We start from the raw sequence: 63562 nt of genomic DNA, 5'->3' as shown, positions 1-63562 counted from the left end.
CTATAAAAAAACAGCCTTTATCGCATCTTAATCTTAGAGTGAAGTTAGCACAAACTTTTCTTCACGTGTGAGCTCTCCAGCCAAATATCTTCCTTTATTTATCACCTTCTTCATTTTTTTCCCTGAAAGTGATGAGCAAATATTAACTTGGTAATGAGTGGTGTATGGCAAGGATTTTATTTGAGTTGTTAAATGTTTTCAAAGTGACAAGATTCAATGCATATCCCCTATGAACCTTGAAAGTCTTTGGCGAATGATTATATATCCCAATACTGAATATTATAATTCTCCACTCACCTTAGCACTGCCTTTTACATGATTTTCCACTTCAGGAAACTGTGATCTTGACTGGGACAGGAGCGTGAAAACGAAGAAAAGGCACTTCTTTTGCGAAAATGACGAGAACTGGTGTAATCTGAAGCAAGTCCCACCGCGACAGCACCAGTACTCCTCGTCTCCACCACATGATTTCTCATTTAATTTTTTTGTAAAGTTGTATCAATACAATATTCGAGGAAATACACGTGAGCGTCCATCTTAAATTATTAGGCGTAAAGAAATTACACTAATATGAAAAGTCATTATACATATTTCACTTTATAAATACGTCTCCACTAGAGAATAAATTATTACATGAGTGTAACATATATGCTAGACTGGATTCGGATTGTTGCGGAAGCCAAGCGATTAAATAATAAAATTGACAGAATAAGAAAATAAATCGGACATCAGATTTACGTGATTCGGTCGTAGTGACCTACGTCCATGGAGAGAGCAGTACGGAATTCCACTATAGATCAAACGATACAACGGAGATTACAACCACACTCGAGTCACTCAAACACTCTCGGTGTTTCCAAAGCCCTAATTACATCCAATAACTCACGCAGTGTTTAGCCCCACAATTCCTCATGAAATAATCTCTTAATCTCGCAAAAGAATTGTACACAAATCTTATCACAAGATTTACGCTTGAACACTAATTCTTCTTGGATGTAATTCACGAACGAGAATCCACGGAAACACCCACCGCCAAGCACTCACGAATGCGGCGCTTCCTTCTTCGTGCACAATAGCTTCTGATTCACTTGCACGGCACACCAAGCACTCGCATTAGGCGCTTCAAGACTCACGATCAACAATGGCTCCTACTTGCAACTTCGCCAAAAAATTCAAGAATATATAAGGATATAAATCCCAAACAACCCAAATCGACTTCTGCAGGGAACCTTATCTTTTAGGGTTAATACCACGAAAAACCCTAAACTGGTACACCTGTGACAATTTTACCCTGAACTATTTTTTTGACCACCAAAAACCCCAAACTGGTACACTTGTGACAATTTTACCTCGAACTATTTCTTTGACCACTAAAAACCCCACACTGGTACACTTGTGACAATTTTACCCCCAAACTAATTTTTTGACCACTAAAAACCCTAAACTGGTACATTTGTGACAAATTTACCCTCTATTAGTGTCCGTTAAAATATATTAATATCACAAAAAATCATAAATTGGTAAACTTGTGACAAACAAAGGGGTAAAACCCAAAATCGGTATACATGTCAATTACCACGTGTCATTAAACTTAGCAATTTGACAGTAAAATTTAACGGAAACTAACGGAGGGTAAATTTGTCACAGGTGTACAAGTTTGAGGTTTTTAGTGGCCAAAAAATTAGTTTGGGGGTAAAATTATCACAAGTATACCAGTATGGGGTTTTTGATGGTCAAAAAAATAGTTCGTGGTAAAATTGTCACAGGTGTACCGGTTTAGGATTTTTTGTGGTCAAAAAAATAGTTTGAGGTAAATTTATCATAAGTGTACCAGTTTGGAATTTTTTGTGATATTAACCCTATTTTTTATTTCTTCTTATTCTTTCTCTGACATGTTGACCGAGTCAAAGTCTAATATTTCTAGTTTGAGAACAGAGACTTCGACGTGCATTGGGAAAGTGAATTTCAGATATTTCTTTTTTTTTTTTTGCTTGATTTCGGATGTCCGCAAATTATCAATTCGGAATATTCGGATTTTCGCTTCGAGCTCAAACTCGAGACATATTTTTAACGCGAATCATTGAAAATAGCGGGTTCCATGTATTTTTCTGGTGGATCCGATCAGATCTTGATGGTTTGAATCCGGCTAGCTGATCAACTGTTCACCGGAACAGTTTCTCCATCGAGACAGCTTTGTCCTCAGCGTGGACACAATAACGCGTTGTTATGTCTTTTTTTTGGGCCCCATTCGGCTTGGATTGAGAGAACGTGACAAACGTTCTCCCTCAGTTGCCTATGAAAAGCTCAACCGCGCTCTGGCAATTTTTCCCGCAAGGAGCACCCGATCAAGAGACCAGCCTTGCTCTTGGTGATTGTGGTCGGAGAGATCGAGAAGAGCTAAGAGAGATGGTAGGAACAACCCAGGTCCCGGTGATAGTGTTCTCCGAGGAATGCATGAAACCAGGGACGAGTTCCTGGGCAAAAGCTTGCAAAGTGATGGCGCAGGCTCTTGAGGATCATGGGTGCTTCGTTGTCGATCACCCCAATGTCCCTCTTGGCCTTCATGACTCCATCTTTAGCGCCGCCGAGGATCTCTTCCACCTTCCCTACGAAACCAAGATCAAGAACGTTAATTTAAAGCCTCCCCTTGGCTATACCGGAAAGATCCCCGGGACTCCCGTTGTCGAGGCCCTGGCCATCGTCGGCCCCGACAAGCCTGAAGACTGCGAAAAGTTCGCCTCTCTCATGTGGCCCTCCCGGAACGACCACTTTTGGTACTAATCCAATTTCCCTTTTAGGATAATACTAACCGGATATGCTTTGAACAATACCTCCATAGCAATCATGTATATGTTATCAACTCCTTCGAATTTTTTAAACACCGGGACATCACATGGGAAGTGCCTTCTCCCATTTCTCCACTCTTAATCCTCCATGTGCACATCACTATTCACTGTGCTTTTTGAATTAACGACTCCCCTCCCACTTCGATGTCCTGATCTTTCTCCTACTGTTTTATGAATCCATTACTAAGAAGATGTTTGAAAATTGGTATATGCAATAAAGTCTGATGATTGTGCATATTTTATATGTAAAAAAGCTCGTTATGTCATGCTTCCAAGCTCACTTCTCGAAACACCCATCTAATTTGAACCGTTTTATTCAGTTCATATGCCAACTTTTATATGCCTTGCGAGTACACCTAACAATTTTCTTACTTTATTAAACGATCCCGCAAGACAGACGTTTCTCCAACTGGCTTTAGCATGTCAACTTTGGGCTATAGGGTATCGAGAAAATATAAATAAACGAGAGCAAGTGCTAAAGTTGACTTGTCTAATTTAATTTCTCATTTTTCTTTTTTTGGCTGCAGCAAAGCTGTTCATGACTATAGCAAGTTCATAGCTGAGATGGAGAAAGTAGTGTTCAGGATGGTCTGCGAGAGCTATGCTGTCGAGAAATGCTATGACCCTTACATCAATTCCAGTGCATACATCCTACGACTCTTGAAGTCCAAGATACTGGAAGGCGTCGAGGTCAGTGTGAACCCGACTGGTCACACGGACAAGAGCTTTTTGTCCTACTTGCACCAAGGCAACATTAGGGGCTTGGATGTGAGGACCAAAGACGGCGAGTGGTTCACTTTCGAGCCTTCGGCTTCCACTTTCATAGTCATGGCCGGTGAAGCATGTGTGGTGAGTCACTTATTTGCTTGAAAATTCTTCTTAGTACCAGTTCACGCTAGTTCATTGAAATCATTTCTAATTTTGTGGGGTTCATTCTTGATCAGGCATGGAGCAATGGAAGGATCAAGGCTTGTGACCACCGAGTGTTGGTTACAGAAAAGAATCAAGTGAGATACTCTCTTGCTACGTTCTCGTACACCACAGGGATGATCGAGACGCCCGAGGAGTTCATCGACGAAGCACACCCTCGGCTATACAAGCCCTTCATTCACATGGATTTCCTTTTCTACTATGACTCTGTCGACGACCGCATGAAGGGCGAAAGCCTCATCGAGTCCTTCTGCGGAGTTTAGGCCAATAAGCCCTCGTGATTAAATCAGAATGAATAGAGTGCATGCTCTTAGTGTGAAATAAGACGAGATTTGAGGAGATTGTTGTCTCTCAATCTTCTTTGTTCTGTTTTCTAAAATAAAGAGGTATGCAAAGGTCAAAGGTGATTGAAGATGGAGATGCATGTGGTCTGTATAATTTAAAGAGCATACAATATTTTTTGGGGAATTAGGAAGAGATGTTCATCTCATTGGCCTTCGCTTATTCATTGTTACTCAGGCCAAGCCAGTTTTTTAGTACCCCAATTTGGAACAACCTTGAACACTGTGTTATTTTCATTGAGCGAGAGAGATCGAGACATTGGTGGATATTTGATGCAATGTAAGTCTAGAGCATTCATCATGGGATGGTGCGCGTGTATGTTGGAACCTGGTATTAATTTCTTTCCTAGTCCAATAATATGCAGCACCACTAGAAAAAAAAAATCAATTCAAACCCTTATGTTTTCTCAGTCTGAATCAGTCCACCTTCATTCCTTCAAGTAATCCCATGAGTACAAGCTAAATGGTCGTCGGAGCATAACAGGTCCCCTAAAAGTTGAGAAGGACTAGCAAGCCAATTACAAGGATTTCGCACCTTTGGGCCTTTACGACCCAATCTACTACTTCATTGGCCTCTCTGAAACAATCACTCCATGAATATCTTGGAAATGGGCTGATATACTCTTGCATTCGGTGATGAGAGGTTCCACGTCTCAAGCTGGCAGATCGTGATCGGTAAGTGTACTTCTCAAAGCAGCCCAATTATCAAATTCCAAAACTAGTTTCAGTTTAGTTCGGGTACTGAAGAGATCCTTGGCTTCCACATATGCTAAAATTTCCAACTGTGCAGCTGAAGACAGTCTCACAATTTTCGCAAATCCTTCTACTATTCTCCCTGAATAATCTACACACGCGATGCTTCCATCTGCTGTTCCTTCCACGAGATAAAAACAGTAAGAGTGCCAAAAAAAAAAAAGGCAAATTATGATTGACCAATTTTGAAGCAAAAGCGCATGCTTGTGGACTAGTTTACTTTCAGGAAAATTATCAAAAAAGTTTTAAACTTATTGTAGCATGACTAATTCAATTCCTAAACCTTTCAATTGTGCTAATTTAGTCTTAAACCTTTTAATTGTGATGATTTAGTCCTAAACATTTAGATGATATTGCAATTTAGTTCTAAACATTTTACCAAAAGCGATATTCATTATAATGCCACGTTATTCATTGTGCGAAATCATTGTAAGTGACTATTTAAACATATTCCGTGCCACGTATGATAGCCGAATTCTACATCAATGATTTCCGGTCAGAATTGACCGGATGGACTTGGCAAAACGTGAAAAGGTTTAGGACTCAATTTGCATAATTAAAATATTTAGGACTGAATTGGAAAAAGTATAATAGGTTTGGGACTTTTTGGACAATTTTCTCATATTTAATGAAACGCTATCATATGGAGCTTTTCTCTAGATATGTTGGTATCAATAATTTCTAATTAAATAACTTCCTCTTTGCTAATTACATTCTTGAAAAATACATAGCGACAATATTTGCTTGAGCAAAAGTGATAGTTTGAGTGACGTTAATCCATTACCATCCCAAATGGCTTGGTTTGATGTCGAGGCAAGTTCCGTTCGACTCTTATGAGGAATATTTCTTGAATGAAATGGTCAAATTTTTTGTAAGTCCTGAAAATAACATTGACCATGTTGATCATTTTGCGGCCAAAGAACTGACACTGGCACTGCCAAAGGAATTGGATAAAACTTTTTGATCGAAATCACGGCTTTCAAAGTCGTCTTAGTCGAAATCACGGCTAAAATGACATATATATCATGCGTAAGTAACAGACAAAGTGCATGGTAAATGCACTCGATCAATGCAGCCAAAATTAGAGCAGGTGAGGAAAATATAAACATTCACATCTTGACAAAACAATGTTATCATCCACATGCTGCCCTATTACTATTAAAAAAAAATGGCCACTTGTAATATAGTAATCAGTTGATAGGGACTAAACAAATTTTGTATTTGCTACCCATTTAAAAATCTACATGATAACCCAATTTCTGAGAACGCCATAAGTTGGGTATGTGTAAAATATTAACACGTGAATGACAAGATGCCATCCATAGAAATTAAAGTATTGAAATGAAATACATCAACATTAGGTTGAGAATGGGACAAGATTAGTGTTACAATCATCAAAATTGATTTAGGGTGAACATAGACCTAGTTATGTAATTCTTGAAGATAGTCGTGAAAATTTCTATGATGTGAACATAAAGTGTATTAGTCTCTCAGCGAAATATTTGTGCGAGTGAAAGGGATGGTTCGCAATTTACCTCTCTCCGGTTTATTTTTTCTCTTCCATTCCAAGCTCCCTCGACTGAGATATAACTTACAATCGAGGGAGGCTCTATCTATTCAACTCGAATTGAGATTTTCTCTTCCGATCTGATTTGGAAGTATTTTATTGTTTTCATCTAGTTTTTTTTTTTCCATTGCTCGTTGTTGATGCTCTTATTTGCTTGTTGGGCTTATCTTCCGCTTCCATTGTTAGGAATCAAACTTCCGCTTCAAATCCTCCAAACCAAGAAGTTTGACGGGATCAAGGAGCAACACAGTGAGTTTATACTACATTGAAAGCATCTATATGACTTCTTTGAGTTTTAGAAGCTCTCATGTCCCAATCTAGATTTAGATTTGGGAGTTCCTTAGAGACGTTTCCGCGTTTGTTCAATCCCTCCCAACCTAGATCTAAATTTGGGAGCTTGTTCAACCTGTTTTTGGTTTCTTCGTACGGTGATGGTGTTGAGGATGCTGAACCTATATAAGCACCGCCGTGGTTATTGAAAAAGGAGATTATGTTGTGTGTTCATCACTTATGATGATGTGAAATTTGGTGATTGGTCGCCGTTCATTCTGTTTTGATGCCGAAACATATCTATTCTTATGGAACGAGAGTATGCTTATCGCAGCAATTTGTGCTTTATTGTTCTATTATGTTGTTTGAGATTTGATTTGTTTTGAACCTCTCATGTATCATCATGAGATATGAATGAAATATTTACTTTCGATCCAAAACAAAAGGGATGGTTCGAATTACATTATTCCATTACTGGAGCCTCAACAAGATAAAAAATTGGGATGAGATACATCAGAATTAGGTTTAGGTTGAGAGTGAGACAGAATATATATTTAATTAGCAATTTCCGCAGATTTGCATGAGGGAACCATATCAATTTTTTCGTCATTTTCACTTGCGAAAAGGAAGATGACTTCCAGAATTGTTGAATATGGACAATGTGGCGCTGTCAAACACGTGGATCGGGGACGTCATATGGACCACCTAATGGATTATTTGGATTAATATAGAGACATAATTAGGTTTAAGCAGTTCATAATTGGGGGACACTTTCTTGGGGGGCCAATCATTGCCTTGTATATGGACAATTTATATATTTTTTCAGCAAGCTCAAGTGATTAATGACAAGATCTTTTATTTTTAACAAAATGCAATGCATATCCCCAATGAACCTTGAAAGTCTTTGGCGAATAATTAACTTATCCCGATGCTAAATATTATCTCGCTTGCTGATGCTGATTTCGTGATCTCCCATTTATTTTGGCAAAGCTATATTAATGCAAAATCGAGGAAATACATGTGAACGTCGATCTTAAATTATTGGATGAAAGGACATTACGTTAATTTAAAAAGTCATTGTAGGAGTATTTACTTTACAAGCACGTTTCCACTAGAGGAGAGATTATTACATAATTGTAGTATGTGTACCTACCTGAATAGAATTACTGAAAATAGTTGGTCGCATGTACCCTTCACGTGGATTCGATCGGATCCCAAGATTAGCGGGGAAAAAAAGTGTTTTTGCTAGAAAGGTTAGCGGAAGGATTAGCTCACTAGAAATAATTTCTCCACTCGAGACAAGGAAAATTTATCCAAAAAGTGATAAACATATTTAACAGTGGCCAATGCAGTCATAAGCCAATTTAGTCCTAAACCTTTTAATAACTTACCAATTCAATCCAAAATATTTCAATTGTGCAAATTTAGTCCTAAAACTTTTGATGATTTGTCAATTTAGTCATAAACTTTTCAACAATTTGCTAATTTAGTTATTCAGGCCAATTTTGATAAGAAATCCCTGACTTGGACAATTTTTCAGTTTTTTAATTTTTTTAATTTTCCCTTTTCCCTTTGCTGGCCATCGTAGGACCTCGTCGATAGCCGATGACCTCCACCGGCCTCTGGCGAGGGCAGCCCTTCGCCAGATTAGGCGAGGGCGAGGGCGGCCCTTGCCTCCGGCCATCAATGAGGCTCAGAGATGGCCGACGGAGTGAAAAAGAGAAAAAGAACAAAGAAAAAGAAAAGAAAAAAATTCATAAAATAAAAAAATGTAAAAATTGTCTACGTTAGCGTTGGCCGAGTCACATAGGACAATCGGCGCTAACTAGACTACCACGTTAAAGATTTTCGGTAAAAAATGGCTGGAATGTTGGCCAATCGTTACGATTTAGGACTAATTTGATAAATTATCAAAATGTTTAAGATTAAATTGGTAGAATTGAAAAGTTTATGATTACATTGACAAGTTGTTTAAAGGTTTATTACTAAATTAGCACAATTAAAAGGTTTAGGACAGAATCGACCGTCATATAATAGGTTTATGACTTTTTAGATAATTTTTCCGGGAGAAAGTTATGTCACGCGTGGACACTCCCACGTATAATTTGTCTTTTTTCCCACACTCAGTTTGGACCAAGAAAACGTGAAAAAGCTCTCCCTCGGTTGCCTATAAAAAGGTCAAACACGCTCTGGCAATTCACCCCGCAAACAGCACCCGATCAAGAGAGAGAGAGAGAGAGAGAGAGCTGAGAGAGATGGCAGGCACAAAAATGGCGTCCCAGGTCCCGGTGATAGTGTTCTCCGAGGAATGCATGAAACCAGGGACAAGTTCCTGGGCAGAAGCTTGCAAAGTGATGGTGCAGGCTCTCCAGGATCATGGTTGCTTCATTGTCGATCACCCTAATGCCCCTCTTGGCCTTCATGACTCTGTCTTTAGCGTCACCGAGGATCTCTTCGACCTCCCCGCCGAAACCAAGATTAAGAACACCAACTACAAGCGTCCCCTTGGCGTGGTTGGCACTACCCCCGGTTCTCCTCTCATCGAGGCCCTGACCATCGATGGCGCTGAGAAGCTCCAAGAGTGCGAAAAGTTCACCTCTCTCATGTGGCCCTCTGGGAATGACCACTTCTGGTACTAATCTTTTTCCCTTTTTCGTGTAATACTAACCGTGTATATGCTAACGTGGATTCACAATATTGATGTGGCAAACTCTTGTAACAGAGGTTTCGAATCATCTGCAACATCACTCTTTATCAACATTTTGTAAGCCTATATTATTATGTTTAGGACTAACATATTTCTTGTTGGATTCTAATGCTTTGATAAGCAGACCACCTTCATCTTGTCTCCGTGGAGAAATTACAGTGGTGTATAATAAACTTAGTCTTAGCTTGACAATATAGACAAAATCATTCGAGGTATAGAAAACGAGTCACTATGATATCTTTTTTATGAATATGTAATATTGTCCAACTAAACGACCCAAATTATATATTGCTGTGTTGTTGTACAACACCTCCAGCGCTGAGTCTTTCATGCCTTGGTAGTACACTAAATGATTTTCTTGTTTTATATACGATCTCGCATGACAAGCATGATTGTTTTACATAATATGACCCGAGTTACAAAGCTTTAGCGTCTCAACTTTTGGCTTTAGGGTATTGAGAAAGTCGGCCCGCTAAAGTCGACTTCTCTAATTTAATTTCTCTATTTTTGTTGTTTGGCTGCAGTAAAGCTGTTCATGACTATGGCAAGTTCATAGCTGAGTTGGAGAAAGTAGTCTTCAAAATGGTCTGTGAGAACTATGGTGTTGAGAAATGCTATGACCCTTACATTGATTTGATGCACCTAACCTAATGGGGACCGGCGGACCGTTATGCGACTAGACGAATCGGCGGGTTTGAAGTCAACGATGTCGGATTGAGCTCAAATTTGGTCGGTGAGCGAAACGGGCGTGCGATCAATACTCACCGCCTTTGGCCGTGACTAACGATGGATTTTCGCGATTCGAGATTGTTTAGATGGGTTTTCTATTTTTTTTAGTATTTTTTATGGGTTAATTTAGTAAAGGGCAGTTTCGTAATTTTACGTTTTGATGTTTCCTAATCCTAGTAGGGCTTCGTTTGGGGTTATATAAACTTGTTTTAGGGTTTCTTTTCAAAGACTTGGATAATTTTGATTTGATAATCATATTTGGAGGACGAATTGTTCTTCCGACGAATTTTCTTGTTCGATCAATTTTTCTATCGCGTTTCGGCATCAATTGTTATCGAGCACGGGTTGCTTGAATCAATGGCTGAACAGAATCGCGGTCGTGGACGCGCGGGCTCGTGGTGGCCGGGGCGTGGAGGCGTTCTGACGGACGATCAACCGCGTCTAAGAGATCTCGAGACGTAGAAATTGAAGAACAGAGCGAGACGATTGCACGATATCTAGCATACGTGCGATATGAGATATCGATGTTGTCCAATTGTAGCGTATTGGACATATGAGGATGTGTGCGGACTAGCCCAAAAGGTGGAAGGGCGAGCTTTAAAAGAAAAAGCGGTAAGTCCAAGTGGTCTAGCGGCGGTTCTAAGTGGACGGGCAGCCCAAGTGGACGAGATAAAGAGTCCCGGGAAAAGCAGGGAGTTCTTCATCCGCGCGTTAAGGGCGCGGTTCAAAATCTGCAACAAAAGGAGAGAAGCGGGGTAGTCTTGGATCTAGCGGGGAGGAGCTGCAAGCAAGCGATGTTTTAAGTGTCAAGGACTCGGGCATTTTGCTGCGATTGTCTGAACCGACAGCTTTGTGACACTTGAAGATAATCCAACTTTCGATGAAGACCCAATTTATGATGAATCGGAAGGCGAGCAAGCGATGCGGATCCGGATCCGGAGGACATTATCTATGCCGATTCCGGTGAGTCTTTAGTTGTGCGTCGGGTTTTAAATATTGCTGAGGTAGATGATGAATCGTGGCTCGGCATAATATATTTCATACTAAGTGCACTAGTTGGGGAAAGGTGTGTAGTATGATCATTGATGGGGGAAGTTGTGAGAATGTAATATCTACCATTATGGTAGAAAAGTTGTGGTTGAAAATCAGCGAACATCCTCGACCATATAAGCCGTCATGGCTTAGGAAGGGGAATGAGGTAAAAGTGAGCAAGAGGTGCTTAGTGCGTTCTCGATTGGGAAGAAATATACGATGAAGTGTGGGGTGACGTAGTTCCAATGGATGCTTGTCATATTCGTTGGGGAGGCCTTGGCAATTTGACAGAAAACACAAAGCATGATGGATTCAAAAATACCTACACCTTCAAGAAGGATGGCCGGACCATTACTCGGGTCCTTCGATTTGAGAAAAGAAGGGAAAAGTAACCCTTTCCAAATCGAGTTCCGGGAGGAGGCGATAAATGCCCCGAGCTTTTTCTTTGTCGTGGTCGTGGAGCGAATCTTGATAGTCCAGAAATTTCAACTCAAGTTCTACCTATACTTGAGGAGTTTGCTGATGTCGTACGGAGGAATTGCCACCGGATTGCCACCCATGAGGGACATTCAAGATTGTATAGATCTCGTTCCAGGAGCTACTATTCCTAACAAGGCAGCTTACAGAATGAATCCTAAGGAGCATGAGGAGATGCGAGGCAAGTGCATGAACTATTAGAAAAAGGTGCAATTCGAGAGAGCATGAGCCCTTGTGCGGTGCCGGCTTTGTTGGTTCCTAAGAAGGACGGGTCGTGGAGAATGTGCGTGGACAAGCAGAGCTATTAACAAGATCACGATCGGTATCGCTTTCCTATTCCGGTTTGATGATTTAATTGATCAACTGCATGGAGCGACTATCTTTTCGAAGATAGACTTGAGGAGTGGATATCATCGATTAGGGTGCGTCTGGAGATGAGTGGAAGACCGCTTTTAAAACTCGAGATGGTCCGTATGAGTGGATGGTGATGCCTTTCGGGTTGTCTAACGCACCGAGCACCTTTATGAGATTGATGAATCGTGTTTCGTCCCTTTATTGGCCGCTTTGTCGTCGTATATTTCGATGATATTTTGGTTTATAGTGTATCGACCGATCAACACTTGCGCATTTGAGAATGGTGTTTGAGACGTTAAGGGAACGAAATTATACGCTAATACCAAGAAGTGTCACTTCTTGACTGATCGTGTGACCTTTTTGGGCTATATAGTAACTAAGGAAGGCATTCATATGGACCCAACTAAGGTTGAGGCTATTACAAATTGGGAGATTCCGAAAAATATTCATGAGGTACGTAGCTTTCATGGGCTTGCGTCTTTTTATCGGAGATTTATTTGGGATTTCAAGATTATTATTGCACCTCCGACGGATTGTCAAAGGAAGTAAATTTGTGTGGACTAAGGAGGCGAAGCTGCCTTTCAATTATTAAAGAAGAAGGTGACAAGCACCTGTTCTCGTGCTTCCCGATTTTAATGAGATTTTTGAGGTGCATTGTGATGCTTCGGTGTTGGTATTGGGGGTGTCCTAAGTCAAAAATGTAAACCCGTGGCATTCTTTAGTGAGAAGTTGAATGAGGCGAAAAGGAAATATTCAACTTATGATAAAGAATTTTATGCTATTGTGAGGAGTTTGGAGCATTGGAGGCACTACCTTATTTCGAAAGAGTTTATCTTGTTTTCTCGATCATGAAGCCTTGAAATATATCAATGGGCAGCACAAATTGAATGCAAGGCATGCAAAGTGGGTGGAGTTCCTTTAAGTTTTCGCTTTTCCATCAAGCATAAGGCGGAGTGCTAAATAGTGTGGCGGATGCATTGAGCCGAAAACACTCTTTGCTGTCTACGATGAAGGTAAAAGTTCTAGGCTTTGACACTTTTAAAGATTTATATGTTGATGATCCTCATTTTGGGGATATCTAGAGGAAGAGCAAAACGGAGCCTTTTCAAATTTCAGATCGTGAAGGGTTACCTATTTAAAGGTAGCAGTTGTGCGTTCCTCAATGTTCTTTGAGGGAATCTATTATTATTGAGGGACATGCGGGTGGTTTAGCCGGGCACTTTGGCGTGGATAAAACGAAGGCCTTGTTGAGTGAACACTTTTATTGGCCTCGGATGGAGCGTGACGTGACACGTTTTATAGAGAGGTGCAGGGGTATGTCATGTGGCAAAGACCAAGAGTACTAATGCAGGATTGTATATGCCTCTACCTGTTCTAGTTGCACCGTGGGAGGATGTCGGTCTTGACTTTGTCTTGGGTTTACCAAGAACGCAACGGAGTAAGGATTCAATAATGGTGGTTGTTGATAGATTCTCGAAGATTGCCCACTTTGTCCCGTGTAGCAAGTCCTATGATGCTTCACAGGTTGCTCGATTATTTCTGCAGAAATTGTTAAGCCGCATGGAATTCCTAAATCCATTACCTCGGATCGTGATGTGAAATTCGTGAGTCACTTACGCGCACTCTTTGGAGGTACATGGGTACAAGTTTGAAATTTAGTTCATCTCATCATCCACAGATCGATGGTCAAACGAGAGTTGTCAATCGAAGCTTAGGGAATTTGCTGCGGAGTTTGATTGGAGATAATCCGCGACAGTGGGACTTGACATTGCCTCGGGCGGAATTTGCATATAACAGGTCGAGAACCGAACTACGGCAAGACTTCTTTCGAAGTGGTTTATGGGCGTAATCCAATTACTCCCTTAGATCTTACACGATACCGCTCAAGCAATTTAGTTCGGAAGTGAAGAACATGCAAAGCATATCAAAGAACTGCATTCTCGTGTCCATAATCGATCAACAGCAGAACATGAAGTATAAGCAACGCGTGGATATGCGCAGGAAAAGAGTTGTCTTCAAGGAAGGTGATCTAGTTTGGATTCACCTTAGGAAGGAACGATTTCCAGCGGGTAGGTTTGGCAAGCTTCAACCTAGAGCTGATGGACCTTTCGAGTTTTGGAGCGAATTAGTGACAATGCTTACAAGATCGAATTGCGGGTAAGTATAATGTATCCGAACTTTTAATGTAGCAGATTTGTCACCTTACTACCATGAAGAGGAAGAAGATCCCGAGGAGATTGACAACAACAATGAAGGCGAAACGGATTCGAGGACGAATCTTTCTCTAGCAAGGAGGATGATGCACCTAACCTAATGGGGACCGACGGACCCGTTATGCGACTAGACGAATCGAGCGGGTTTGAAGTCAACGATGTCGGATTGAGCTCAAATTTGGTCGGCTGAAGCGAAACGGCGTGCTTGATCAATACTCACCGCCTTTGGCCGTGACTAACGATGGATTTTCGCGATTCGAGATTGTTTAGATGGGTTTTTCTATTTTTTTAGTATTTTTTATGGGTTAATTTAGTAAAGGGTAGTTTCGTAATTTTACGTTTTGATGTTTCCTAATCCTAGTAGGGCTTCGTTTGGGGTTATATAAACTTGTTTTAGGGTTTCTTTTCAGGAGACTTGGATAATTTTGATTTGATAATCATATTTGGAGGACGAATTGTTCTTCCGACGAATTTTCTTGTTCATCAATTTTTCTATCGCGTTTCGGCATCATGATTCCAGCTCGTACCTCCTACGATTCTTGAAGTACAAGAAACCGGAAGGCGTCGAGGCCAGCGTAAACCCGACCGAGCACACGGACAAGAGCTTCTTGTCCTACTTGCACCAGAACAACATTAGGGGCTTGGAAGTGAGGACCAAAGATGGTGAGTGGTTCACTTTCGAGCCCTCAGCTTCGAATTTCATGGTCATGGCCGGTGATGCATGTGCGGTGAGTCACTTATTTGCTCGTGCAAATTCTTCTTAGCACTAGTTCATTGAAGTCATTTCTAATTTTGTGTGGTTCGGTCATGATCAGGCATGGAGCAATGGAAGGATCAAGGCTTGTGACCACCGAGTGGCAGTTACTGAAGAGAGTCAAGTGAGATACTCTCTTGGGGCATTCTCGTACGTCACAGGGATGATCGAGACGCCCAAGGAGTTCATTGACGAAGCTCACCCACAGCAATGCAAGCCCTTCAATCACATCGATCTCCTTAGCCACCATGACTGTAGCGACAACCTCATCAAGTCCAGCTGCGGAGTCCTGGCCAATTAGCCCGCATGATATTGCTTCAGAATGAATCCGGTATATGCCTCCAATGTGAAATAAGATGAAGTTTGAGGAGATTGCTGTCTCTCAATCTTCTTTGTTCTGTTATCTAAAATAAAGAGGCATTCAGGGGTCTTTCCAATGCAAATGTTATTTAAAGCATATTTCGTGCAATGTAATCCACCCACCTAATGAAATTATTGGAGCTTCCGTTGTTTCTTTCCAATAAGTGATTCGTTATCCTTGCTTCATGACAATTATCATCAGCTTATTTTTCACAGATGTGATCAATGGTGGAGATAGATTCGGTCTGAATAACTGATTGACCATAAGATATCTTTTCGGGAAACAGTAAGAGATCTTCATCATATTGGCCTTCGCTTATTCAGTCTTACTCTGGCCAAGCTAGTTTTGGAACCCTGAGTCCACCCATTTGGCACAACCTTGGACACATGTTATTTTCGTTTAGCAAGAGAGGTCGAGACATTGGTGGATATATAACGTAATGAAGTAAAGAACACTTTGAATCTTTCTGACAGCAAAAGTGCCTGCAAAAATGCAGAGTAAAACTTTCAGACAAACCCCCGACTATTCAAGCCCTTCAATCACATTGATTTCCTTTTCTACCAATGACTGGTGATGGTCGCGTTTAACGCTTCTGCATTACAAAATTATTCTTGTACACCATCAACAGTCAGCCATTGGATGATATTAATTGACAGAATAATTGATTAGTTGACAAATCTCAATGGTTGGATTTGAACAATGTACAGTAAATTAATGTACGTTAGAAAGTTCTCGATCGCATTAAGCCTGAGAGCCTCATCAAAACCCGCTTTGGACTCTGGTCCACGCAATTGATTCATCGTAAAAGAATAGAGAGCATGTGTTTCCTAACATGAAATTAGATGAGATTTGATGCGATCTTTTCTTTTCCTTTTTAGTTTTGTAAATACTGGTATACAGGGTCAGGGGAGATTTATTTGAGAGATTATTTAAGTATTGCTTGTTGCATAGTAATACCGGCTTTTGTTATGGTGTGACCGACCCATGCTTCAGAAATTATTGGCACAATAAGGAGTCATTGCGTACATAATCATGATTCATTTAGAGATTTTTGTATCACTTTATAACTGGATTTATGAATCAAATTCAGTAACTCTTATCAATTTTTTTTTTCCGTTCAGAGCCAAAACGCCATAACATTCCCTTGTTCGGTGAGTTTCCAATTAACGTGATCAATAATGCCATGCAAAGATAGTCTTGGACTTGGACCAAAGTAACAATAGGCTTTGTAAGAGGACTTACCTATTACAAATTTAAAAAAAGAAAGAAAGAAAGAAGGAAATAGAAGAAGGAAAAGAAGTATCTTTCGTTACATAGGTACACAGACAAAATCTATGTACTTGTAGCAGGGAAACACAGGAGATAAACTCACCTCCAGAATGGATCCCTCCAAAGCAAGGTGCTCTGCAGGTTGACAGACGGACCTCACGTACCTGAAACAACCGAAGGAGCGATAGCCCGCTGTATGTCATAACTCCTCTGGGACTCTCATTGAGGGGTTCGCGAAAATCGACCCACCTGTCCTCTGCAAATCAAGCTTGAAACCCTAGCAATGGGGGACACCCTCAAGCTTCTCTTTTCTAGAAGACACGAGGCATTCAACTCGAGTCTTGACTGTTTGAGTTTGATGAAGTCTTTGAAGTCTGCAGATCAGTTCGTGTAGGAAGTGCGCACACTAATCTCCGAGGCCCGTGATCTGCTGCTCAACTTCTCATATCTAACTTTAGCCCATCGGAGTAGAGAGACTAATAGAGTAGCTGATTGGAATGCAAAGGCGTAAAGAGAAAAAGCCCTTCTCCAGAATTGACCAGCCCTTCCTCCGTAGGCCCTTTGGGACTTGCTATGTTTTGATGCTCCATAAGTGGGCTCTGATGTTTGAACGCGTTCGACATAAAAGAAAATTGGTGCATCGAGAAGAATCAGAAGACAAAGTCTCTTTCCAGCTTAAAGTAGCAAAGTGATTTCCTTATTTCCAGCGGATCAAACATGATAAACATTCCAAGATAACTCGAGTATCAAAAAGAGCAGACACATTCCACCCCCACAAGGTGTTGTTCAGCCCAAACAAATTCCTCGGTCTTAGTATATCAATTTTATAAACCAATCCGAGCATGGTTAATAATATTAATCTTGTTTTGAGTAATCTTAGTAATATCAACTTTATAAACCAATCTAAGCATGCTCAGTGTTATTCTTGCTTCGAATGATAACTTGAGGCGCATGGACTCTGTCCCAAGAAATGACGATTTTCATAACAGACCCACGTGAAATTAAGATTGTAAGGTGTGCCGTGTCGAATGCATGTATCGTTGGTTATGATGTGAATAGGCTTTGTAGCAGGAATTTACAATTACATAGTCTCATTGTTCAATAAATTGTCTAATTTTCCGACATTTGGATCGCTTAGAAAAATAAGTCAACGGAATATCTTTTCAGAGTCAACAGAAAATCTATAGGTAAATTCAGAAAAATGATTTCTTATTTTAAAAATCAAATCTTATTTTTCAAAATACGGTTAGACTCCGGCGCGTGGGCACGAGGATCACGTCTATGCTCATGTCCTCGACGTCAGGGCCCGGGTCCCTTAAGGCCATGTCCAAGACCCCGATGCCCATGCCCTAATCCCCACAGGTCACGCCCCAATTCCCATGCCCAAATTACCGACACCCGGGCTCAGGTCCACCAAGGTTGAGCACAAGTTCCACCCATGCCCAAATTCCCAACAACTGAGCTCAAGAACCTCTAGCTCCAACGCCCAAGACCCAGCCACTTGATCCCGAGGAACACAAGGATTGATGCCAGGGTCCTTGAGGCCGAGGTCCTTGACTCTCGAGCTCCAGACCCTGGTGGCCAGGCCTGAGTCCTTGGAGGCCAAGCGAAAGACCTCATGCAAATGAAGGACCTAATCTTTGTATAATCTCCTTTTCGAATTATTAGTGATAGAATATCTAAATATTAAATCACATATTCATTTAAAAGCTTAAATTTTTAGTATAATTAATTGTAGTCCCACAAAATCTCGCATAGTATCAAAATGAGAGATCCCGAGTTCACATCTTTTTGGGTCTCTATTTGCCTTCCTAATAAAATATTTCCACGCTTAGTATTAAGCAAAAAAAGACCAAACTAAACTTGAGTGGAAGTAATAGAATATTTAAATATCAATTCACACCTTCATTAAACAGTTCAAGCTTTAGAACAGATAATTGTGGTCTCATAAAATCTCCCAATTAATATGTACATATCTGAAATTCTGAACACAACGCGACCAATTTGTAAATACGGATGCCCACAATGTCCATGGCCTAATTGGCCTTCCCTATCTATTCATTCACGTATTTCCTTCCGCTAAGCTTACTTTCATTTTTGTTTAGCTGTCTAATTCAGTACAGCCTTTCCTTCTTTAATCCTACGATCATGGACGATAGAATTTCTGTCTTCGCAGTAGTTTGTCGCATTTGTAATACAAGTTCTAATTTTTGGCGGCTAATACATACTCTAGCAGGTTCTGTCTGATAATTTTCTCATGACATTGCATTTTGACGTGTCATTTTGTCACTACACAGTTCACTTTTCCGTGAAGTGCCTCCCACTTATCTTACAAGGGGTTGGTCGAACGGAGAATAAAAGTGCATATCATTTAAATCGGTCTTTATATCACACAAATAATGTATATGTTTCTTAGAAAAACGAAAGCAAATTTTTCTCTTCAAATGATAGAAAATGATTTTCAATTCATTTTTAAATTTCAGTCAAATAACGAAAAATATTATCATTTTCCCTGTAAATAACTTATTAGAAAACATACTTTACAAATGTCAATTTTTTTACAAAAGAAACGAGGCAATCGAAGGCCATGTTATTCGTTCGCAAGAACAGGTCAAATTGGTGCACCGATAAGAATCGGTACACAAATTCTATTTCAGAACTAGCCATGGCCGGCATTCGAATCAGTACAAAGCATCTCTTTTACATCAAATCCAACCTCTTTCTTCTCTTCAACCTTTCGTGGGGCTTAGGTACGATGCATAAATTCTGGCTTTCTGCATTTAATAAGTTACTATCGCTTTCAGAAACGGGATCTATTCAACAACAACGACGGGTAGCTCTCGAAAGGAAACAAGCCTTTCCCTTTCATTTCGGTAACCATCTTGATGCTTCCAAAAAGCGGACACAGTCAAAAAGGCAGGACTTTTCTTTTCATTCTTATTGACGAGGACGGTGATAAAGCAGCTGTCTAGTGTTTGCTCCACAAGTGTAGCGAGAAACTTCTTTGATTTCTGTTGGAGATCTAACTTGGGATATTTGATAAAAAAAAAAAAAACTTGGGATACACCACTACATAGCTTGTAGATATCCCAAAGAACATTCACTGGAAACAGGTGGAGAACAAGGTAATATGTTTCCTAGTGTTTAAGCCCCGACTTAAGGTCTTTAAACTCACAAATGATATGCTTCTAAGCGCCACAAAAAGAGTTGGTAAATGCATCTCACTGTAGCAGTCTCACGAGTGACGTAAGTTCCGTGTCCCGAATGGCCAATTTTGTTGGAGCGATTATCTCTCACATTAGATGTTCTATTTTTCTCCATCTCCAATTAAAAGAGACTTCCTCCGACCAAATCTTGAATGGTGGGGGGTTGCAAATTTTTATGAACATCACCTGCATGCAAACCTAGCTATAATAAAGTTAGGTGATGCATGTTCCTATTAGTACGCACCCATGATGAGTCTGGTTGAAATTCCTCCTATTAGTGATTGAGGAGAACATAACCCTAAACTTAGTTTGAGAAACACAATAGTAGGAAAGTAGTAAGATAATAATGCAATATATTGCTAGCCGAAAAAAGGAATATAATTAAGCCATCTGACAAAAAAAAAATCATAATTAGATATATGGCATGTGTGCTTGAGAGTTAGTTTGAAAATTGAATTTTCAACATGTCATCCATTCGATAATTATCGTGTTTAACTCTTGTTATGCTGCCAAAAGTTTCTGAAAATACCCTAAACTAAGCCTTAAACCTAATTTCCAATAGGGCAATTGGCAATGTTCAAGCGTCAATGCTAGTTGTTATACACTAAACTTAATGGTGGGTTACAAATTTATATGAATATCACTCGCATGCAAACTTAACTATAATAAAGTTCGGTGATGTTCCTATTAGTACGCACCCATGATGAGGCTTGTTGAAATTCCTCCAATTAGGGATTGAGGAGAACATAACCCTAAACTTAGATTGTGAAACACAGTAGTAGGAAATTAGTAAGATAATAATGCAGTATATTGCTAGCCGAAAAAAAGGAATATAATTAAGCCATATGACAAAAACACGAAATCATAATTGGATGTATGGCATGTGTGCTTGAGAGTTAGTTTGATAACTGAATTTTCAACATGTCATCCATTTGATAATTATCGTGTTAAACTCTTGTTATGATACCAAAAGTTTCTGAAAATACCATAAACTAAACCTTAAACCTAATTTCCAATAAGGCAATTGGCATCGTTCAAGCGTCAACGCTAGTCGTTATCCACTAAACGTTTTTCAATTACTAGTTGTGATGATTTTCTAGAGTTTGCTCGAACTACGATTAGAGAGCAAGACTCTGGTAATTTAACAGTCCAACGTTCTCTTTTTCGTTCCAAAGCATGTAGACACAAAACTTCATCATTCCAAGCATGTTGCTTTATAACATCTTTGGTTCTCCAGAGTGCTAAATCCCAAAAAGGAATGAGCAATGTCCTAATCCCAAGGGGCATCCCTCGTTCCTAATCCTTTCGTGATGACCAATGATTAGTTCATAACTTTCATTAGTGAAGCTGAGTAGCTGACCCCCTCCTATTCCCTTAAAATATACGCAACAATTGAGAGAGAGACAGAGAGAGAGTGGTTAACGTTAGCCTACAACGAGGGGCAATCATCCTTGTCTGCCCTTAGCCTTTCTATTCCTCCCATTCAACATTCGATGATTGCAGATTGGGACCTTTTTAACTGAGATGAAGAAAAGGGTAAGAAAATCAAAAGTTAAACAGTATTAACTTTGGACTAATCGAGACTGACTAAGAATAATTTCAAAGAACAACGCCAAGGGAGTCGGTTCACGCTTCATCGTGCTCCTTTCCCCCGTCAAATCCAATGGAAAGAGCCGTTGCTCGATGACTCACAGTCACCAACCGAAGAGAATTGCTTTATTTATTTTCCCAAGAGAGAAAGCTGGCCAATGCTTTCAAGTTTGGATCCTAGATTCACACATCAAATTCATCTAGAATCGACACGTGCTAATAAAACACAAATCGACAGTCCAAATTCACTTAGCCGCCGCCTCATTAGCTGCTTAACACCACGTCGCTTTTATAATCTAAGACTCTTTTATCTAACACTCGTTTGCGCGTACCTTAACATAGTGGTTATTGGTTACATGAGGTAACGCCTCCGAAGGTGGAAGGCCTCTTTAACTTATAGTAACTTTTCAAACATGTACCAATTCGTATCTGGAAGAGCGTGCGGAGATTCTCTTGATTATATTTTGAGAAAGCTTAATCTTCCAACACACGCAACATATATTAAAAGCCACCACGAGGGCATTGAATTTTCTATATTGGTATTAGGTGTCCAAACCCTTTAAAGCATCTGGCCACGCCAATCACATGATAAATCCCCTCATCCCCATCCTACTCATCCTCCGTCACAATCCCATCGTTGTTGAATATTTACAAGGGCAAGAGATCCTGGCAGTTTTTTCAAATGAGCTGTGTGTGCTGAAACACGCAAATCGGGTCTGAGGTGATGAACTTAAAAAGGACTTCAATGAGTTGAAGTTATGAAGTTTCTTCGCATGCGGTAGCAAATGTCTAAGACACAAGCTAGTCCCAAGTTTGCTTACAACATGGATCAAATTTGTGACATCATGGAGGACAAGGGAAAAGTATAAGAAAAGTCCTAAACCTATTGAATTTATGCCAATTCAGTTCTTAATATTTCAATTGGGCCAATTTAATCGTAAATCTTTTGCATTTGTACCAATTGAGTCCATCCGGCCAATTTTGACCGAAAATCAACGACACGGACGTTGACAGTCCTAGGCGGCACAACCAATGCTGACATAGATAATTTTTAATAATATTTTAATTTTTTCTTCTAATTTCAAATTTTTAATTATTTTTAATTTTTATTTTCTTTTTTCCTTTTCTTTTTTTCTTTTCTTTCCTTAATTTTTTTCCAAACCCTGGCCGACGAGGTCGCTAGCTGACCATCGCCGGCAGGCGAGGGCCAATAACCCTCGCCCGGGCTGGGCGAGGGAGTTGCAACCCTCGCCAACCAACAGGCAACATCTGGGTGAGGGCATCGGCACTCGCCTGATCTGGGCGAGGACCCAATGCCCTTGCCTGTGGCGACCATCGCTAGCCAGGGTTTGGAAAAAAAAATAAAGAAAGGAAAGGAAAGAAAAAAAGAAAAAGAAAATGAAAGGAAAAAAATTTTAAAAAAAAATTAAAAATTCTAAAATATATTAAAATATTAGTAAAAATTGTTCATATCAGTGCCAACAGTGTCATGTAGGACGGCCGGCGTCTGCATTAGCGATTTCTGGCCAAAATTGGCAAGCTATACTCAATTGGCATAAATGAAAAAGTTTAGGACTAAAATGGTACGATTAAAAGGTTTGAAACTAAATTGGCACCAATGCAATAAGTTTAAGACTTTTTTATACTTATCCCTAGAGGAACAATGTGTCCCCTTTATCATTGGGCTACCATGCTTGATGGTATTTGAATGGTGCATCTTGCCAAAAGATAATGTACTAACATACAAGAAGCTATTTCTTCTCATTCTTCTCCTTGAATTCATGGTTCCTTTATGCCGTCCAGGATTCCAGACATAGATCGACATCCCCTTGTGATCATGCAAAGTAGGGACTCCAAAAGCCTTATCATGTAATCTTAAGAGGATTTTGACCAGTAGCTTACGGAAAAGTACACGAAAAACCCTTTTCCTTAGCGTTGGATCCCAAGCTTACTCCAAGAATCTAATTAATCATATTATAACAGACACTTTTCTATGTGTTTGCCTCTAAGCTTGACACCTGGATTTGTATATTGTCGGAGCTGGCTTATTCTCGTTTTATAAGAAATTGATGTGATGCTTCTTCTAACTTTATTTATTTTCTTATAATTAATATATCATGTAGGCACGCGATGCTAAAATCTCCAATACTTTGTATTAATATATTGCGTACTTATCTACAAAATTATTAGTTTGAGCTTAGTCGTAATTTTATTAAGGGAAAAAAACCATCGAAAATCCAAAACTATGTTCGACATAAAAAAACTCAAATTATAGCCACCGTGATATATTTACTCTTAACTTTTTCTCGTGACATTAAATACTCCAAACTTATACCTATATAAAACGTTTACCTGCCCAATCAAGATTTCAGTCAGATGATTTTTTAATCAGAACAACGTCGTTTTGGTTGAACCATGCCAACGTAGTTTGCTTTCCGCCGTCCATGAAAGTAGATTTTTAACGGTACTCATTGACGGAATAATAACGTAGGGTAAATATGTCGCACAGATATAAATTTGAGATTTCTGGTATCACTAAAAAAAAATTTAGAGTAAATATCTCACGGGCAGTGTCATAAGTTTAACGTTTTTGGACGCTTATTTTTCCGCTTTATCAATTAGGATGTGGGTTCAAACTTTCCCAAATCTGTAAGTACGATTGGAATGAAAACATACCTCTTAACCAAATCATGAACACACCCTCATCTCTCTCTCTCTCTCTCTCTCTCTCACACACATCTGCTATCTGCTATAAATATCCATCTCCACATCGCTTTCCCTCCCTCTCTCTCTTGCGCTCTACATTCCCAGCTCTCCACGTTTCTCCACTTCACTTCGAAGTTGCACATGAACCGCTGAAGCAACCACCGATCAACGGCAGCAACAAGGGAAGTGAGATCACCCCCACGATGGTCGACGTGGACCGGCGGATCACCGGCATAACCCCGGCCCACGTGGCCGGCCTCCGCCGCCTCTCCGCCCGCGCGGCCGCAGCCCCTTCCGCCGCGGCCTCCCGGAACGGCCTCCTCTCCTTCTCCTCCCTCTCTAACCAGGCCATGACCCACCTCCGCGGCTCCGGCGTCCAGGTCCAGCCCGGCCTCTCCGAAGCCGACTTCGCCCGGGCCGAGGCCGAGTTCGGCTTCTCCTTCCCCCCGGACCTCCGAGCCGTCCTCTCCGCCGGCCTCCCCGCCGGCCCCGGGTTCCCCAACTGGCGCGCCGCCGCCGGCCCGGCTCGTCTCCACCTCCGCGCCTCCCTCGACCTCCCCATCGCCTCCGTGTCCCTCCAAGTAGCCCGCAGCGCGTTCTGGCCCAGATGCTGGGGCCCGAAGCCGCCCGACCCGGAGAAGTCTCTCCGGGTCGCGAGGAACGCCCTCAAGAAAGCTCCGATCTTGATACCGATCTTCAACCATTGCTACATCCCTTCCGCTCCGTCGCTCGCGGGGAACCCCATCTTCTTCGTCGACGAGCATCGGGTCTTCTGCTGCGGCTCGGACCTCTCCGATTTCTTCCACCGCGAGTCGCTCTTCGGCAGCTCTGACTACGAACCCGAAGAAGCAGCAGCCGCGCTCCAGAGGCAGAGTTCTGTCGGGGCGAGGCGAAGCCTGGACGGCCGCGGCGGCGGGGCGGGGAGGTCGACGAGGTGGGTCGAGTTCTGGAGCGACGCCGCCTTCGACCGCCGCCGGAGGACCTCGTCGTCGTCGTCGTCATTGTCGTCCTCCTCGTCGCCGGAGAGGTTCTTCGACTTGCCGGCGGATACCCAGTTCCCCAAATGGGTCGACGAGTACATGGGGCGAATCGGGTCGGTCTTGCGGGGCGGAGGGTGGAGCGAGTCGGACGTGTCGGAGATGCTGGAGGTCTCGTCGGCGGCCGGCGACGTTCCCGGTGGCGGGACGGCATGCATGGCGGATCGTCAGGCGGTCCTCGACTCCCTCCTCTTGAAAGCGGATCGGTTCTCGGACCGGCTCCGGAAGGCGGGTTGGAGCTCCGAAGACGTGGCGGAGGCGTTCTTCGGGTTCGATTTCCGACCGGGGAAGGAGAAGAGACCGGCCAGGAAGCTGGCGCCGGAGCTCGTCGAGCGGTTCGGGCGACTGGCTGAGTCGGTTTCCCTGTAGCTGGCGGTGGATGCCTTCTTTTTTTTTTTACCCTCTTTCATTCTTTCTTTCTTTTTTTTTTTGTCTTTTTTTGACCTTTTTGTTTTTGACATTTTGATGCCTCGGATTGCGTCATGTTTGTGGAGACACAAGGCTTTGTCAAAGTGAGTGCTGATTACACGATTTGTTCATATACACTATTATCGATGATTAAAGACATTGGAACATGTTTTTACCCCCCTTGAATTATATAAATATATTGTTAGATTTATTGAGATAGCTGTTTTCGGTGTGATCGGTGTACCAAAGTTTTTATTTTAAATAATTGACGATGAAGTCTTGGAATTACTAGATTGATAGGCGGTAAAATTAACAATCACGAGTCGATCATCAGAATGTTCGCATCATCAGAATGTTCGCATGGACGAGTGAAATGGAATACTTGACTTTAAATCTTAATTTCTTTACTAGTAGAACGTGAGAGATAACTTTTTGATTTATCAGAAGTAGAGCAAGAATTGTAGCAAGGTTGTCAAACCAAATTTTGGGGTGAATTCCCTAAAAAATCCCAAACTTTAGGTCAAGTATCAAATCTGCCCCGAACTTTTTTTTGTCTCGAAGAAAACCCCAAACTTTAGCTCCAATCCCAAATATGCTCCGAAATTTTTTTTGTCTTAAAAATACCCCAAACTTTAAGTTTAGTCCCGAATCTGCCCCGAATTTTGTTTTGTATAAAAAAAATCAGCAAATTTCAATTTATTTTCAAAAATATACCTCGTGATCCAGTCCCAACTTGACGTGGCACTTGCACGTTAATAATAAATCCACATCAACAAAGTAATGTGGTGATATGTACAGACCGATGTCGCATTCCACTTCGATAACAAATCAAACCCAATAAAAATTGTTGAAATTCTCCAAAATCAAACCGTTCTAGGATATGAAAGTTAGGGACAATAACAAATCTATCCCAAATTTTTTTTTAATTTAAAACAAACCCAATTTTTAGGTTCAATCCAAATTTTCCCCGAACTTTTCTTTGTCTAAAAAAAAGCCACATTACTTTGTTGATGTGGAAGTGCCACATCAAGTTGGGATTGAATCAGGGAGTTATATTTTTGAAAATAAATTGAATTTTGGTGTTTTTTTTAACACAAAACAAATTTTGAGGCAGATTTGGGACTGGACTTAAAGTTTGAGATTTTTTTTTAGACAAAAAAAAGTTTGGTGCAGATTTGGGACTGGACCTAAAGTTTGGAGTTTTTTTTCTGAAATAAAAAAAAAATTCAAGGCAGATTTGGGACTTGATTTAAAGTTTGGGGTTTTTTAGGGAATTAGGCCCAAATATTTGGGTATCAAATTTGGGTTATTTTATGTTTCTTTCTATCTAAATCTATTAGTTTCTAAGTTATTTTTAATAATGCTTTACGTAGGGGATTGGAATATTTCTATTCCTTACATATTCGTTGGTGAGCTATTTTGAAATAAAAGGAAAATTCCAAATAAGAACCTGAAATGGATCTTATTTAAAAAAAAAGTCTTAAGTGGCCATGACAATTTCAAATAAGGGTATGAAATGGCCATTGAAGTTTCAAAGAAAGACCTGACCTCACTAGCCAGCTAAATATTCCAGTCTATTAAGAGCATTTTTGTCCAAAGACAACTTTAACTTAAATTTTAGTTAAATTAGATTAAAAATTAAAAAAAGATATATTTTAAAAAGAAAAAAACTACATGCGGGAGGGCTGGGGCCAGCCCTCTTGCGTATGGCCACTGCCCCATCGCCAGTGGGGTGTCGGCCAGGGCCGACAACCCTTGCACAAGTCTAGTTGAGGGCTGCAACCCTCTTTAGGTTCTACAGAGGGCTAGCTCTAGTCGGAGAGGGTCGCAACGACCCCGCTAGCCATGACCGACGTCCCACCGGCGATGGGGTGGTAGTCATAGGAAAGAGGGCTGGCCCTACATAGGAGAGGTAAAATATTGAAACGACGTCATTTTAGTTTTTTAGTTAACTTTAACACCATGTCAGAGAGCTAAAATATTTTTAAAAAAAATCACATTAACATTTTCCGTTAGCCAAATTGGACGGAATTAGTAAATAACTCGATTTTCGACGAGGGCCTGCAAGCCCTCACTGGCCGCTGCCGAGGGTCACCTTGCCCAGGTCCCGCTAGCCGCAAGCGAGGCGATCTTCCCCCAAATTTGGCAAGGACCTACCTTACCTCTGACCGACAAGGGTTGCCGAGGTGAGGCCAACCCTCACCTGTGGCTTTCAAGGGTGGCCTCGCCCATCCCTCTCCGGGTATCACCGACCATCGCTTGAGACCGGCCACTAGTGAAAAAGGAAAGAAAAAAATAGAAAAAGGAAAAAAGAAAAAAAAAGTAAATGACGAAAATATCATTGACCAAGCCAATGAGGTTATGCCATTCTTTGAGATTGACATGGCTATTTCATGGCTATTTCAGCCTCTTATTTGAAATAAAATCCAATTCAAGCCTTTATTTGAGAAAATTAGGGCACTTTAGGTCCTTTGAAACAATGTCTACTTTTGGCTCTTATTTAAGACACTTCGAGCCCTTATTTGGAATTTTCCTTAAAATAAATAAAGTAGGTAGAGTATTTGGAACGATAATTGGTATTTTTATTACATTAGCTTCTCTCTTTTTTTGGTATTAGTTTACTTTTAGAGTGCGATTGTTTCATGAAAAATGAATGATTTATAATACATTTTTCAAAAAATAATTGCTCGTATCTCTTACAAAAATGATGAACGAAATTTTTTTTTCATTGTTTACGAAAATTCTAAAGATAAATTGTTGTCGATAATGAAAATAGTTTTCATTGACTATTTATTTTAAGCGATACAAGTCATTATATTTAGGAAAATTTCAATTAAAATTTACCTTTTAAAGTTTCGCCTTGTAAAATGTAACTGCAATTATATTTTGGAAAATTGTTAAAGAGGGTCTTTTTTTTTGTTTCATCCTATAATCCCATTATACTTGTACGTATATAAACGACAACCGATAATAAAACGTTCGATGGTGATATGCACGACAAAAGTGCAAGTTTATAAATTAATTGATCGTGTTAAAAAAATCAGTCTTTTGGACAGTTTTGTCCAATGACTAGTAATATCTTTCCGCCAAAACTGGAATAGTGGCACTGTTGACTCTGGAGGGAAAATGGAAGGAGAAAGTCTCTTCTTTTGACAGGCCAAGTTAGAATGGTGGGGGAGACCCAGAGAAACAAAGCAAAGCAAAGCAAAGAAAGGAAGATGCTCCTTTTCCTAGAAAATTGGGAGAAGATGGGGGGTGTGTTCGTGTTTTTCCAGTGACAATCTGACAGAGGAGCTCCTAACTTTTCCAGGTGGACAGTACAACGAGGGACCATGTTGCCACTGTTCGTGGGGGCCGAGAAAGAAGCCAGGAGGAGGGACCACCTAAGGTTGGGTCCAAAATTTCCTTCATCAGATCCATTTCTCAATCTTGAAGTAACACGTGCATAAACAAGATTTACGGATTTCATCAGTGAGATATCGTGCTGTTTTAAAAACTTCACTGTTAGATGGAATGTGTGGTGTAATATTTGAATATTCAATCGTCGTCTATACGTAGACAATGCTTTTGTTCATGCAATTTCGGTTTCTAGATGACGGCAAAGGGAAACACCATCAACTGTTGATGGGTTCGTTTCGGGTTATAAACGAATTTTAGAGTCGAGTTTGCTATGATTTGATTTCTTTCTAACATTGTTAAGGATTCCGGTCGGTTAGGCTTCTCTATTCATTTTGTTTGAAAGTGAGTAGGCTTGAACAAGATAATAATAGTCACTATGAACCGATTTGTGCTTCGTACATGTTGTGGCTCCTCAGATTCCGGTCTGAGCACCACGGGTGTTCATATTTTATCAACTTAAACGTCAATTTACAATAGCTTTCACGTTTCTTTAATTTCATTCTATTTTTACTTTGATGTCCTTTGAAATCTACTGTCTCAAATTTGAGACCTTTGAATTAATAATATGTGTTCATAGCTTCAAGAAAAATAAGTTTTTGGTTGGAGGCATTTCATTCAAAATATTTTCAGCCATGACTTGATGTATCGGGCTATTTTTAAAAGAAGGTTCCTAAAATCAGCAAATATACATTTTCTTTTGTTTTTCGGTTATAGAAGAAGAAAACATTAACTAGTTTGCTAATTCGCCACATTTAAGTCATGATCAGTTGATCACTCACTCCAACCTCTTGAGATTAGTCGAGGAGTATCTTGCAATCTATATTATCCCTATCGTTACACTAGACGATCGACACCGCCACCATAAGTATAAGAAGAAGAGATAGTTTCAACGTAAAAGAACAATCAACTGCATCCTTCGATGCCCCTATTGTTCCTATATGTCTCTCCAAATTCACTATCCATAAGACAACATCGGACCAGATGTACCGGGACCTGCTAAGCCAGGAATTCTCGAAGCCGAACTATGAGCTATTCATTACAGTGTGTAGTTCGGAAATGACAACGGAGCCCAAGGTAAAGCCCTTTCCGGATAACAAACAACACCTAACATCTTGCCTACGTTGTTGAAAGCACTAAATTTAACTATTCAAAAGGATAATGGTACTGTAGATCCAAAACATGATACAAGAGAGCAGTGAGCACACACCAAACCATCCCATGTTCAAGAGAATGCAATGCCTTCCCTATGCACTGTTGAACGACCAAATTCAAACTGGAGGCGTCCTACACTTAATTCCATTGTTAGTTACGAAATGTATAATTCTTCCCGATCTGTTCCAATAAATTTCTAGATATGTGTAGCTCCCCCATGTCACATTGTTAGGTAAATCACATATGTACCTTCTACTTTTAGTAATGTCATTGTCACGCTTCAAAAACAAGTCGCACAAACTGTAGCGGTGCAATAATACCATGATGTTAATTAGACATTCTGTTTCTACCCGATGGCAATCTTATCTGTTAAAAAGGTCTCACAAACAAGTAAACCACGTCATTCCACACGCACGGCACGCCAATGTCGTTTTGATCCCCAACCACACAGTGCCAAAGCCCCCCTGAAGCCCTAATATGGTCTGTACCTCATATCCGCTCTTGAAGGTCTCCCTCCACCAAGTCCATAGCCGCCCCACTGCATCAAAGACTGTATAGCAGCTTAAATTACACGAATGCATCTCTTCTAAAAAATATTTCATCACATGATTAACCGCTTAAAAAAATAGTCATTTACAGAAGACAAAATAGAAATAGGCGAACACATTGAAATCACTACTTTCTTCCCTTTCCGATGCACGGCAGAAACAAAGCCAAAAAAAAACAAAGAAGCAAAGGTGTCACAACAAACAGCAACAGCCCCCGATTGAGTTATACAAAAGAGTTGATACTTACATCATTGAAATCAAAGCTTCCATACATCCTGCTGTAAGGGCGCATGGGACCTCCAAAGCCCCCAAAGGGCTCCACACTACCCATCATAAAGCTTCCACTGGGGCCAGCATCATCAAGAGGTGTTGCCGAATCAATTGCAACCTAAACAGCAAGTGTGGGAAAAGAAGAACTCCGTCATAAAAATATCAATGAAATAAGAAAGAATAGGCTAACTAACAGCAGTATTGGAATTCGAGCATTCTGAAAAAAAGAGGAAAGTTTTTTGAGCATGGAAAAAGAATATAGTGTCACTATAGAAAACTCCCCAAGGCCAATTGATGATTAATGTGTCTCTCCAAAGATCATTTCCAAAAGCACAAGGTTGCAACCACTTACACAACAAAGATAATTAAATAAAGAAGACGCTCCACATATTAGGATCTGTATGCAATTGTTAGATATGTACTACCTCACCAAATCCTGTTTAACATCATACACAGCTAATAACATGACAAAAGAATAATTATTCCTTGATCGGTTACTGTCACACAAACATCAATTACAAAGTTTCATGCACATAAAAGCTTTTTGCAAGAGATATCCAGAAGCTTGAGGCCAGGGAAAATATAAGAATCCAAAGGAGCTGATAATTCGTGTCCCTATAACAATAGTCCACACCACTTTTAAAATTTAAATCAGATTTAGGTGAGTTTCTTTTGCCATCCAGTAATCACCACCTGACCTCTGTAGCTGGCAACGGAAAAACCAACTTCCCTCATGCATACCCCTATCTAGAATTTTAGTACCAAATTATAGAGATAAAAAACAAATGCAATCATGTGCAATCAGACTAGAACGATTCTTTTTGATAAGTCAATCAGACTAGAACAATTCTCATGACAGTAACGCTGATCCATCTCTCAACACAATCTTGATGCTTTGTTTGGAAGAAGGGAGAAGAAAATCATGCGTGGCTGAAGAAGATTTTGCACTTACCCTCCAATTTACTCTCACAAAATTTTCATAATTTTCCACTCCTCACCTCTTATTTTCTCTCTCCCTCTCTCCAAGCAAAGCCTAAGAGTACATCCCATAATGTTTAATACAAGAATTAATAGAAGAAATACACGAACTGTGTTTATGACACTAATAGATCCATTTTCCGTACCTGCTGTCCACAGATCTCATGAGACCTCCGAGACACACGCTCGGCTACACCATCCTCAGCAAATGTTACAAAACCAAAGCCTCTATGGCCAGATCTCTTTGGGTCCTGAATGAAGTAAGTACTATTATAGCTAGATGACAATTTGAGTTCACGTTTTTTTATCTTACTTCTTAATTAGCTGCTCACTTTAGGAACATAAATGTCCGCAATTCGGCCAAATCTCCCAAAATGTTGGCGGAGATCATCGGCAGTTGCCTCTTGCGGGAGCCTACCAACAAAAATCTTTCTTCCCAGACCTCGCACAGGTTCCCCTCCTAATCCGAAGCCATAACCAAACAAAGTTATGATTGCCTCCATAAGCAAGTAGATTACATGGTAATAATTTGAATTAGCTTACTTCCATAAAGTGAGCCCGGATGGTCGTACAAGGTAGGAGCACCAGCGGCTGCATATCTAGTTGCAGCAGAAATGTAAGCATTATATGCACCATATCCGCCCTGTGCATTTCTGCCCATTGGTCTAAAATCATCCTCCTGAGAGTACATTTAGTAAATGGAGTAAAAAATCTTGTGCCCATACATCTGTATCTGATGTCACTCGGGATAATATATTTAGAAGAAAATCTTGAAAATAAAAGGAAAAATCTTCCAGAAGGAAATGTCAAATTACAAAATCATGAAAAGAACTTGCCCTTGGTGTTGCTCGGTCAACAACTACTGCAGAACCTCCCAGCTCATGTGTATCATCCATCAAGTTGTCCACAGAGTCTGTACAATCAAAAGCAGATTGAATTTTATGATCACCGTATTACCATAATCAGGACGAAAGCACCCAAAATACAAAGTACCGAAGGGAAACACGATCAATATAAGCAAATGGATTAGCTAGATGATACACATTGCCCTATCCATCTGAGATCGAAGCAAAAAAGACATTCCCAAGAAGATTTTCGGACATAATTTGCTGAGAGGAGAGATGAAGAGAAGTGGTAGATGGGAAGCAAAATGGAAAAATATAGGCTCTATATGAATGCATCAACTGGATTCTTTTGGGTCTCAAATGTCAAATATAAACAGCAAAAGAGAAGCAATGAAAGGTAACACTCCACATTGAAGGTGACAACAGAGATTAAGGATGGGTTCGCACAAGCATTAACATGGATATAGCATGTCTCAAAGGTCAGATTATCTTTTATATCTCTACATTTGATTGACTGAAATTTGTACTTTCTTTTTGTGAAGTGTTATCCCACATCACTTGTTCAGGGGGTTTCTCTTGGCCTTACATGCACATGACCTTCCTCCACCTAAGTTTGACTTTCTAACATACTATCTAAAGCAAGTTCCAATCCATCATGCCCCATTTAAGTTTCTTTTGCTTGTGGTTCCACATTCTTTGGTTCCACGTGTGCTCTTCACATGGCTTTAGTTCGCTTTGCAAGTGAGTGAGGGTGTTCAAATGTTATACCACATCGATTGTCTACGGGGTTTATCGTGGCATTATTAGTGTATTGTATCCCTTCACCTAACAACTTAAGCTTTTGGATTGATTTTATTGCACTTTCCGTTGCTGCTTTGGTTGTCAAGCTAGGAACCGGAATGGTTTAAGTATGACACCCTCAATCCCACATGAACGTAGCGAGAGATTATGAAAAAGCACACAATGTTTCTAGATATTCAACATATGGTAACCATTGCACAAAGAAATAGTTTTTCATTGAAGAGAATCAAGTGACGATTTTTCAAGTGATCAATAAATAACTTCAAGAAAGAAGTTCCAAGGACATCTAAATTATGATGTAGGTTTCGGAGTTATACACAGCCTATTGTTGAAAAATGAGCTATTACTGTTTCCTGAAAACATATTATGAGAAACACAAGAAAAGCCATAGAGGACATCTTGAAAGGTAGTATGTACCAGTACAGCCACAACTGGCTATGTTCATTTCCCACCTTTATTGACTCTACAACCCTCAAAAAATGGATACCACTACTAAATCCAAATACGCTAGATAATAATTAACATTGTATTATCTTGTTTTTTTTGCAGACTCACTTAGATGACGTTGATGATGAAATTTAAACAAGTGTGCATTCCCTTGCTTTTTTCTCCTAAAATAAATTCACTTTGTTACTCTACAGCTAATACAAACGCACATTACCTTTATCGAAAATTGATTCACTGAAACCAGTTCAGCAGACAAAATACATACAAACAGGCTTTTTAGAGGAAACAAAATCTGATAGGTAGATTCCAAAGAACAGCCACGTTTTTCCATATTAATTTTCTCTTCCTTTTGCTCTCCATTGATATTCAACAATCTAAATCTTAAAGGAGCAACACTATGCCATTCTCTACACACATACACACACACACACCCACCTTGTGAGTCAAGATGGGCGACATACACATAAGAAAATTGCTGTTTTCCAATTATGGAATTATTCACTCCAGCTTACAGAATGCAAAACACTTTGCACAATACATAAACTCTATTGTATAAAGTACATGAGAAACACATCACCTAAGTTTCAGCCCTTACAATCAGCATATACACCTTCTAAATACTCCTCTTCTAGATATTCAATCTAATAGCACCACATTAAGAAAGCATGATAGAAGAACAACCACGTGTAAGTAAAAGGCTTATGTAACATGGTCTCACCTGCACTTGCATAAGTAATAAAGCCAATTCCACGATGTGCTTTTGTAGCGTGATCCTGCAGAAAACGAATAGAGACCAGTGTGTAGTAACTGTCACCTAACAAGCTGTGTTAAATTCGGAAAAAGCTGTGCTGCATGCTAAGGCAAAGTAACAGATGCACATGCGCACACTCATGCTCACACACAAGAACATAGGAGCACATAGCACACTAGAGCATGCACATGGAGAGAGAGAGAGAGAGAGAGAGAGAGAGAGAGAGAGAGAGAGAGAGAGAGAGAGAGAGAGCACCTTGGGCATAAATAAATCCGTTATCTCACCATATGTCTCAAAGTGGCTGCACATTCAAAAGAAATAAGCTTTTTCTCCATATCTTAGCTTGTCCATTTTGAGAAAAGAAACGAATGTTCCAGGAAAGGTTAAGTACCCCCTAAAGGTTGCTTCAGTAACAGATGGTGGGATCCTAGCCACAAATATCCGAGTAGCTTTCCTTGGAGGTGCTCTCATCTCCTCCTGGATGAGGAAAAGGAACTTATGATAAGATGGTAAACTTTAAAGGTAAAAACTGACTCAGATTAATTAACTATAATCTCACAGAATAAGAGTCATTCTATGAAGGCAAAAAACTATTAAATTTAACAAAGAGTAACAAAGAGTAAAAGAAAACCTTTGGTGTAGCTACTTTCACTTCTAGCATTCTGTTTCCTAGAAAGTGCTCGCCTGACAGTGCATTCTGCAGACAAGTGACAACATGACGGAGCTCATCAAATGCATGTAGCTGCTTTTTGGAACATATGCTCATTCGGAAACACTTACTTTAGCATCTTCCTCTGTTGCAAACGTTACATACCCAAAACCACGAGATCTGCCTGTTGACCGCTCCTGGAGAATCATGGAAACGAATTCTCTGAACTAGTATTTACATAAGAAGAGAGGTGAAAACGATCCTTTGATAAGTGCGAAACCAGAGGGCACTGCCAGTGGAACGCTCACCAAATTTCGCATTATGCTATAGAAACGGATAACAAAAACACAAAGAAAAAGATAGATTTGTGTCAATTCAACTTGGACTGAAATCCTTGAAAGTTTGAGCTATCATCAATCTTCTCTTGACCTCTCAAAGGCCATGATCAGCCACATTGTCATCAACAGTAAAAAAGAAATTGTTGCGGTAACTTAAACAAGAAAACATAGGCAGGAGTTCCATCAGAAAAGAGAACCCAACCACCAAACCCATTAAGACAAAAAGATGGAAGTGCAATTCAAACTAGATTCTACATCATATCACATCATGTAATAAAGAGCAGAAAGAGAGAGTCCTAATTGAACCATTTAACAAATTAACTATCCAAGTCCTCCCATTTAAACAAAACAAGAAACATCCAGGTTTCCATCACAAAAGGGAAGCAAGGGCAGACCTTCATCACAACACAATCCTCCAATTCCCCGAATTTGCTCATATATTCTCTCAATCCGTCCGTGTCAACCTCCCACGGGATACCCAAAACCTAAAATTGCAATTCCATCAAGATTAACTATCATAAAAAGAAAGCTTGCAGCAATAAAAATAACAAAAAAACAGAAAAGCTACAACAACATAAGAACAATCGACAAAAATAGCAGGAAATGCTCACCACAAGTTTTCGCTCCATGAGGTATTTTGAAGAAGAAGCAGAGCAGCAGCAAGAACAGGATACACAAACCCTAAGACTAACCTCGCCCTCGTCTCGGCCTCACAGGACACACTCTTCTATACCTCTCCTCCTCACACTCGACATCAAAATCGCCTGCACGTAAAGAGCACAGCACCTCTTTCTCACACACAAACATCATCATCATCATCATCATCATCGAATACCAAAACAAGCTCATGGGTTTCTCCATTTCTTTTCCGTCCAGATAGATTAACAACTCAAACCAACGTTCAGCGACAAGGTACCAAGATCGGCAAAACACAAAAAAAAGAACCACGCGCTCACTGACCTCGGATCTGATTCAAATTCTCAAGAACCTAAAAGACCCAGATAGCACTCTCGCGGATTCTCTCCTCTTCTCTCGCTCGCTCGCCAGGAACAGCGGTCTCACGTAATCGACACCCTTCAGCTCCCATGGAGCTCCTGATCAAGGAGGGCCAATCGCTGCCCGTTGGGCCCTAAGCCAACATGGTCTGGGCTTTGGGCTTGGCAACGACGATTGCCCATTGAAGCCATTGTTCTCATGGAGCAAGATGAACTAATGAGCAGAGATTTTTCACCATTGTTCGCGAGCAGGTTTTGCCTGATGGTGTCAGCACGTTTTCGGACATTTGCTTTTGTCATTCCCTAAATCCATGTTCATGTGGATCATTCTCTCACTTACCGTTAAAAGTTGGTCAGTTTTGACTCTGTCTCTTCAAACTACGTAGTTACGATCTTCGTCTCGGTTTTAGAAATACAAATCATGTGCGTCGAAGATCATGTTTTTTAACTTTCTTAATTTGTTTGTCATCTATAAGAATTGACATTCGAATTTCCCAAGCCAACTTTTTAACGAGAATGATCTAAAAATTCGAACTTGAACCATGAAAAGTGACTAACAATTGAAACGGTATGAAGATCCGTCGCCAACAAAGGTAAATATATGGTTAATAAAGAAGAGCAAATCTCATTCTATCTATCTATACTATAATGCAAGTTAATTTTTGAAGTTGGTGTCCACCTAAATATTTTCGAAATATTTTTTTGGTGAGAATTAATCTATTTAGTAACTCGAGAAAGAAAAGGTTTCTAAGTAACATTGACAAGTTTGGTTACTCACTCGCACTCACTGTCACGTTCAAAAGCCTATTGGGAAAACTCTTTATGTATTTCGAAGACGCCAAATCATTCCATATGAACTAATTGGTGTATTAGAGTGTGAAGACGAAATATCCTCTGCATAAACAAATTGATTGAGGATGTTAACAACAGGACATCTGCATTATTGGAGATCTTCATTTGTCTACAAATGAAGAACAAAATAAGAAGTGCAAGTATTGGAGTTTGAAGAACCTTTGAATTTTGATGAACAACCAAGGGATGTGGGATCGTCAAAGTGTTTGGATGGACACAATAGAAGGAGAACAACTTGAATAACACAAAGTACCTCAATATGCTTGGAAAGATCTAAGTGCAACAGCTGAACAAATTGGCATTTGGTAAAATCGTCTAGTCTGGATGAACCACATTAGAGAGGAAGTTCATGCTATAAATGGAGTGGACAATGCTCCATGCACTTGGAAACAAAAACCTAACTATATATCAATTTTTATTCAAATTCAAATTGGTATTTTGGAGCCAATTTCAAGCCTTGGAATCCACGGTGAAACATTCTGCAGAAGTCAAAATGTGGCGTGCCATTTTTGTTAAGTAGACGAAGTATCAAGTAAGTTTCGAAAGACAATTTTGTCTCGAGCAAGATTCATTAATTAGCTCCAGGTGAATTAAGCTGAGAAAAGCCTTTGTAATGGCTATTTCGACCAATTTGAAGTCTCCAATGTGTTGAGGAAGTTTGGAGGGCAATATACGTGCAACAAAGTTATTAGGAAATGTTCAAATGATATTTATATAACATACTAGATAAGTTTATGGAGTGGGATAGACCATTGCTTACGGTCCTCTTGAAATCGGCTACATAGCTGTTCGTTTTCTTACAATACAACTGATTAATCTTGGTGTTCCAATCTTAGGAGACAATTTTCCATTTTAAAAAGCTATAACTATCCATAGTCATTGTTGGTATTGTTGGAATAACTGCGACCCTCCTAACCTCGTAGCGTTTACATAGTCCTGAGGAGAATGAGCAGGTGCGCCTGGAATTAGCAGGCCAATCACTCTAAAAGTCCTCAACAACAATCCTTCTTTGTAGTCCAGTCCGTTCTTGCAATCAATCGTGAAGCTTCTTATGAGCTCATACCACGCATTCATCATCATCGGTATTGTGTTTAGAGGCGAGAAGTAGTTCTTGTTTGGTTCTTCCTGGACGATCTGTGTATCAAAAATTAAGCAAACAATCAATTTGAATGAGTAGTCTAATCCAATTACAACATGCCATGTGAGGTTGTTAGGATGTACGTGTAAGTTATGTTAAAGAAATCCCACATCAGAGAATTAATGTGATGTAGAGTAGTTAATATATCATAGTAGGGCCATAACTCATTGGCTTAAACTTTTGAATGAAGGTCAGTCCAACTGGATATATTAACAGACGCGGACTTAGGCTCCCTCTTGGTGATCTCCCCGCCCGAAAGGTATTGGGATTCTGCTATGTTTCGTAACAAATTGGTATCAGAGTCGATGGTATGTTCCGGTGTTTGGTGGATGAAGTTAGGTGTAATTTCCGGGCGATGGGCATTGTGGTGTAACAATGCAGGCCCGATGGCATGACTTCATATCTAGATGCAGAAGGATACCTGAATTACGGGAGAGCTCATACCTGAGGGGGAGATTGCTAAGATGCACGTGTGAGTTGTATTAAAGAAATCTCACATCGAAGAATTAATGTGGTGTAGAGCAGTTAATATATCTATTCTCATAGGCCCATAACTCACTGGCTTAAACTTTTGAATAAAGGTGAGTCCAACTGAATATGTTAACAAGTTCGGACTTAGTCTCCCTCTTGGTGATCTCTCAGGGCGAAAGGTATTGGGCTTCCGCTGTTGCGGTCCTAACAGAGGTTAATGCTTTCTTTCTTCTTCCTTTTTTCACCTTTAAAACCCCCCATACTATTTTTTTTAAGCAAATCTAATCCAATGGTATATGCTTTATCCACATCTCAATTTCAGTAAAATATTTAATGCACTTACTTAGCATTTAACTAAAGCTAGTATTAGAACAATTTTATCCACCTACTAATATAACTAACCTCACTAAAACTAATTTAGCCTCAAAAGAGAGAGAGAGAGAGAGAGATCCTCACCTTCCCTTCATATTTGCTATTGAAGTAGCAACACCTCCCAAAATGCTTGAACATGAAAGTTGAATTATCGTAAGGCAACCTAGGCACAATGTCATTCCCATAAACGAATCTAAAATAATTAATCTGATGTTCCTCCAAGACCCTCTCCATGAACTCCCCAAACTTATCGTCTCCAACCCTAGGTTGACCAAATGTGTAGACCCCCTCCAGTCTCTCCATCAGCCGCGTCTCCTCGTGCATGGCCAAGATCGCTGGGAAGAGGATCGCCAACGCACCTCCCAAACTGTGGCCGGTCAACACATACTTCACTTTGTCGTTTTTGCCAAGCAGTGACCTTAGCTTCTCCCTTATGGCATAGTAGGCCAAAGGCCGACGCGAGTCGAGCTCTTTCGGCCAACTTAGGTTCTTTTGGAGCCCTAGGGCTTTCATGAAACCGACGTGGATTTTCCCAACTCTTGGCATCCCGTACCACGAGAGGTCGATGTCCGAGCACCAATCGTCCGCATTGAAAGGTTCCGTGCCTCGGAAGGCCACCACGATGGTGTCACGGTCACGTAGCATGAAGGCTTGTGTGGTTGCTCTCCCTTGATGATCTGCAAACGAAAAACGAGCAAGACATACGGCAATTATCATCTTGGTATACTATTTGTAGCTATAGAGATGGCGATATAGCTCCGTACCATTCCAGAAGTCGTAGAACCCCAAGAATTCCCTCTGCACGAAAAGAACAGAGATAATTATTATAATCAACAAATTTGATTGTTTTCAGCTTTTATTAGGAACTTAGTCAATCAAGTTTTTTAGCATAAAGTATGATTGATTGTTCAGATTAAGTTTAAGGTCAAACTAAGTACGAGTATGACTTTGTTTTAGATTCTCTCCCTCTCTAGTTTGACCTGCCAATGGTGCGTGACTGTCGTTTGAATGTAGGCCTTGTTCTCATAGGATGCTTTCGAAGCCATCATGGATAGAGCCGCATAGTACTCGCTGTCACCAGGACTGATGCTCTTGTCCAATTCCACTCTCTTGTCCAAGTTGCCAATGAAGGATACGAAGCTCCCTGACGCTTTATCCGGCATCACCACCTTCCCTATTCACAACCCCACATAACAAGTCAACACAATTAGACAGACTGCTCCTACTGTTTAAGCAGTGCACTGCTTATTCAATATCTGCACCTAGGTATGTTTTCCAGAAGATACAGCAATTCGTCAGTCTTTTAAAAACCTCTCTTGGTTGGTAAACTAAATAAAGTTGTTATCGTGTAGACATGATCAATAGACGGGTGTAGATGAGCCTAATTAGGTACTGGATAAGCCTGGTCATTCTTAGTAAAATGTTAAATTTCTTCTTGGAAATGATTGGACCTAAGTGAACTTGATCCAAAAAACATATATTATATCCAAACTCAACCACTTATACTTTGAGCCTAGATGAACTCAATGGACCGCTAGATTCATGGTCAACTCTATCCCGAAGACTAATATTGAAGTCTAAAGGTCCATTAACACTTTTAGTTTGTGAATAGCTCCCACCGTAGTGTTTTTGATGTGGAGAAACTTGAAGGAAGTTTATCAAAGCTCGATGAACTCCGGTTAAAGAAATATATGCAACATCCCTTTGTTTTCCATTTAAAAAGATTTTACAAAAAATAAACAATTTTTTATCTTAAGTAGTTAAGAAAAACTCTAAAACAACTGACTTTAAATGACTCATCATATATTAATTGCATATGCATGCGCCTCAACGTTTTACATGCTCTATAATTAGTAAATATCATAGTTCGAATGCTAAAAGTAGAAATAGGCAAAATTTCAACACCCAATATCAGTATTCCCGAACAAAAGGTATTATTATATTTTTTGAAGACACGGCTGGTACTGAAGTGAATAATTTTTAATAATTTTTGAATTTTTTTATAGTTTTTTCTTTTCTTTTCTTTTTCTGTTTTTGTTTCCTTCTTTACTTTTTTTTTTATTTTTTTTTATTGTTAAGGGCCACCAGAGGGCTGCCAACTGAGGCCTAGCAACCCTCGCCAGCCACTAGGCGAGGGCCGCATGTGAGGGCAACAAGCCTTGGCTAGCCACTGGGCCAGGTCACCGGCTTCGGCCGGTGGCAGACGGCTCCTTGCTATCCCTTAACAATAAAAAAAAAGTAAAAAAGGAAAGAGAAAAAGAAAGAAAAGAAAAAAAATATTATGAAAAAAATTGTCTATATCAGCGCCAGTCATGTCACATAAGACTGCCGGCATCCACGTCAACAATTTCCAGCCAAAATTATTTAGATGGACTAAATTGATAAAACGTGAAAAAGTTTATGACTTAAGACTAAATTGGTAAAAGTACAAATTTAAGACTTTTTGGATAAAAATTTTTTATATGATCATGCACTTTACTATCAAATTGTAAAATGAATCTAACCACACGGTCTATTTCGGATCATATCCATCATTGTCATTTTCCCATGCTAAAAAACATCATTCCACCTGGTCAAGCATTGTGGGTGATATCACATCAGCTTTGCAATTCGACCAGAAAAAAAAAATGCATCAGCTTTGCAAATGCCAGTGTGAAATGAAATGAATCTTCATACGAAACACAGGCTGTGTAAAGCACGAGGGAGTGGAACCTCAACCGTGGATATGAAGTAGTTACTTAAGTAGAAATGTTATGGCATATATACCAAGAATGCGTGCCATACCTTGCATCACATTTGAATATGGAAGGTAGTAATAACTAAATATGCAAACTGACCTCGGAAGCAGTTGATGAGAAGCCCTCCCAAGTTCTGATTGCTCGACAGGAGATTTAACCAAAACTCGAGAACCAACCCGATCCAAGACATGGGTTTGGCCACAAGAAGCAGGAGCTTCTGCGCGAGAATGGATACAAACATGATCCACCTTCGCTCGAAGCTCTCTTCTCCTTTCTCAGAGCAATCCACGAATTCTCTTTTGTGCACATCACTGTGGATCAAAATGCGAAAGAGATCAACAACACCGACTTTCTCTGGGCTCAACAGCATGTAACTTCTCTTTTCACAAGCCATGGCTTTCAGGCAAAGAAGAGAGAGATGATAGCTAGGTTTTTTCTTTCTTGTTTTGAGGGTCTGCGTACTTGCCGTTTTGGACTGAGACTTGTACTGCTTCTTAAACTTAACTTCAAAGGGTTATTTATACAGGCTTCTTGGCCATACCAAAAGAGGTTTCTCTTTCTTCCTGGTTAAAATAAATAAATACTAGGTGTATTGAGGTCGATTTACAATAAAATTGATATATTATTAGTAGATCTAGATTCAAAATAAGTGTTATTGGTAGGGTCCAATTATTTAAATTTAAATCCATACTCTGTCATGTTAAGTACCCGAAAACTATACCCAACTTGTGGATAAGTCTTAGTGGTCTCAAGATTCCTCAAAGAAAGAAAAATATTTCTTTTTCTGTACGAAGTGCCCATCAACTTTGATGGGTCCGTGACGCGTCGTGGAATAATTGGCAAAGTGAGTTGTCATTTCACGTGTCTTCGTTTTTTTAAGAAAATCTTCGCAATCCAATTTAATATTGCGTGTTGTGATTCGGTCCTTCATTTTTTTTGTTGCACGCGCCATATATTTGGAAGTGACTCAATAGATGTAAGTGTGGTCCTCCCATAATTATGTTGTTCGAGCAGTCTTCCAAGACGAGGTTCTGATAAATTCGGCATCCTTCATAACGTGATTCACCTGACACACACATACACATATATATATTTTTTATTCTTTCTATTAAGTGGACAAAGAGACTATAATTGCGATAAACTACGCAATTATTATAATCTTGCTTTTTAGTCCTGCCCCGTCCAAGTTCTTTTTTATGCTATTATTAGTTGGACAGCACTTGTGCGCTTTGATTTGTGTGTGACTCAATACTAATCAAAAAGTGACAGTCGCTGAGGATATTTCATTGGATCGTCCTCGTTTGCTTTCTCAGTAACAACATAAAGAAGGGGACATGATAACCTATTGAAAAATGGAAAATAGATGGAAAGGAGAAGAAAAACATCATGCGCGCGTCAAAAGATGATGTAACTACCCTTGTTCTTGGCCGAGGATTCTTATCTAGTACATCATAGTGGGAAAAGAAGAGAGACAAGAAAAAAGAGGAAAGATGAATTTATAGTAAGTCTTTCGTTCTCGACCAAGAAAAACAGTCTTTCGTAATATAAAGGTGAGCGTGACAGACTAACATGTGCTCTTTGCGTTTAATTATATAAATATGAAGCATGGTGCGCTAAATCGTACATAAATGATGTGTACTTAGTGTGTAAGCCGTTCAAATTTTGAAAACGAGAGTCCTTACAAGATCCACATTCCGTATGTAGTTCCCAATTTCAATTATGCACTTAACAGATGGGGTACCATCTATTTTAATTATGGTTTTCCTGTCTTTATTCGTTTGATAAGCATCGCGAGAATAAATCATCTTAGAATTGTAATCTTCTATACCGGCTTAAGTGAAGAAGGGATTCGCCAAGTGGTAAAAATGAACGAGGCTTTACGCTTAAAAGGTGAGTTTAAACGCATTACTTTATTCTAGCAAAAAAAAAAAAAAGCGCATTACTTTATGCCGTACTTAAATTGTCACAACACATGTTCAATTTTTCCTAGAGGAAAAAAAAATTCTTCTTTCAAATTTCATGCATCAATACTCCTTTACTGATAGTTGATAGCCACACAATTAGCATATAATTCACTTCCCATTTTCCAAAATTCGGGGGAAAACTAGATTCCCCGGTGAAATAAAAGTCGTATGTTGATCAAAAAGTGAGAAAAAAAAAGTCATATGAGGACAAGTTCAAAGAAAATACGAGAGAAAAATAAGCATGAGGACATCAACGAGCTACGTAAATCGCATTGAGGTAATTTCTCTACAAAGACGGCTAAGCAATAGCAACAAGGCATGAGGACATCAATCAAGGTAATTACTTTTTATTGGGTATTTTACATGGCTCATTCTGCCACCATTGCGATGTAGATAAATATAAGTAAAAAATAAAGGAAAAGATAAACCAAGGCATGACCTCTCTTTTGCTAGTTTTGTAAATGTATCCACATGCTTTCTTATCTAGTTCCTGAATCCACCCGTCTACCAATGACTTCTCCATAACAATGTATGGCGCATTTTGTGCGTATTAGACAGTCCAATCAAAAAACTTAACTTGTTATATGAATACGTGTTTTAATATTTAAATATTTAACACTTCCCCTCATGCGTAGGCTGGATTTTGGCCTAAGTTTAAAGCATGAAAATATGTAATTGGGGAGTCAAATAGGGGCATGGAAAGATTTAAACTTAGACTGATATAATATGAGATTTTGTAGGATTGCTGTCAACTGTTCTAAAGATTTAAGTTTTTTTGTTGGACTTTCTAACTAAGTCTCAAAGTTAGAAAATCGTGATGTCGCATCCGGTGCACACCTTGCACACCTGAGTGCAAATCTCGTATTTCGTATCATCTTCTTTTTCAATAACTACTATTATCCTTCTTTCAATGTCAATCTCCAACATTGTTCGTCTCGTCTAATGGACAACGTCGGCCTATTCTATTGTCGCGTAGTCTGTAGAGCCTTGTCATATGAGGAAGCACCCATTGAGTCTATTTCGTTATAACCCCAGCCGCATTTGGCCGCGTTTCTCCATGGCATTCGTAACAACACCGGCCACACCCATTATGTTTCTGCGCAGACGAACACCACTACCAGACCTGCCACCCTCAAATGATCGACAGCCTCTGCCGCGACGACTACCTCCTGTGGGACGACAGCCTCCTATCATGTAGCTAGTACAGCAGCCACAACAACACACAACAACCACATAAGTAGCCACATCAATGTCAAGCTGTTCGTTCTTCAGCACATTGAGCCACTTCAACGATCCATTCTAGTGTTTTTCGGATTTTTTATCCCAACTCAAGTTAACATTTTATATGCACTTTGAGGAGGTATGTTAGAGATATTTCTTTAGGAAAATTTTCTCCGGTAGAAAAAATTAAAATATTTCTCTTGATTATCCGTATCTTTTAGTATTGTGTGTATATCCTCCTTTGATTATGCATATCCTTGATTGATATGTTACCTTAGATAATGATATAATGAAAAATATCAATAGACTCATATACTCTTCCTTATTTAATACACAAATTCCATATTTCTCTTTTTTGCATATCTCTTATTTGTGTGAAATTAAAGCGGGGTACCATTGTAATTGCTAAAACTACAAAATCATATTACATGTTGTCTGTACGTGACAAGGTAAATACCTAGCTCATTTGTTATTGGATTCAAACGTGAATGAGAATGCTTCCATCCTTCAGATAGTTGGTATTGGTGGGCTTGGAAAAATAGCTCTTGCTTAATTTGTATTTAATGATGAGACGGTCAGTAAACAGTTCAACTTGAAAATGTGGGTTTGAGTCTCTAATGACTTTGACATGAAAAAAATAGTGAAAAATATCATAGCTTGTGCAAAGAAGAAAGAACCAATCGAGGTTGCGATGGAACGGTTGCAAAGTGAACTAAGGGCAATAATTGATGAAAAGAGATATCTCTTAGTTTTAAATGATTTGTGGAATGCAAAACGAGAAACATGGTTGAGCTTGAAAACTTTATTGGTCGGAGGTGCTAAAGGAAGCAAGATCCTTATAACTACACGTTTTTAATTGGTTGCAGGGGTCAACGGCACTACTCCACCTCATCTTCTCGTGGGCTTATCTAAAAGTACGTCTATTGATGTACTAATGCAAATGGCTTGTTGTAAAGAAAAGTTACAGGATCTTGACTTGCTAGATATTGGTAAAAATATAGTTAGAAAGTACTCTGGGGTTCCATTGGTTTCAAATTGTTAAGATTTTACTCTTTAATAAAAGTAAACACGAATGGTTGCAATTCAAAGAAAATGAGCTCCTAGATGTGTCTCAAGTGAAGACAGCAAAAAATCAGTTCTTAAGCTTAGTTATGACCATCTTCCTTCATATTTGAAACAATGTTTCGCGTTTTGTTCATTGATTCCCAAAGATTATGAGATAAAGAAGAAGACTTTGGTCGAAGTTTGGATGGCGGAAGGATTTATCCAGCCATCAAATAGAACTCGGAATTTAGAAGACATTGCTCATGAATATTTCATGGATCTACTTTGGAGCAACTTCTTCCAAGATTTTCAAAAAGACTTAGAGACTCGCAAGATGCATGATTTGATGCATGATCTAGCCTGCTTGGTTACAAGGACCAAGTGTTGGGTGGCATGGGATGACATAAAATCCATACATAAAAGAACTCGTCATATATATGTAGGCAAACTTCCAATCTCACGCTTGAAAGCGAGTGCCCTGAGAACATTCTTTTTGCTATGCCACAGCAAAGAAGTGAAGCATATTTATTCCAACTCATTCAAAGCTTCAAAAGGTTGCACATCTTGGATCTTCATGCCACAAATGTTAAGAAGGAGCCAAGGTCAATTTGTAAGTTGAAGCATCTCATGTATCTTGATCTCTCTTATAATCTTGAACTCAAAAGGCTTTCTAACTCCATTACAAGATTACAGAATTGGCAAACACTTAATCTCAATGGTTGTAATTCCATTGAAGAATTGCCAAGGGTATAAGGAAGCTAGTCAGCCTTGATATCTAAACATAGATGCTTGTCAAGAACTTAGTTATGTGCCACGTGGATTAGGGCAATTGAGTTCTCTACAGAGGTTAAGACGCTTCATTTTGCCCAAGGAAAAAGCTCTTGCTAAGTATTATTGCGGACTTGAGTAGCTCAATCGACATAATAACGTCCGGGGAAGCCTTCGCATTGAAAATTTGGGAAGAGTGACAAATGCAGTAGTAGAATCCAAGGTTGCAACCTTGATGGGGAAGCATTCTGTAGAATCTTTGGCACTAGGGTGATTTCGATAGTGATGATGCAGTAATTGAGGATAGAGATGAAGCACTATTAGATGGACTAAGGCCACACTCAAATTTGCAGAAGTTGACAATCGATGGATATGAAGGTGAGAGCTTTCCAAGGTGGATGACAGATAGCCTTGTGTCTTCCTTGCCCAATTTAGTTGAGCTGCTCTTAGTGTATTGCGAAAGATGTAAACATCTCCCTCCATTGGGCCAACTACCTCACCTCAAGTCTTTATATATTTAGCTTATGACTGAATTGGAATATATCAAATCAGACCATTCATCCACTTTAAGAGCATCATTTCCTAGTCTATCGAGATTAGAGATTCGGTACTGTGAAAAAATGAAAGCAATGCCACCAACTCCACATCTGGAGGCCTTAATTCTAATGGGGGCCAACTCAGCCTTGATAAATCTTATATTTAGGCTCGATAAGTTGAAGAGTGTGTGTCGAGCGTATGGGGTTTCTAGAATGTTTGCCCCGCCATATGTATGTCATATTGGTGATTTTCTCGAAAAGTTATAAGTTATTAGGAAATGAGCAAACTACATCTATATAACATATTACATATGTATATGAAGTGAGATAGACCGCTACTTACATTCCTAATGCAATCGGATGCGTAGTTGTGCTTTAATTTCTACCATTCACTAACAATACAACCGATTGATCTCGGTGATCCAATCTTAGGAGACAATATTACATTATATAAAGCTATAACTATTCATAGTCATTTTCAGCGTAGAAATAGCTATGACGCTCCTAACCTCATAGCATTTACATAATCCTGAGGAGCATGAGCAGGTATGTAAGAATAAAACCGGAGGATTCTAATCATGCATTGAAGAACAAAATTCAAGCATAATTAGAATCAAATGCGGAAAATAAGATCGACAATAAACTGATCTCCAGCCATTGTTCAACTTTACGTTTGTTGGAAATCCACGGTAGTTCGACGTCAATTCGACAGCGATTACGGGCGCACTCTACTAACCTAATCCCCTCGCGTACTGATGGTGTATTACCGAATGAGAGGATTTACGTTAGACCTTGTGTCAACCCTTACAGAATGAACGTTCGTCTTTATAAACCGCTTCTCATCAAGGCGGTTATCGAAAAAGGCGGCTGTCACCGAACGGGTACGAAGCGTGGAAAAAACCGTATGTAGATAACCGTTACTTAAAAGAAAAAACGTGGGTCATAACCCAACGGATAAATTTTATTTCAAAAACTATATCCCTAAATGTAAGATCACATTATAAATATAACATTCTCCCACTTGATCCCAACATTTTCATCATACGGATTACCCAACCAAATCCACGAAAACCTTATGCTTAAGAAAAGAAACAAGACACATGAATCATGGCGACATGTCCTCTAAGAGCGAGTAATATCTTCCATGTATCTCAATGCATCTTATTTTTTTAATGTTAACCCATACGTGACAACACATCTTAATGAATAAACCCTATGTTTATTCCAGAACCAAGGATAATTGTTATTCTCATAAACAACCGAATGTGTACACCAGAAATTGAGAATAACATTACAACTGAATAAGAATTTCAAACAGCAAAAGTCGTCCACACGACGATAAATCACATTATAGGTATAATGTGATCCCACATTTAGGGATATAGCTTTTGAAATAAAACTTATCCGTTGAGTTATGACCCACTTTTTTTTCTTTTAAGTAACGGTTATCTACATACGATTTTTTCCACGCTTCGTACCCGTTCGGTGACAACCGCCCTTTTCGATAACCGCCTTGATGGGAAGCGGTTTATAAAGACGAACGTTCATTCCGTAAAAGTTGACACAAGGTCTAACGCAAACCCTCTCATTTGGTAATACACCATTAGTACGCGAGGGCATTGGGTTAGTAGAGTGCGCCCGTAATCGCTGTCGAATTGACGTCGAACTATCGTGGATTTCTAACGAACGTAAAGTTAAATAATGGCTGGACGACAGTTTATTTTCGATCATGTTTTCCGCATTTGATTCTAATTGTGCTTGAATTTTTGTCGCGACCTAAAATTTCTCAGGCTAATGGATTATTAAGACTAAGTCTAACTCGGGCCCTCCCAAGCCCTACCAATTCGCAACTTAGGGTTTAAGTTTTTAACATGCAAAAGTTTTCATGCTTGGAGTCGCCACTAATCTATTTATGGTAGGTCGATTAGAAACCTAAATAAAACATAGGGAGATATGTTTTATTCCTACGAATCAGAGATTCTAAGCTCGGGGACTTGGTTACGCTAGATCTAGTCTAACGCCCTTTCGGTACCTTTTCTTTTCAAAAAATGTTTATGCATGCAGTTTGGATCCATTTTAACTTAGTCACTAGCATGTGAGGTGATCATGCGGGTGTGCAAACCACCAAAGTAACACCCAATAATCAAAACATTAAATAAATTGCAAGATTGGAAGAATTACTTACCTCGAAGCAACGTAAGCATCTGCATTGTTAGCTAGAAAATCACATCAACAATTCTAATATGATTTCTAATTAACAAGCAGTTCACTCAATATTTTTTAGGATTTTCACTTATTTAAATGAAAGCTAACCTATATGTAATGATGTGAAAAAATTAACATGCGATTAATGCAGCTTAACATGCAAACTATATGTCATGTGACGACGTGACCTAATTCTAATGACGGACAAATGATTTATTTTTGGTATTTTCAAATGAAATTCGGAATTAAAAATTACTCAAATTAACATGCAATCTATCCTAGAGAAAATGATTTGATCTATCCTAAAGTGACTATTTTTTTTTTGGGATTTTTTATTAAAATTCGAAATTTTAAAATAACCTAAATAATCTATTAGAATAACACCTAATTTAAACTAGGAAATAAATTATCTCAAGTCCTAATTTAAATTAAATAATTATCCTATGTTCTAGATACATTTAGGGTTCCCTAAACATGCAAAACTTCTAATTTAAATCTAACTAACAATTTTTTTGGATTTTCTTTATTTAAAAGGAAAGCAATCAAACAAAGATAACAAGCACATTCAAACATTCCACGCAATCCACAAGATTCTTCAAATTCGGATAAGGCAAAGAAATCAAACTAACGGTCATATCTATAGGGTTATAGATATCGACAGAAAGTTGATTGTTTAAATTTGGAAAGCGAATAAAATCTATTATCGTATCCAAGTGATTATGGATAAGATAACGATTTTCCGCATCGCCGCGTATCGTACCTTAGGGATAAGGTCGGATAGTCGTCCAGATACGTTGCCAAATTAGGAAAAATTCCTAATTTAGGGTATCTTAGAACATTGCGGATAAAGAAAACATTATCCTAAAAATTCCTAGCAATCCACAGAATATTCACCAAAATATTTGAAATATCGAAAAAACTAGGAAACCAAATATTCTGAAAGTATCGGATAATGTTCTTACCTAATTTCGGGATATTTCCAAATTTGAACTCGCGGATCGGGATTGCAGATCGGGATGACCAACGGTGGGTGGACCGGCGGCGATGGTGGTAGCCCGCGGATGCGGCAGCTCAGCTAATCTAGATTCACGGACACCACAATGGCAGCGGCGTCGGTTCGGCGGGCCGAGCGGCGTTGGTTCGGCAGGTAGAGGCAGCAGCCCGGCTTGTCGTGGGCGGTACAGCAGCGACGAGGACGTTGGCTTGGCACAGCAGTGGCGCAAGGAGCTGCTACAACGTCTTCAAGGAAAATCCACCGAGTGATCCCCAAAGAAAATTTTCTTTGGTCTCTTAGTTTAACCCCTCAACTTCTGACCGAATTTGGCTAGTCTTGTGACAGTCTTCTTTGATTATCAGACTTTGACTTCCCAAGCTCCACAATTAAAATTTCCACTTGTCTGTCCTCTATCCCTCCGTGTGTATCAAGCGAAGAACCTGCAACAAAAATTCAAGTGAATCGCCTAAAGAAAAACTGGTCTTGCTGGAGTCCACCGCGGGGAAGACAGCTCGGTGGCAAAACCGATGCAGTTGTGCAGGGACGTCAGGCTGATTGCTGGATGCTGTGGTCCTCGCGTTGGCAAGAGAAGAAAAACAATGACGTCGTGGTCGCTGAACTCGGAGCAGCAAACGATGCTTGGTGGCTTCGTCGTCAGAGGGCTGGTTCAACGTCGTTGTCGGTGGTGCGACCATAGGTCTGGCCGCGAAAGGATGGGGGCTTGGCCGTGGAGGATCAAGCCAAGCTCCTTCTCTCTCTTTTCGCTTTAACTCTCTCTCGTGCTCTTAGGAATTGTGTTCTGAAAATTATGAGAGTCCCCCCGCTTTGATTATGACGCATAACGACATATTTATATCGCAACCCTAGGTTAATTAACCGGACTTCCTAGTCCTAATGGGCTTAGACTTAGGCTTTATCATTTAATTTAATTTTAATTCCAAATGGGCTAAATTAATTCGGGCTGATTTAAGCTCAAATTAAAACAACCAAAGCCTTTTAGACTTGTGAATTTTGGTCCCCAATCCCTTGAGTGAGCCGAGTGCTCGAGCTCGGTTTACGCGATGAATTTTCAGCTTTCTCGCCACCGCCGGTCCGATGCGGAATGCAACTAACCTATATGAACTTAAACTATATGCTATGCAATTTTAATATTTTTGTTTAGGGGTTAAAATTTAATCCCTAATTTTTCTATGCAATATTTAAATAACGGGATCTCCAAAATTTAGGTGTCAACAATTTTGTTCTTCAATGCATGATTAGAATCCTTCAGTTTTATTCTTACATTTGGTATCAGAGCATGTTTAGTGCCTTTGCCTTATTTTTTTCATTTTTTGGGTGTATTTTTCGGGGCTTTTGAGATGAACAGTAATTCGGCATTTTGGGCTAAGAGGGAAATCGCCGATTCCTCCAAAATTCCGACAACCCACAGCTCGACTTCGGACCAGCACGATCGTACCGCCATGGAGAAGAATAGCCCTCAGTTAATCTGGCATATCGGCGATCACCGGAGGCTAATTGCTCGTTGAAAGTTGCGGGTTAGGGTTTGTGCGTTTTAACGGAATTTTGCTTGATTTGGGCATATTTCTTGGCCGCTTTCGCCGATTTTTGGGTTCATGTGGTCGCACCAGTGTGTTCTCCGAAACCCACTAATTATTTTGGTCTGAGTTGGGCTGCCAGAGGAGACCCATTCGGTCGAAGGCGCGGCGGAACGGCGAAGAATGTCGAAAAAAAATTAGGTCTGCTCACGCAGAGGAAGAAGGCGCGTGGCCCCACACATATGAACTGCTGGCGCGTAGGTGCCACGCATGCGCAACTGCCAGGCGCGTGCGCGGCCACGCGTGCGGTAGTTACCAGGCGCATGCTCGGCACGCGCTCGCGCAGTGAAGATGGCGCGTGTGCGGCACGTGCCCTTAGGAACCGGTGGACCCCTTCATTTTTACGTTTCTGCCCCTTATGATTATTTACTGTTTTGCCCCATTTGGCCGAATTAATTTACAGTGTTGCCATTGGCTGATGTATTTACAGTTTTGCCCTTGGTGGCATTAAATTACTGTTTTGCCCTTCATGCATTATTTGTGAATATTTTACGCATGAAATTTAACGTCCAGTGATCCATATATTTTAATTAATTAAAGAGTAGCCACAGCATCTTTAATTAGTTAAAATTATATATTAAGAGCCTCCAGATCACATTTGGAAATGGACATTAATTGTAATTAATCACATTAATATGATGAATTTTATCCCACAGGAATTTTCATTATATTAATATGATTAATTAGGATGAAATATCATATTATTTTTCTTAATTTACCCACATGGATTAAGAAAGGGAATATAATATGATAGTTTCTTCATAAAGTTTATTATGAATCTATTTAAATTAAAAACTCAGCCCACAAACAGTTTTTATGTTATGCGATTCATATTTTATGACATGCTTTACATTGGTAAAACATGATTTATGTATATTTTACCTCAAATTTTGTGACATAAGTATGATTGTTTGATATGCAGTTTTGCAACCTGTGAATTTGATCATCTGGACAGGGACACAGACCAGCAAATATACAGTTAAAAGTGGTTACAATTGCTTAAGGGCAGCAGACCAAAACAACAATCATAACTCAGCTTCCTCCTCTTTCCAAGTACCACGCAGCCTTTGGAGAGGAATATGGAAAATGAGAATAGCTCCCAAAATTAGATTTTTCATGTGGTCTCTTTGTCAAAATGCCCTTCCTACAAAGGAGAATCTCTTTCGAAGGAAAATCTTACCCGATCCATTATGTGAATTGTGTAATGATGGCATTCCAGAATCGACGGAGCATCTATTTTTGCACTGCCCTTGGACAAGAGAAGTTTGGGCAAACCCACAGCTAAATATCAAAATTCCATCACAGGGTTTATCACGAGTGGAAGCATGGATTATAGATCTGATGGAAAATAAAGCAAACTCACCCAATCTGGAGGTAATTGCTTCGGTCCTCCGGCGGATGTGGAAGGCTCGGAATAATTTCATATTCGGGAAACTAAACCCGGATCCGGTGTTTACGGTGGATACAAGCAATCGCATCCTCGAGAATCTCATGCTCATGGGGTTTGCAAAACACGAACAGCACACATGCCCTCAACGAATCCTCCCAGACTTGGCTTCCTCCGGAAATTGGAACTCTGAAGGTAAATATAGATGGTGCTTACATGATGGGGGCGGAGAAGGGAGCTGTGGCCTGTGTGTGCCGTGATCACAGAGGTCAATTGATAGATGGCCACACCTGGGATGTCCAAGCTTCGTCGTCTCTACAGGTTGAGGTGCTGGCACTTTATCAAACCCTCAACTTTTTGATTCGAAAAGGAAAGAAACGAGGACATAATAGTTGAGTCGGATAGCTGTTGGTAGTAAATGCGATACTCAATCCGAGGTCTGCTCCTTGGGAGATCCGTCCATTCCTTGCTTGATCGTATCTTGCTATGATCCAATCATTCTCGAAGCTCCGGATCCAGCACTGTAGAAGGGAGGCTAATTTTGTTGCGGACTGGGTCGCAAAAGCCCACGAACGCAAGTTTCTTCCATCTAATTGGATTGTATCTCCTCCTCTTCCACTTTTGGATCTTTTATGTTCGGAAGCCCATTTAATGGGGCCGTTTGTATTGCCTAGTTAAATGAAAGTATTATCGTTCTTGACCAAAAAAAATAAAATAAAAATTTCTCTGAATTTAAGAGTAATGTTCTCATACTGAATGGTGAAAACTATAAAGTTTGGAAGCATGATTGTTTGATATGCAGTTTTGCAACCTGTAAATTTTTCTGAATTTAAGAGTGATGTTCCCATACTGAATGGTGAAAACTATAAAGTTTGGAAAGAGTCAATTCTAGGGTGCATGGATATTGACTATGCTATAAGGAAAGATGAACGACCTACTTCTACTGACATGAGCAGTGCAGCTGAAATAGCCCTTTATGAACAGTAGGAGTGGTCTAACCGCCTTAGTATGATGGTCATAAGGACTAAAGTATCTCCAAGTATCTGTGCTTCAGTCGCTTAGCATAGCAATGCTAGGACTTTATTGGAGGCCATTGATGCGCAGTTTGAGACGTCAGAAAAGGCACATGCCATGACCCTGATAATGAAGTTTTCATCTATAAAGCTCACAAGTGTTAAAGGTGTGCGTGAGCACATTATGAAGATGAGGGACATTGCAGCTCAGCTGAAAAACCTTGAGGTTGAGATATCTAAATCATTTCTTGTATACTACATTCTGAACACTCTCCCACAACAGTATACACCTTTCAAGATCTCCTACAACACACATAAGAATAAATCGTCAATTAATGAACTCATGACCATGTGTGTTCAAGAGGAAGAGAGGCTGATTATGGAATTAGGAGAAAGTGCTCATTTGGCAACACAAGGAAAGAATAAGGGTCACGGCAAATAGAAAGGGAAAGGTAAAATACCTCTCCAAGCTGACATTAAGAAGGAATCCAAATGTTTCTTCTGTAGAAAGAAGGGGCATATAAAGAAGGATTGCGTCAGATTTAAGGCCTGGCTCGAGAAGAAAAGGTAATCCAACCTCTTGTGTTTGTTATGAATTTTAATATGGTTAATGTGAGTCACAACACTTGGTGGATTGATTTTGGTTCTACAATCCATATTTCGAATTCCTTGTAGGGTTTTCAAAACCACAGAAAGCCAGTGAGAAGTGAATAAAGCATCTATTCGGGAAACAAGATGCGTTTGCATGTGGAAGCTATTGGGACATGTAAATTAGTTCTCAATAGTGGCTTTGTTTTGAATTTGGAAAGGACATTTTATGTTCAAAGTTTTTCTAGAAACTTAATTTCAGTTTCAAGACTTGTACCTTTGGGTTACTCTTTTAACTTTTTCAGATGCAAACTTCAGTTTATTGTTTAAATCTGAAATTGTTGGAAGCGATACTTTGTCTGATGGCCTTTTTCGATTTAATTTACAGGACAATGCCTATTATAATTGGATGCATGTTCATGATAATGCTGGTGTAAAATGATGTGTTGTGAATGAAGATTCCTCTATGTTGTGGCACCGGAGATTGGGACATATCTCTATAGATAGAATTAAGAGATTAGTAAATGATGAAGTACTCGGTAATTTGGATTTTACTGATTATGATATTTGCGTGGACTGCATAAAGAGAAAGTAGACCAACAAGACAAAGAAAGGTGCCAAGAGGAGTACAGACATATTAGAAATCATACATACAAACATTTGTAGTCCTGATATGGACTCGTATGGTCAGAAATACTTCATCTCCTTCATTGATGATTACTCACGTTACATGTATCTCTACTTCCTTTATCATAAGCATGAAGCGTTGGATGCCTTTAAGGTTTTTAAGGCGGAAGTAGAGAAACAATGCGGTAAGTAAATTAAGATCGTGAGATGAGATAGAGGAGGAGAATTTTATAATAGATACATTGAAGATGGACAAGCACCTGGTCCGTTTGCAAAGTTTCTTCAAGAGAATGGAATAGTTGCCTAATACACTATACCTGGTTCTCCGGACCAAAATGGCATAGCAGAAAGAAGAAACCGAACTTTATTGGACATGGTGCGGAGTATGCTTAGTAGCTCCAAACTTCGTAAGTCCTTGTGGACTGAAGCTCTTAGGACGGCAGTGTACATACTGAACCGAGTTCCAACCAAGGCTATCTCAAAGACGCCTTTTGAGTTATTCAAAGGTTGGAAATCAAGTTTGCGACATGTACGCATTTGGGGATGCCTGTTTGAAGTAAGAGTCTATAATCCACAGGAAAAGAAGTTGGACCCAATGACTATAAGTGGGTATTTTATTGGATATGCCGAAAAATTCAAGGGATACAGGTTTTATTGTCCATCTCATACTACTAGGATTGTGGAATCAAGAAATGCTAAGTTTCTTGAAAGTGACTTTATTTGTGGGAGTGATCGATTGAAGGACATTGTTCCTGAGAAAGATCATTCAGATACTCAACCTTCTACTTCAAGTATTAGGTTGGTTGTTGTTCATAATGGCCCTTCAGTTCAGCCGGCTTTTGAACAACCAATTATTGAAGTTCCACAACCTGCTGATATTCATCCGGTAGATCCAATTGTTCAGCAATTACCAGAAACTGTTGAATAACCAGTTGAACTATAAGCTCCTCAGGATGCAGTCAAAGTCTGCTTCGCACTCCTCCATGACACGGCTCCGCCAACTAACATAAAAATATATCCTGATGTTGATTTTCAAGAATCAACGCAACCAGCGAAATCCACATCCGAATAACCAACTACTTCCAAGTTGTCAGTCCGTCTATACATAAGCATGTAGCCTTTAGTACCTTGAAGGTATCTCAGCACTTTCTTTGCAGCTTCCAGTGGTCCATCCCTGGATGACTCTGATATCTTCCCAACATTCCCACAGCAAAAGCGATGTCAGGTCGAGTACAAACCTGAGCATACATCAAGCTTCCGACAGCAGAAGCATATGGGATGTTCTTCATTTGTTCCCTTTCTAGATTGTTCTTCGGGCACTGGTTCAAATTGAACCCGTCACCCTTCACAATGGGTGTTATACTTGGTGAACAATCTTTCATCCGAAATCTCTCCAAGACCTTATTGATATAGGTTTCTTCAGATAATCCTAAAACTCCTCGAGTTCTATCTCTATGAATCTTAATGTCAATGACATAAGATGCCTCACCCATATCATTCATGTCAAAACTCTTAGAGAGGAATTGTTTCACCTCATGCAACAACCCCTTATCATTGGTTGCTAGTAGAATATCATCCACATATAGCACAAGAAAACAAATTTTGCTCCCACTGACCTTATGGTATACGCATTAATCCATGCTATTCTCTACAAAGCCGAATGAAGAGATGACATCATGGAACCTTAAGTACCATTGGCGGGATGCTTGTTTCAAGCCATATATAGATTTCTTAAGCTTGCACACCAAATGCTCACCTTTACTATAGGAGAATCCTTCAGGTTGTTTCATATAAACCTCCTCCTCTAGTTCCTCATTGAGGAACACCGTTTTCACATCCATTTGATGTAATTCCATATCAAAATGGGCAACCAATGCCAAAATAATACGAAGAGAATCTTTCTTAAATACAGGAGAAAATGTCTCTGTGTAATCGATTCCTTCTTTCTGAGCGAATCCTTTGGCAACAAGTCTAACTTTATATCTCTCAATGTTGCTCAATGAGTCTTTCTTAGTTTTGAAGACCCACTTACAACCAATGGCCTTCGCACCATTAGGTAACTCAACTAAATCCCAGACTTCATTTGATGCCATAGAACTCATCTCATCCTTCATGGCATTGTACCACAAATTGGATTCATCACTGCTCATGGCTTATAACAAGGTATGCCTGGAATTAGCAGGCCAATCACTCTAAAAGTCCTCAGCAACAAACCTTCTCTGTAGCTCGGTCCCTTCTCGCGATCAATCTTGAAGGTTCTCATGAGCTCATACCACGCATTCATCATCATCGGTATCACATGTAGAAGCGATAAGCAGTTCTTATTCGGTTCTTCCTGGATGATCTGCGTATCAAAAATTAAGCAAACAAGAAAATTGAATGAGTTGTCTAATCCAATTACAACAAGCTATGTGCAATTAATGCTTTTTCTCTTCTTCCTTTTTTCACCTTTACAGCCACGCAAACTGTTTCTTAACGTTCCAATTGATGAAGTTCATGGACAGTATAGTGTTTTTTAATTTTGGAGGAATTTTTTTGCATAGACACTCCGGATGGAAAATTCTTTTTCTTAGCTACTATGAGAATTTATTTCGTCCATCAACTAATATATTTAATCTGGCTAAAAACAATTTAGGTTCAGTAGCGAGAGAGAGATCCTCACCTTCCCTTCATATTTGCTATTGAAGTAGCAACAACTCCCAAAATGCTTGAACGTGAAAGCTGAATTATCGCAAGGCAACCCAGGCACAATGTCATTCGCATAAACAAATCTGAAGTACTCAATCTGATGTTCCTTCAAGACCCTCTCCATGAACTCCCCAAACTTCTCATCTCCAACCCAAGGTTGACCAAATGTGTACACCCCTCTAGTCTCTCCATCAGCCACGTGTCCCCATGGATGGCCAAGATCGCCGGGAAGAGGATCGCCAACGCACCTCCCAAGCTGTGGCCCATCAACACATACTTCGCTTTGTCATGTTCACCGAGCAGCGTCCTTAGCTTCTCCCTTATGGCATAGTAAGCCAACGGCGCTGGCGTTTTGAGATGCAGGCCGAGCTCTTTTGGCCAACCTAGGTTCTTTTGGAGCCCTAGGGCTTTCATGAAACCGCCATGGATTTTCCCAACGCTTGATGACTTGTACCACGATAGGTTGATGTCCGAGCACCAATCGTCCGCATTGAAAGGTTCCGTGCCTCGGAAGGCTACCACGATGGTGTCGTGGTCACGTAGCATGAAGGCTTGGGTGGCTGCTTTCCCTTGATAATCTGCAAACGAAAGGCGAATAGACATATGGCATTTACTATATTGGTATATTGTTTACAGCTAAAGAGATGGAGGTATAGCTTCGTACCATTCCAAAAGTTGTAAAACCCCAAGAATTCCATCTGCACATTAGAATGGAATAATTATCATAAATGACCAATTCGATTGTTTTCAGTAACATATAGCAACTCTTTTTTTCTTTTTTTTTTGGTATGGCCAGGTTCAGCTGGTATTAGGAACTTAGTTGATTAAGTTCTTAAATAGAAAGTATGATCAATCGTTGGGCACCTTTGAGTTTAATTCTCGCTGACTGCTTAAGCTGCACAAAGTCTACATCGAATGGATTAGCGCTGTGATTTCTTGTTTCTGGCCATCGCCATGCTTTCATTTATAGAATAACCTTAAACTAATTACAGGTTTATCTGTTTTTTAGATTCTCTATCTCTCTCTCTCTCTCTCTCTAGTTTGACCTGCCAATGGTGGGTGACTGTCTTTTGAAGGTAGGCCTCGTTCTCATAGGATGCTTTGGAAGTCATCATGGAGAGACTCGCTGTCATCAGGCCTGATGCTGTTGTCCAGTTCCACTCTCTTGTCCAAATTGCCAATGATGGATAGGAAGCTCCCTGACTCTCTATCCGGCTTCACCACCTCCCTGTTCGCAACCCCCCATAATAAGTCAACATCTTTCCCAGTGGAATGTCAAAACAATTTAGTAGATCACTCCTACTTTTGAGCAGTGCACTGCCTGATCAATATCGTCACCTAGATATTTTCAGAAGATACAGCAATTGGCGACTTAAACTTGAAAGCTGAAACGTGAATCTATATAAAAAAAAAATGTTTTTCAGAAGACATAGCTGTTGCCAATAAATACTCGTGATTCATTAGAAAGCTGAAACGTGAATCTATCTTTTTGTTCCACCTCTAATTCAACCAATAAAAGTGGGTACTCCTACTTCTAAAAGGAAAAAGTAACAAAAATGAATATCAATGTAAATAAAAAAAAACGAGTAAGAAAGGTTAGCATATCATCCATGGCAAAGTGCTATCATATATAGTAGATTCGTATGAGGGATAAGAGAAGACGGGAAGGAAGATCACTAATACCAGTTAATCATCCTTGTTAGGCTTATGCTAAGGTCCAAACGACCAGCGTATAACTTAAACTCAAAACGCAAGCCTTCCTTTAAGGGCGATGATTAATAGCTGCTTCCAGGAGATGATCAGCTACACTAGGACTGAGACACGGCCTAGACTCCTAAAGAGGCAGCAGCACAGGATTTTCTGCAATGGCCGAAATCCTAACGGAGCAATGCCGCATGGAGGTTTACTTACCCGAAAAAATTGGAATCAAGTCCTTTGGTGAGAAAAAGCAACGAGGAAGGAAAGCTTTCACATTTTATAAAAGTCGAAGTCAAGCCCTTTAAGTTGCATTTTGGGAATGGCTTTTCTAAAGGCCTTCGAGCCTCTAAAAGCCCTTGGGCAAAAGTCAAGTCGTCTGGCAATTTTTTTTTGGAGAGCTTTCAAGAAATGTAATGCATTTCTTGAAGTCCCTTGGTCTAAGGCAGGTCCCACCTAGCTTTGGGTTTTAGCATTTCCGGAATGCTAATGTATTGTTTTTTTCCAACTTTGCTCTCGCTAAACTTTCAAAATTCCGAAAATGCCCTCACTATTTTCACCGTGCATAATGTCACCGGCAAGTTAGATCTAATTGTCAACGGGTTCAAACCGGCACTGGTGAGCCTTGACCCCAAGCAACCATCACGCGACCTCGGCGAGGGGTTGCTGGGGTCAAGTGACCTTGGCCTTGGGTTGCCAAGGTCACGCAACCCCAGGCGGCCTCGTTGGCAGCTTAAGCCCTTTGCAGACGTCTAATGAAGGGTTTGAGTTAAATTTTTTTTTTGAAAAAAAATATCAAAAATCATTTATAAGTATGATTTTGTCCAAATAGCATTTAAATCAAAACTGCTTCTCAATGCACTTTTAAATTAAACTTTATCAAATACTCTTTGTATTTCGGAAAAAAAAAATCATTAACATAAATTTCTTTATATTTTTCCAAAGACTTTTCTCAAAAGTCACACCAAATGCTGCCTTAGCCATTCTTTTCCCATTGAAAGTTTTCCCCTAGTGTGAAATGAAATGAATCATTATACCAAACAGAGTCTGGAAAGAACGAGGTAGGGGGACCTCGAACATTGGATATGAAGTAGCTACTGACGCAGAAAATACACACAACATTTTACTAACAAAGCAATAATAATCTAACTCATTTCGAATTGTTTTGATAAAGAATATTGTAGCATATATACCAAGACTGCGTGACGTGCCTCCCATCACATTCAAAAATGGAAGGTGATGTTGCGTAACTATGCAAACCGACCTCGAATGAAGTTGACGAGTAGCCTTCCCAAGTTTTGATTGCTTGACAAGAGATTCAACCAAAACTCGATTGCGGACCCGGTCCAAGACAGGGCTCTGGCCACAAGAAGCAGAAGTTTTTGCGCGAGAATGGATACAAACATGATCCAACTTCGCTCGAAGCTCTCTTCTCCATCCTTGGAGGAGTCCACGAAATGTCTTTTGTGCACATCGCTGTGGATCAATATGCGAAAGAGATCGATGACGCCAACTTCCTCCAGGCTCAACAGTATGTAACTGCTGGAGAAACTCTTGTCACAAGCCATGGCTTTGAGGCAAAGAAAGGAGAGCTTATGGTTTGAGGGTCTGTGTATCGTTGTTTTGGATGAGACTTGTACTGCTTCTCGAACTTAGCTTCGAAGGGTTATTTATAGAGGCTTCTTGGCCATTCAACAACAAAAGGTTGTCTTTCTCTTCCTTGTTAAAGAATAAATACTCGGTATACGAAGGTCGATTTACAATTAAATTGATGTGCTAAACATAGATGCAAATTCTGATTAGGTGTTGTTCGTATGGCCCAATTGTTTAATACCCTCGTCTAGTCTGTCATATTAAGTAGGGTTAATACCACCAAAAATCCCAAACTGGTACGCGTGTGACAATTTTACCCCGAACTTTTTTTTTGACCACCAAAAACCCCAAACTGGTACACTTGTGACAATTTTACCCCGAACATACCACAAAAAACCCCAAACTGGTACACTTGTGACAATTTTACCCTGAACATACCACAAAAGACCCCAAACTGGTACACATGTGACAATTTTACCCTGAACTAAAATTTTAATATTATTTTTTATTTTTTCGAATTTTTATTAATTTTTTTGTTTTTTCTTTTCTTTTTTTTTTCTTCATCTTCAACCTATGGCCGATCACCGGACCGGCAACCGGCCAGAGGCGGAAGCCGCGAGGTCGGCCCCGCCGACTACTGGCGAGGGACGTCGGCGAAGGTCGCCCTCGCCAGATCCGGTGAGGGCTGCCCTCGCCGGATCTGGTGAGGGCGACCCTCACCTGCGTCAGGCGAAGGCTGCCCTCGCTGGCGTCGGGCGAGGCCAGCCCTCGCCTGGGCGGGTGAGGACAACTCTCGCTCGACGCCGGCAAGGTCGAGCCTCGCCAGCGGCCGGTGGGGCCGACCTCGCCGGCTTCCGCCTTTGGCTGGTCGCCGATCCGGCGATCGGCCAAAGGTTGAAGATGAAGAAAAAAAAATTAATTAAAAAATTCGAAAAAATAAAAAATAATATTAAAAAATTATTAGTTCGGGGTAAAATTGTCACAGGTGTACCAGTTTGGGGTTTTTCATGGTCAAAAAAATAGTTTAGGGTAAATTTGTCACGGGTTTACTAGTTTGGAGTAAAATTGTCACAGGTGTACTAGTTTGGGGTTTTTTGTGGTAAAAAAAAAAGTTTGGGGTAAAATTATCACAGGTGTACCAGTTTGGGGTTTTTGGTGGTAAAAAAAAAGTTCGGGGTAAAATTGTCACACGCGTACCAGTTTGGGGTTTTTGGTGGTATTTGATGTAGCTAGCAAGAATCACCTAGAGGGGGGTGAATAGGTGATCTTAAATAATTTTGATAATTTATGCGGAAATAAAACAAATCACAGAAGAGTCTGAATAAAATTCAGATTCAAGACAGATTGTAT

General features: G+C 40.0%; 5 protein-coding genes and 1 pseudogene across 6 annotated transcripts; 3 read left to right on the top strand and 3 right to left on the bottom strand.

Moving 5' to 3' along the window:
- The first annotated feature begins 2278 nt into the window (after positions 1-2278).
- LOC115692528 (2-oxoglutarate-dependent dioxygenase AOP2-like) lies at positions 2279-4445 on the top strand. Its single transcript, XM_030619404.2, has 3 exons — positions 2279-2774; positions 3374-3695; positions 3791-4445. The coding sequence occupies exons 1-3, from the start codon at positions 2296-2298 to the stop codon at positions 4037-4039; spliced, it is 1050 nt and encodes a 349-aa protein (XP_030475264.1). The 5' UTR covers positions 2279-2295; the 3' UTR covers positions 4040-4445.
- A 4517-nt stretch (positions 4446-8962) lies between these two features.
- Positions 8963-15274, top strand: LOC115692568 (probable 2-oxoglutarate-dependent dioxygenase AOP1). The gene is made up of 4 exons (XM_056302643.1): positions 8963-9339; positions 9939-10052; positions 14740-14947; positions 15035-15274. Exons 1-4 carry the CDS (start codon positions 8963-8965, stop codon positions 15272-15274), a joined length of 939 nt encoding a protein of 312 aa, XP_056158618.1.
- An 8935-nt stretch (positions 15275-24209) lies between these two features.
- LOC115692538 (uncharacterized) lies at positions 24210-25767 on the top strand. Its single transcript, XM_030619421.2, has one exon. It carries the CDS (start codon positions 24309-24311, stop codon positions 25509-25511), a length of 1203 nt encoding a protein of 400 aa, XP_030475281.2. The 5' UTR covers positions 24210-24308; the 3' UTR covers positions 25512-25767.
- Positions 25768-30347: 4580 nt separating this feature from the next.
- On the bottom strand, positions 30348-36890 carry LOC115692539 (heterogeneous nuclear ribonucleoprotein 1). 2 transcript variants are annotated; one of them, XM_056321565.1, is made up of 14 exons: positions 36689-36890; positions 36340-36492; positions 36124-36213; positions 35522-35587; positions 35373-35438; positions 35133-35218; positions 34997-35042; positions 34709-34763; positions 32734-32810; positions 32441-32576; positions 32230-32357; positions 32044-32148; positions 30897-31037; positions 30348-30639 (listed from the first exon to the last, which is right to left on the bottom strand). In XM_056321565.1, exons 2-14 carry the CDS (start codon positions 36355-36357, stop codon positions 30574-30576), a joined length of 1080 nt encoding a protein of 359 aa, XP_056177540.1. In that variant the 5' UTR covers positions 36358-36492; positions 36689-36890; the 3' UTR covers positions 30348-30573. The 2 variants fall into 2 exon arrangements, with proteins under 2 accessions (XP_056177540.1, XP_030475283.2); XM_030619423.2 differs by having other exon boundaries at positions 30348-30651; positions 36689-36880.
- Positions 36891-38288: 1398 nt separating this feature from the next.
- Positions 38289-42764, bottom strand: LOC115692552 (triacylglycerol lipase OBL1-like). The gene is made up of 5 exons (XM_030619436.2): positions 42394-42764; positions 40537-40730; positions 40321-40354; positions 39641-40233; positions 38289-38709 (listed from the first exon to the last, which is right to left on the bottom strand). The coding sequence occupies exons 1-5, from the start codon at positions 42686-42688 to the stop codon at positions 38452-38454; spliced, it is 1374 nt and encodes a 457-aa protein (XP_030475296.2). The 5' UTR covers positions 42689-42764; the 3' UTR covers positions 38289-38451.
- A 5556-nt stretch (positions 42765-48320) lies between these two features.
- LOC115692551 (triacylglycerol lipase OBL1-like) lies at positions 48321-62226 on the bottom strand (annotated as a pseudogene).
- Between the last annotated feature and the right edge of the window lie 1336 nt (positions 62227-63562).

The sequence above is a fragment of the Syzygium oleosum genome, unplaced genomic scaffold (genome assembly GCF_021117445.2).
Source record: "Syzygium oleosum isolate NSW1041296 unplaced genomic scaffold, Sole_v2.1 Sole_v2.01, whole genome shotgun sequence".
In the NCBI taxonomy this organism is placed as follows: domain Eukaryota; kingdom Viridiplantae; phylum Streptophyta; class Magnoliopsida; order Myrtales; family Myrtaceae; genus Syzygium; species Syzygium oleosum.
Note: the sequence above shows the minus strand (reverse complement) of the source record. Positions and strands in the feature narration are given on the sequence as shown.

Excerpts from the sequence above, each read along its gene's own strand:
- LOC115692528 (XM_030619404.2), top strand. The coding sequence starts at position 2,296 with ATGAAAAGCTCAACCGCGCTCTGGCAATTTTTCCCGCAAGGAGCACCC. Across the intron at positions 2,775-3,373 it reads TCCCGGAACGACCACTTTTG|CAAAGCTGTTCATGACTATA; the intron begins GTACTAATCCAA and ends TTTTGGCTGCAG. Across the intron at positions 3,696-3,790 it reads TGGCCGGTGAAGCATGTGTG|GCATGGAGCAATGGAAGGAT; the intron begins GTGAGTCACTTA and ends ATTCTTGATCAG.
- LOC115692538 (XM_030619421.2), top strand. The coding sequence starts at position 24,309 with ATGGTCGACGTGGACCGGCGGATCACCGGCATAACCCCGGCCCACGTG.
- LOC115692568 (XM_056302643.1), top strand. The coding sequence starts at position 8,963 with ATGGCAGGCACAAAAATGGCGTCCCAGGTCCCGGTGATAGTGTTCTCC. Across the intron at positions 10,053-14,739 it reads GACCCTTACATTGATTTGAT|CTCGTACCTCCTACGATTCT; the intron begins GCACCTAACCTA and ends TCATGATTCCAG. Across the intron at positions 14,948-15,034 it reads TGGCCGGTGATGCATGTGCG|GCATGGAGCAATGGAAGGAT; the intron begins GTGAGTCACTTA and ends GGTCATGATCAG.
- LOC115692552 (XM_030619436.2), bottom strand. The coding sequence starts at position 42,688 with ATGGCTTGTGAAAAGAGAAGTTACATGCTGTTGAGCCCAGAGAAAGTC. Across the intron at positions 40,234-40,320 it reads GTTCTACGACTTCTGGAATG|ATCATCAAGGGAGAGCAACC; the intron begins GTACGGAGCTAT and ends TTTCGTTTGCAG. Across the intron at positions 38,710-39,640 it reads ATAGCAAATATGAAGGGAAG|ATCGTCCAGGAAGAACCAAA; the intron begins GTGAGGATCTCT and ends TTTGATACACAG.
- LOC115692539 (XM_030619423.2), bottom strand. Across the intron at positions 34,764-34,996 it reads CGGATTTATTTATGCCCAAG|GATCACGCTACAAAAGCACA; the intron begins GTGCTCTCTCTC and ends CGTTTTCTGCAG. Across the intron at positions 32,811-34,708 it reads TATTACTTATGCAAGTGCAG|ACTCTGTGGACAACTTGATG; the intron begins GTGAGACCATGT and ends TTGATTGTACAG.